Source organism: Dipteris shenzhenensis, chromosome 5, assembly GCF_047967505.1.
Source record: "Dipteris shenzhenensis isolate YYH24624 ecotype China chromosome 5, Dip_SZ_1.0, whole genome shotgun sequence".
Taxonomy (NCBI): Eukaryota; Viridiplantae; Streptophyta; class Polypodiopsida; order Gleicheniales; family Dipteridaceae; genus Dipteris; species Dipteris shenzhenensis.
Genome location: NC_141600.1, coordinates 3,938,865 through 4,010,953, shown reverse-complemented (window position 1 = coordinate 4,010,953; position 72,089 = coordinate 3,938,865). Strand labels below are relative to the sequence as shown.

Genomic DNA, 72,089 nt, shown 5'->3' with positions numbered 1-72,089 from the left:
CCTCGTGTCCATCGACTCTGTGGGGGCAACTACATCAACGTTCTCTGGTCGAGTAAACCCAGCCATCTCTTCAAACAGATCGTCCTAGCCGTTCACAAAGAAGTGCATCCTCAATAATGATTGCATTCGTCTATATAGGTCGTGCATTGGAGGCGGTATCTCTTTATACGTCGGGCTAGCAAGGACTTAAGTGGAAACACTCCATTCACAACACTTCATGGCATATTCCGCATTCGAATAGAATATGGCTTTGGAATAACTGCCAGTTATGGCCTGGGAAAGCCTATGGAACTGCGCGGATGTCCTCTGGGTGCGGTTAGACCAATCTCGAGATGAGAAAATGGAGGCCACAAGAAAAAGTACCCCAAATACTATTTGTTCGTTTTGCCCCCAAGGCCTCCGTTTTATGACGGCAGGCCAAAAAGAATATAAAAGGTTGATTGAGGAGAAAAGCTGTGCTACGATATATTTTGCGGATGGGATTTCGGTGATGTGCAGCTGCTGTCGTGTCGAGGTCTTCCCTCTCCTCTGCATCTCGGCTTTCAACCTTCTGCTTCAACCTTCTGTTCTTTTCTTCTTCGTACGAGTGTCGACGCCTGTGCTTTGCTCCTCGAACGCCTTGCCCTTCACCTCCACAGACACCTAAGCTTTAGTTCCTGTATCCGTATTGAGCTGGAGCTCCTCCTTTTTTGTTCGATCCTTCAGTCGTGCTTTTGAAGTCTAATACGTCTAAGCACACTTGTTGCGTTTGACTGACGACTTTTCTTGAGATGAAGGTCGTCAGGTTCGTAGCGCTGATGTTTGAAGCTTTACCTTATACTCCTCAATAATGTGCGCTAGCATACATACTTCTTTTAGAGGCGCGACGGATTGTCATATTGCTCTTGATATCTCTGAAATGTGGTGTGGAGTGGCGTTCGCACGAAGAAGCTTAGATGTTTCGCAATCGTAGTCTGTAATCGTATCGGAGTCCGTAGTTGGATTTGCTGTTCTTAAGTTATGCAAAAGAGACAGTTTGTTGAGTTATCGTAAGGCTTATCATTGATGCTAGAGCGGATTTTATTTAAACCATCATAATCTTTGCACTTCTTCTCACAGTTCGTGCTGATTGACTCACCTAAGCTGTGCTCGTTTCGTATAGTACTGTAGAATGAGTGGCAGCTATCATCACAGCGATGACCCCAAATAGCCTGTACTGCCTTTTTTTCATTGATTCCTCCTTAGCTAGGTTCGTTTGGCGACGTTTAGTATAAAATTTTAGAATGAGGAAGCCAAAATTGCAGTGCATTTCCATTTTAGCAAAGACCTGGAATAATTTGTTGGCTTCTTGTAGCGTTTTCCCCATCTTTTTTCTCTCGAAATGTGGCCACAACTTTTCTTCATGTATTACTTTTGCAGCAATGAACTAAGAGAGTTTTCAAAACCATCGTGTTTTCCACTTGCCTCTCCACTCTCTTTTTCTCTCTCCTTCCTCTCATCAAAGATCTCAATTGTAACATTCTATTCTTTTGAACAACAAAAATTTGAATTTGCACGATTGGATATATCCTAGTCTTACAAAGGTATGCAACAATCTATTCTTGTGGAATTCATTCCTACGTTGATACAAAGTTTTGACAGCTAGAATATGAACCTTACTTTTTGATTTTGATGGCTGAAATCTAAAAATCTAGGCGAACTAGAGAGCTCACAATAGTCATACATTGTTGCTCGAACTTTTTTGTAGAGATAAGCAGTATTCCCATGGTACTCTCTGCATTGCATGGTTAGGAAAACTTTTGAATTTGTTTAACTATTGATTTTGTTGAAGACTTGTTACTCAAGTTAGGAGTTTTACAGAAGATTAAGGTCTTCCAAACTTTCAATATGTTTGTGTAATTGTCATGAGGTTGAAACAACACCATGCGTTTGTGTTTTAGTGGATGAGTTTGGGTTGTTCCTAGATTCATCTAGATATGTACAAGCTAGCGTGTACGCATGTAGTAAGAGGTACAAGCTTGCATTGGATGTAAAGGCATAGGGCTAATGCAGTCTACTTCGTTATTACCTTTTCCTAATAAGCTCTAAGAAAATCTTTGGCGTTTTGAAGTACATTCTACGACAAAGGTTCGTTGCTGACCGCAACCATTGGTTTGGATTCAATGATTTCTATAGGGACATATATGCATGGATCCAATGAAGTCTAATGGATTATATATAGGCTACTTGAGATCAACATGAACCACATAGGGTGAGCTAGTAGACTCACCTCTTCGCCATAGATGGAATACGTAGAGCCACCCTAGATTCTGAGTTGAAGATCATTATAGAGTGGATATGTTATGAAAGTAAGAACATGTGTTCCAAAGCCTCTCACTTGAGAGGGTGACATTGCCAAGATCCTTGCACCAAAGCAATTGTATGGAAGGTAGGTCATGTGCCAAGAGCTCCAAACTTCTCTAAGTATTTTCTTGTTATGATCCATCTTTCCACTTGATATAAGACTTTATGAATTTCTTGTTTTTTAACCATTTTTTTCTCTAATTTGGTCTCTTCTCTAGCATACCTCTTAGATGATTGATTCAAAATGGAGGGCGAATTGTATGTGAGCTAGTCGATCTTTTGACAACCCAAAAGTCCCCAACGTCTAGATTGATTTTAAAACTCTCCATTTTTATGTTCATTTAAATGAATGGATCCAATGCTAGTATTTGAATGTTTGGCACTACAATTAGCAAAATTCTTGTTGATTGGTCGGCTTGTGTAAAATGACTCCTTGAACTTAGATGATTAGGCTGGCGCATATAATGTTTATGTTCATTAGGGATATACCTTTTTCGGCAGAGGTATGCAAGGAAGTGTGCACAAAGTCTTTCCATGAAGGTGAGGTCGATTGCATTTAACTTGCTTATATAATCATGGAGCTAAATTTTGGTGATATACCTCTCATCCATGTCCATGCAAGGATGCCTTTACATATCTTGATCCAAAGTTGGATGGTGTTTGAAGAGTGTGGACAGCAATAGGGAAACTTAGGAGCTTCCAAAGGTCTTCAACATCTTATGGCATGCATCGCTACTTGCACTAAGCTTCATGAAAGATTGTGAGCAAAGTAATGCCCTAGGGGCCTTACCCCGCTCTTCACCTCTGGAGTGCCGACAAAAACTCAGTATGAAGACTTTGTATAAATGGATGCTCAAGTATGTGTGGGTGTGTGGATTTGTATGTGTGAGAGCATATTTTTATACTATGGTCTACACCCACTGTTGGGCGTTGATGACATTAGTGGGGATATCATAGTAGCTAGTCCCTGCTATGCATGATGGAGTTTATGGTTTTCAACCTTGTGAGTGACTATCATGAGATTGAAAGTGCACTATGTTGTGTTTTTAGAGGATGAGTTTGGGAATATTCCTGGATGCATCTAGGTATATATTACTCCACTCTTTGGTGGCATGTTGTATCGGTTGACACATCATAGATAGAACAATATTGGCGTGCTAGCACCTTTAATGTTGAGGCAGAGACTATTTGCTTAACACTCAAAATCCTTCCATTAATGAGCACAAGGCAAAGTCTATACAAGCTATATGTGTGGTAGGACTAGTATTCTGGTTTTAGACAATGTTGCAGCCTATTGGTATTGCGATAATTCTATCTATCTAAAGTAGTGTGTTGCCCTATCAGCTGGATTTAGATGCTCGTCTGGGAGAGACTAAAATGAAATTGTTTAGTCTTCACAAGTAGTTGTAGCTTGAATGGAGGATTATTGGACTACTTTTTTATTAGCCTTCTCCTTTAGTGCCAGTCTTCATCATGGTTGAGTCTACCCTTCACCTCCGGATTGCCGACAGCAACTCAACACGAAGACTTTGTAAAAATGGATGCTCAAGTATGTGTGGGTGTGTGGATTTGTATGTGTGAGGACATATGTTTATGGTCTAAACCCACTGTCGGGCGTTGATGACATCAGTGGGGATGCCATAGTAGCTAGTCCTTGCTATGAGTGATGGGAGTTTATGGTTTTCAACCTTATGAGTGAGTATCATGAGATTGAAACTGCACTATGTTGTGTTTTTAGAGGATGAGTTTGGGCATGTCCTTGGATTCATCTAGATATATGCTTTTGTCGTATTAGCGGACATGCAAATTTTTACCTTGTGAAGTTTTTGTCCATGTTGCGGCCTGCTGGTATTGCGATAATTCTTTCTATCTTAAGTGGTGCATTGCCCTATCAGCTAGATTGAGATGCTTGCTTGGGAGAGACTAAAATGAAATCGTTTAGTCTTCACAAGCAGTTGTAGCTTGAATGAAGAGATTTTGGACTACTTTTTGATTAGCCACCTCCTTTAGTGCTAGCCTTTGTCATGCTTGAGTCTATCCTTCACCTCCGAAGTGTCGACAGAAACTCAGCACGAAGACTTTGTACAAATGGATGCCCAAGTATGTGTGGGTGTGTGGATTTGTATGTGTGTGAACATATGTTTATGGTCTACACCCACTGTTGGGCGTTGTAGACCTCAATGGAATGTCATAGTAGCTAGTCCCTGCTATTCGTGATGGAGTTTATGGTTTTCAACCTTATGAGTGACTATCATGAGGTTGAAACTGCACTATGTTGTGTTTTTAGAGGATGAGCTTGGGCATGTTGCTGGATCCATCTAGATATATATACACACAAGTACCACATTTAAGCTTTGAATCAAAATTGTATGAAAAAATTCAATTAAAACTAAAAACATGTGTTGGATAACATAGAAGCAAACTGAGACAAATGGAACCCGATTGTGTTTCAAAAGAGATTGTATGTTAAAGTTTATTGGTCTTGTGTCTTCAACCGATAGACAAGAGATGACACATAGGTAAGTAGGTGGAGGGGTAGTTGGGAGTGTCTTACCTCTTAGTGTCTCTATGGAATGTCGGCCACAAGTGATATATGTTCTTTGTACCTCATGTGGGGACAACTAAAGAGTAGTAGTTTGAGCATGCTCTTTATGTGAATCTTAGATTTTTCTGGAGGCATGGGGTGGCTTCGTCAATGACACTTTAATGAGGCTCTTGTCGCATGGTCTCTAGTTTTTTGGAGGCTTTTTGTAGTGTCTTAAGTGGCATGTGCTCTATCAATAATCCTCTGAGCAAATACTTTTCCTTGAGGATTTCAGTGCATCTTGAGGTCTATGTTACTTATGATGTCATGTACATATCAAGAAACGTTTTATCTTTGGCATTGAATTGGTGAGATGGCAAGGTTCACATTGAGACTTCTTTTCAGTCAGCAGCAAATAGGTGATTCGTCTCTTATTTTGAATGAATTTGGTGTTTGTGATTATCACTGCATTTGCACGAAGCGAAGATCAGATCCCTCGGTAGAGGCGTAAACATGGTATTAAAAGTTGGATTTTTTATCAAGTTTTGCATTTCTCACAGGAAAAAATACCCAAGGTTCTCGAAGTCTTGTCATGGGAGTTTCTTGAGCTGCGTTGCTATGTCGTCCTCCTCCATCTTTGGATTTGAAGTGAGGCTTTTTGAAGTAAATAGAGAAAAGTCCAACTTGTCCAGCACCTCTTGCTAGTGCATCAGATCATTTGGTGATAGAAGTCTTAATTCTTTGATTTTACCTTGTTAGGTCTATACATATGATTGCAGGGAGATCCATTCTCCCATTGTTTGTGACCGCCAGATTCTACTTCATAGCCCTAACTCTGATAAATGCTGCCACAGGAGGGACGAAAATCCAGTTAGGATATAGCCCTTGAGCAGTCCCTCTTGCTAGTTTGGGAAGGTTCTTGCCTTCATTGTTCCTGTGGTAATAGAGAAACATAAGGGTGGTTAGAGGTGTGTGTTGTCCAGACTGGTGAGCAACATGGGAAATGATGGGCAGTTTGGACGTTGGGAAAGCTCGAGACCTGTTGACAAAATTGCAAGGGTAAAATCTACGTCTTGTATTGCTTGATGTCAGGAAGCCAACGATTGTGCATGGCAAGTGTCAGAATTTCTGCTGATCCATTTGCAAGGCCATGCAATGGCTGTTTTGGTGCCCCATTTTGGACAACCAAGGTTAGTAACTTTAACATGCTATAGGTTCGGTGGCTCGTCTGCCTACCTGATGTACTTCATGACATCTGTGGGTAGTCTGTGCAGGTGCTGCTACTGCAGTTATTGACCATTCAGCTGTTGTCTCTTTAAGCCACATTGATGAGCTCAACGTTATTGTGATTTTGGTAACCTAAACCCTCCTGGCATCAGGAGGGACGCTTCATCCTTCAGGATGTGTCTCCCTTGCTTAGAATATATCCCTCTTGAATTGCTGTAAGATTTGTTGCCTGTAATGGTGTGGAGAGGGATTGAAAGAGAGTAATCTGGGCATCACAAGCAATTTGTTGCCTATAATTGTGTGGAGAGGGATTGAAAGAGATAATCTGGGCATCACAAGCAGTATTAGAGCTTACTAAGAGAGTATGGCTGCTTTTGATAAGCTTTCTACTTGAGTTTAGCGTTCATCTTGACTGACTTGCTAGAGACTTGATACAAAGGCTTTAACATATTCAGGCTTATGTATGTCTGAAATTGTGTTTATGCTGTTTCTGCATCCGTCGTTGGACATGAAATATGTTTATGCAGAGTATGAATTTTTATTGACTGCCTTCTGGTCATGCAGGACAGCCATTTGAAGATCTTCCATATTATCTGAGGGCTAGTTTTCTTGTCTTACATCGGTGTGTTTTCCAAGATGTGGCCTACAGCTGATATTTGCCCCGTTTTGGACCAAAGTACGAAAGGTGTCTTTTTCAGGTGGTCAATAAGCTTCCTCTCATCAGATGGGGGACTTAAGTTTAGAAGGAACTTTATTTCATATGGTAGGCAAAATGTCAGTCCTTTGGTGAGAAAGGTGTCTTGCGTTAATCCCAATGAGTACGAGCGAAATGTTCCTGAGGAACGTCAGGCACCAACCCCCCAGACACGGCCCAACAGGACCTATCCAGTAAGTAATGGTTTTGAGAAATGGTAACCAAAAGCACAACTTTCAAAAATGCCGCTTCCAAAGGTGTACATAGCCAGAGACGAGATCTCCAATTTAATATCTTTGAAAAATTGGAGATCTTGCCCTGGCCGTGCACAGTAGCGGCTCTTTTGGTGGTTTTCCTTTTGGTTACCAATTAGTTGAGGACGTTGCAGAAATTAGAGGCTGATTCTATTGTATTGGACTTATGGTGAAGGGAAGGACAGGGCAGAATGAAGGTTATACCGTTCCCGATCGATCTTACAATACAGTACCAAGAAGACCTCCTGATTTGGAAGCAAGGATGCGTATGAAGGCTTATAGAAGAGAAGCACTCTCGCAAAGGCGGCTTGCTGAGCAGGAGGAGGATGTTGACGTCGACTTTTCCAAGCTGCTTCAAAAGGGGGCACCAAGAACTATGCAAGGTATTATCAGGGAGGTGATGACTGTGGGCTTCTTTGTGACATTGCCGAAGGGCAGGAAGGAAGGTTTCCTCCCAGGGACAGACCTAGGCCTTACAGGCGGTGAGGCTTCTCTAAAGCAAGTCTGGAAGGAAGGACAAGAGATAACTGTTCGAATCATACCTAAGAATGATGGGGCGGCTCGTGAATTACTCACTGTATTACCAGACAAAGATGAGGCACCAGATGGGACAAGATTATCCTCACCAGGTGGCACAAATTTAAAGAATTGAGAGAACAGTGGTTGGGATTAGTATACAAGGATGTACCGTTTGATCTTGTTTGTCATGCACTTGTGAAGGAGATAAAGATAATAATCGTTTGTCCGTGCGTGCGTGGATCATTAGCCCTTGCATGTGCATGTAAAGCGTGTGTGTGTGTGTGTGTGTCTGTGTTCATGATCAAGTAAATTAATAAACTAGTTGTGGCTTGGAATCTCTTTGGTACATTATTGTCCTTTGTAATTCAGCCAAATCAAATCAGTTACTTTTGTATCTAGCTATTACATTAAAGAGATTAAACGCAACATGTTCTTACCAATGGTATGAAAATTCTGGTCTTTCAAGCTGAGGAGGAGGAAGAAGGCAACTCAGATTTGGATTAAAGCATGCAGTGTGCTATTGTTTCTCTTCAAGGTTTAGGGGAAGTTAAGCAGAAACACAAGGGTGTATTTGTCTCCAAGACATTGATGGTAGTTTGCGAATGAATTTATACAGACTAGTTTGGCAACCATGATAAAGCCAGAGTGGGAAAGGTGCATTCTAGGGTGGTGCAAGGAGTTGCGATAAGCCAGCTCACCTGTTGAGCACAGAGAAATGAAGCACACATGAGAAAGAGAGAGAAGAGAAGAAACCAAGAAAGACATGGGCAGAATTTCTGAAATAGCAAAATTTCTGAAATTGAATGCCAGCCTAAACATGAAAGAGGATTTTCTCCGCTTTTAACACTCAGGGTTCAAAATCAACCTTAGAATTCATGCTACCTGTTGGCATATCTTGCAAAAGGTTTTACCTTTCTTATTGCAAAAGGTGCATTCTAGGAGTCTGGTGGGGCAGCGGTGCAAGGGGGAGGGGGGTTGGCAAGGAGTTGCGATAAGCCAGCTCACCTGTTGAGCATAGAGAAATGAAAAACACGAGTAAGAGAAAGAAGAGAAGAAACAAACAAAGGTATGGGCAGAATTTCTGAAAGGACTAAGGCAAAATTTGTGAAATTGTATGCCAACCTAAACATGAAAGAGGATTTTCCCCACTTATTTTGACGTAAAGGACTCAAAATCAACCTTAGAATTCATGTCACCTATTGGCATATCTTGCAAAAGGTATTACCTTTTTTATTGCACCAACGTTGCATGATGACGAACAATCTCTTGGTTTTCCTACTTATTGAGACAGAGTGAAAGAAAGAAGAAACAACATTGTGTCAATTTGATGCACATGGCCGAAGCTTCTTGGTCATACAATTAATACTTAAAGGAACTATTGTTCATCGTAAGAGCAATTTAGATGATGGTGGCATCCCCATTCACAATTGACGTCAAAGCCAAGAGATGTGGAGTGTATACATCATTCTTGTTGCAATTGGAATAAACCTCGGAGGCAAACAATGGAAGCCATGGAGGGCTGCCCTAGGAAAGGTAGGTTGCCAAACCTTGACATAATGAAGAATAGAATTTGCTCCCCCCCCCCCCCAAAAAAAAAAACACTTTGTATAGTGTGTGTGGACCAACCTTATATCCATCTACACCTCTCATGCTTCCCAACATATTCCTTCATACTCAAAACCCCCAAATCCCACTTGTGAATGCAAAGAACATCCAAGTGAATACAAATGGATTGTTGGTTTGACTTTCCATAGTTTTGATTTAAAGGAATAGAAAGGCAAGATCCAAATACATTTGCGAAAGAAACATAAAAAGCCTAGGGAGCTTTTTTGCAAAAACATAGAAATCTTAGGGTTTTTGGTTGTGTAAGAAGACGAAGATGCAAAGAAACAAAGCAAATGAAAAGCAGAGGTGGGCTTTTCTGTAATTTGGTGGAATGATTGAGTACCAGCTTGGGGTAGAAAATGTAGTAGCTGATGCTATAGGTCAATAGGTAGCGTCACCTCCATCTCCTTAGTACAAGAGTCTTCTCTTTCAGCCATGTGCATCAAGTACCACACCGACTCAAATTTTCAAGTTCATTGGTACAAGGCTATGCTTGATTAATTAGCCCGATGATTATGACATACATAACGGTGGTTATTCTTTCGAGGAAGCCTTTGTGCATTGCCCTAGTTCATTAAGACCATACTCCATGACATGCATGATTAACAATGGCAGACCTGGAGGGCTTTTACCCACTTCGAGAAGATTGAGTGCAAATTTTTTTGGCCTTATCTATGCAACGATATCCATGAGTATGTGTCCCACTTCGAGATATGCAAACAAGTGAAGGTATCCCATGGGAAGTTGCTAGGTCTTCTTCAACCCCTTGAGATTTCAGATCAGACTTTCCTATAGATCAGCATGGACTTTGTTACAGACCTTCCACCGACCACTGGTTTAAGGAATACCATGTGTTTGACCATTGTCGATAGGTTCAACAAATTTGTCAGGCTCATTTCATGCAAGGGTACTATTGATGCACGGAATACAACTCGACTCTTTCTCACAGTAGTATCTAATGTATGGTATGTTGTATCATTGTGGGATTCCAAGTTCACCCGTCAGTTTTGGAGAGCCCCTTTGAACAATTTTGGTACAGAGCTCAACTTTTCCAGCTCAGTCTGATGGCCAATTAGAGATCTATGAACAGTTGGCCTTCAATGTTCTGAGTGTGGGGTAGGATTCCCTATGAAGTAGCATTCGGCAAGAAGTTCAAGTCCCTTCTCACCAGGGCTTCCAAGAAGGTGAAAGACCGCATTACCAAAGCACAAGGGCCTACCAAACGCAAGCAAAAAACACATGCATTATGTGGGCTACAAAGAAGGGCAGTGGGTTTATCGTTGAATCACGAAGAAAAGACTTAAGCAGGTTGGGAGGAAGTATCCAAGCTCTCATATTGAAGTGTTGGTCCCTTTCATTCCAATCATCAAGGTTGTCAATGATGTGGCCATGGAGGTACAGGTACTTACGACATGGATGCATCTAGTATTCCATGTGTCATGGCTCAAGCCATATGCCGGTCTGACCTTGACAGTGGTTCCAAATGTGGAGCAGCCCGAGATTGTTGATGAGGCATAAGTGGTCAATCTCGAGTAGATTTTGCTTCATCGGTTCAAGAAGGGTACTAGCAATCGCCAATGCTTGTACATAGTCAAGTTCAAGCACAAGGGATCCCACAAGGCAATATGGGTCGAAGAGGATTTTTTCCAAATTATCCCGACCTCCTTTCATCATAGAAGGAGGCTTTTCACCTAACCTGGCTCTATTTTCAACAGAAGGGGATGTCACGGGCATTTGGCATGTTGCAAACAATGACACAGAAGCACCACGTTAGCACCCAATCAATGCCCAATCAATCAGCACGTGGCAGATTTGAGTGAAGCTACAAACCTAATCCTCAGGCCGGGATAGCCAGGCCTGGGTCAGTCTATTTAGGGATTTGGGGGGCCTATAAAAGGCATCTCCCTTGGGCTATTCTCCATCCACTTCCAAGTGTGGTTCAAAGCAGATCTACCTCCAGTAGCAACAACATTCTCCACAATAGGATCAAGTTGGGCAAGTAGCAGTAGACCAACTCCCTCCTCAGCATCTATAGGTTCCTTCAGGACCAAGCTTCATTGCTTGGCCAGTAGCAGCAGGGTCCGCATCAGAGTTTAGTCCCACTTCCTTCCCATACTAAAGTACAAGATGAGTTTCTAATTCAAAGAACATCCTCTCAAATCCTTCCACACATTGTCGAGGAGGTCAAAGGGTGTCTAAAGAATACAAATATCAATGTTCTATTGGAATTTCATTACTCCACAGCCCTGATTTCAAAGCTCACAAAACTATCCTTTGCGAAAGTGAGAAGGATTCGATCACTAGCACCTTCATCACATGCATGTTGAGAATCCAAGACAATAGAGTTTCCTTGGGCATTTTCAACGGATCCATACACAAGATGCTAGATCAAAAGCTCATGGAATACATGCAAATAGTCCACAACATCATGAATGTTAGCAAGATCGTGTAGGAGATAGGTGGGTGGAATTTTAACAAGAGCACATGCTCTGACATATTTAGGTGGGATTTCATTTGGTTCATCTTCCACATAGTGCTAGGGTTCCAGAGCCTTGCATATGTTAGTACCAAACACATTCAAGGAGCCGTTGTAGTTGCAGTGATGTAGCGGCTTATCAAAGTGCACACTGTGATTACATTGAAATGTTGCATTGAGCTCCTTGTGGTGCAAATGAGAACATCACAATCCATATCGATGGGATCATATTTGTCTACCATGTATAGGTACCTTTCAGCCATTGATCCCATTCGATACAAGCAACTAGTCGTAAGGATGGTCAGAACCCTACAGATTCTAACTGCCTCAATTGCTGGAAGTTTACCCTCGACACCCTAGAGGACCATGAATTAACTTGCGTCCCTCAAGTGTAATGGGTGGCCATTTTGCTCCTATGGTGTAGTCAATGCCATCGGTCCAAACATTCAAAGGGTTGATCCACTGAGCCAATGCAAGGCATGGAGCTATGGTAACTAATTCCTTCAAGTGAGCAAAGGCTAAAAAGGGCTTTTAGAGTAAAGCAAATGGGCTACTTCGTCGTCCTTACTCCTTGTAGGAAATTGGTGATGGGCACTACAATGTGTACTACTTATAGTAAATTGGTGATGGGTGCCACAATCTTTGCCAAGTCCTTGATGTGTTTCATGTATGCTTAGCAAAAGCTGATGAACATGCGGACCTCTTGGGCTATAGTAGGCACCTCCCACTCCACTATGTCTTTCACTTGTAGCCAACTGGGTCAAATGAACACCTGTCGGGGTGATGATGTCGCCCAAAATGTTGTGCAAGATCTTTGGAAAAAATGTGAATGTATTTGAAAAGACAAAAACACTTTTACCGATAAGAGACTTGAAGATCAATAGGATGCAATTGAAGGTCACTAGTGCCCCTGTGAAACCAAAGGGCATCACAACGAACTCGTATTGAGCCTTCTCCATGCAAAAGGATGACTTTGGAATATCCGGCTTGTGGATCTTGATTTGATGGTACCCAATCTTCATATCACTTTTTGAGAGTATCATGCCCCTATTCAGATGTTATCAATTCATGGCATGGAAAATCAATGCTTCACTGTCAGCTTGTTAAGTGCACAGTAATCCCCTGGGCCGCCAACTCAATATGTAATATGTTACTACCCTCGTCCAAAATCCAGCGTATGGGGGGACAAGGTCCACATATAATATGCATGGATTTCCTTTAAAAAATTCAAATATGCAAGGTGAAAAAAAGAAAATTTTGTATCCCTTCTCCCACAAAATATAATGTATATATCTTGAAAAATATGCAAGATTTTAAGATTTGTACATATTTTTCATAATATGTGAGGCCCAAGGGGGAGGGTCTTTTGGATGAGGGAGGTAAAACAAAAAATACACTAAAATGTGAAAACCCATCTCCTTTCAAATTAATGTAACTTTTTCATGTGTTATCCAAATTTCAAGGTGTAGACATATTTGAAGATCTTTTAGTGTAGAACACAACCATAATTATTTGAATAATTTCTACTCATGGCATATTTTTAAATTCATCTCATACTCATGATTTTGATAGGTTTTCTTACTAAAGGGAGTTGGCGCCCAAGGGGTAATCCATACACATCCTAGTAGTGCTTTCCTTCTTGACAAAGAGGATCGGGGTTGCATATAGAGAACTACTTGAGCATATGAAACCACTCTACAAGAACTCCTCCAACTATGTCTCAAGGTCCTCCTTCATTTTCTTGCTAAGACGGTAAGGATGCTTGCTCAAGGGTGATGAGCCAAGAATGAGTTCAGTGCATTGGCCCTCAGGTCGGACTGGTGATAAGGATGAAGGAAGACTCAATGTGAGGAATATGTCCTGGTACTATTGTAATAAAGCTTCTTGTTGGAGGGTGGTTATAGTGGTTGAGTTGACATAGACCACATACACTTCACCACCTTGGTAGGTCTCTCGAGACATCTGAACTACTGAAATCAAAGGTCAAGGAAGAGTATGCCGAAGCCAAGGAATGAACTGACCCCTATGGCCTAGGATTTTAAGATCCAAGCCCTAGTTCTCGTAGTCAAATTGGTCCACCATCGTGCTCCCAAGATGATATCCGCTGCCTGTGTTGGTCCAACCCTAAGTGGCCAACTGAGCTGCTCTCTCACACTCTCTAGCTATCTACTCATGATCCTCCCACATCTCTTGGAGCTTAAGCATGCATGCAAAGAGGCTCTCTAATTAGTGTTGTTAGATATGCATCGTTGGCTACAATGGCAAAAGTTATCAATGGAGCTTGGACGACTGGGGTGGGAATCTATGGTGGAGGGGCCAGGGAAGTAACTTCTTTCTCCAAATTAGGGTCGTACTTGTCACTAGTATTCAAGGTGTCCCTTCCATATCTTGTCTGTAACATGAAATAGTTAACTGAACCTCACTATATAGAACTATGAACTGAGGGCTGCGCTGATGTAGAATCTGTAGTTGTTGTCCAAGTGATGAAGAATTGTCTTAAAGGGAATCTATAGATGCCGCAAGAAGGAGTTGGTTTGCTTCTACCTTCCCAACCTGATCTTATCCTAAAGATTGCTACTGGATGGAGGTAAATCTACCTTGAACTAGCCCTTGAAGTGGACGGAGAATGACACCAAAGAAGTTGCCTTTTACAAGACTCCCAAGGCCCCCAATAGACCATTGGTCTATTCCAACATAAAGTTCGAGTCTGCTGCCAGCCAACCTTGCCATGTGGCAAGATTGATTGGGCATTGAGGTCATGTGGATTTGGCACTTACATGGCATTGCTGTGGTGCTGCCATGTGGTGCTATCTACAGCATGCCATGGGCTGTATACGTTCGTGAGACAATAGGTATAATGTGGAAAAAATAATCCTCTAGGGTTGTTTCCTCTAGAATCAAAGTATTCACCTACAAGGATGGAACATGGTGATGAGGTCCTTGATCATGTCAAAAAGGTAAGAAGATGAGTAGCAACGAGATCGCTTTTTAGGGAACTCATACTTGTGGTATTACTTCCGAGAGATTTGGAGCATTTTTCATGATTGTAACACTTCGAGAGTAGCTCATATTTGGATCTATTCTTCACTAGATAGACCCCTTCTTACATGTGTTTCCACCCTGCACCCAAGGAAAAAAAGGGGGAAGCAATACACGGAGATGGTGGTTGGGGTCTTTGTAAGATAGGTGGGGACAAATTGGTTGCGTTTGTGAAAGGTTTTGGAAAGAAGAAAGGGATTTTAAAAAGTAATGTGAATTATGAGAAGCCCAAAGTTGAGCCCAAGAAAGGTGGAGCTCCTTTTGATAGTGTAAAGATGCATTTTTTATAGGGCTTTTCTCTATTAAGTATTACTATGTCATGGAAAGCATATGAAAATAATTGGTACATTGTACTCTATTGGCTCTATCCTTTCAATCTCATTCATTTGACATGTCACATTCGGAGTTGTTTCCTTATTACTTGGGTATTCAGTTTAGCTGATTAGAAGAGGGTAGAGTCATGAAACGGTGCAAGTACATGCACGGGTTGTTATTATAGGTCACAAGATGCAGAATTGTAAACCACATATATGACTGTAGTAGTGAACCTTTTAATGCCAAGCTATGGGATGCCTCATTTATCTATGAAACTCACATCGTGACATTTAATACAGAGTGTCAAAGCTGAGCAGATATATGCATAACTCGCATAGGAACATAGTGTGCATTGCCATATAGTTGTAGGGCACCCAACATCTCGATTATTCTATGCCAGGAGGTTGACTCTCGGTTCCATGCATTAAGTGATCTAGATTGTGCTGATGACTAAGATGGTAGGCAATCTACTAGTGGGAATTGTTTCTTTCTCGCCATCTCATGCATCTCTTGATTTTGGTAAGAAACAACCCACTGTAGCCTCCATTCTCACTAACAATTTGAGTGCTATTGTAATCCTATGTTTTAGGATCACACAAAACACAAAGGTGCATGAGAGATCGGCCTAGTCTATTGTCCTACACAATAGAGCATGGCAGATCTATTCCCTAAGGCACTGCCTAGATAAAAGTTTGAAGCTCTTCACAAAGCGTTAGGTGTACTTTCTTTTTATGATTGATAGACTATGAGTAGTATGGTGTGAACCTACCACTATAGAGGGGATTTGTTAGATTATGAGTAGTATGGTGTGAACCCTACCCTTGGATCACTCCTTCCCTCTCATTAAGAATTTTCCCCCCCTTAGGCTTGTAGTAGGGTGAGAATATCATTATACAGGATATATATCTCCTAGAATACAAATTGCTTCTCTATGTGCTTGTCATTATTTCATTGCCAGCCCTACAAAATTCTTTCATGTAAATCAACAACATACACTTCTTACAACTTACACATACACTTACATACAATCTAACAAGATATTGCTATAGGTTATAGAATCAACAAATTAGAACCTAGATAAGTGCTATAGAAAGAACAAATGCAAGACAAATCTAGTTGATAATAATAAATTATTTTAATTTAAATTTGTTTATATGGAAAATTTTCCAACCAGAAGAGCCTTAAGAAAGATTGCAACAATAGATACAATGCTTCAATTTAAATTTATCGATGTCACAAAATGTTTACCCAGAAGGCAAATGAAAGGGTGCATGAAAGCAAAGAAAACTAAAATGATAACATAGTACCTCCAACCACTGTTGTCACTATCTCTCCCAAGTTCTGATTTCGAGGGTGTTGCTCACATACAATCGTGTCATTGCTCGTTGTAGCATAGGTGTTCACAAGTGTAGCAAAGGTCCTCAGGTCAACTTCTGGGGAGAGGTGTAGGCTAAAGCGTGGAAAGCAGATCTCATGCACACGTGGGTGAGAAAGAAGGCTTGATCACAATGATGGATGGAGGAGTGGGATAGGGTTGAGAGAGCTATCTAGGAGTTTCAGGTGTCAAAGAGGGTAGCAAGGTTTAGAAGTTGTCCAGGGTTGAGGAGTGGAGAGCAAGTCTCCTTCGTGTCTTTGAAGGGTAAGGCTTGAGGAGGAGGGACAAGGGAGGAGAAAGGAGGAGGAGGAGGAGGAGGGAGGAAGGAGGAGGAGGAGGAAGGGGGAATAAGGGAGAAGGAGGAGGGAGGAGGGGGGGGGGAGAGGAAGGGGTACATGGGTAGGGAGTGCGAGGGTAAGGGCATGCTAGAACACGATAGTGTAAGGAAGCATGGATGCAATGGAGATCAATCACATGAACAAAGTAGTCAGCTTGAACACTAAACCCCAAAGATTCCAAGCTTCATTATGTTTTTGAGTTGGTCAAGGTCACCATGTTCCCATACCTCCATTCATAATTAGGTTTTGAATTGAATCAAGAGCGATTGGGGGTAAAAGTTTCCCTTTACTCCTCTTTGCCAATCCACTAGAAGGTAGGATGCTTTGCATCATCTTCTTCCTCTCGGCTTGGTAGTACAATTCTTCACTCTTGTCTAGATTTTTGTTCATGAGCTTCCTCTTCATATCTTTTTGGAAACTACTATAATTGCACGATGCAAGGATTGTGGACCCAAGATCTTTATCTATGCTTCTCTAGCAAATTATTTTCTTTTTTCTTTAGAATTAATTACATAGCCCATGGATTTCAAGCATTTCTCCAATCTCATTCTTGTTTTTTTTGTCCTTGCCTTTAAAGGCAAGCCTTAGTGTTTGTTTTTCTTTACTTAATCCTCTATACTCATTGTGGCATTTTGGGACTTTACGTACTCTAACTAGCTTGAACGTCCATTCTTTTGGTAAGGCCTATGGTTCTTATCTAATAATGAGTATATCTACTAATGGGTCATCAAACATCACAAAGTCACAACTTTGAATATGTATGTTCGAGTAGGGCGAAACTCATTGCAACGAGAGATATTTTTTTCCTTAAGAGTAATAAACTGTGGAGCTATTATTTACTTATAGTCTAGGTTCTTTTAGGAAGTTTTTAAAAGCAATGTGAAATGATGTTAGGTAAAAAGCATTTTAAAAAACAAAAAAAAAAACCTTTTCCTTCCTTCCAACTAATGATTTGAGCTTTATTTTTGCAACGTTTAGAGTGCCTATTACCAAGGCTTATGGCACTTGTTTCCTTTCCTTGTGCCTAATCATTCCCTCTTTTCGATGTTTGCACAATCTCTAGAGTGAGACTTTGAAAGTGGACTGGTGATTAGAAAGGTAAGGGCCTTTGGACAATTACCTAGGGATGGGGGATGTAATGCTTTCTTGTTTTTCTACTATGGGGACGTCAAGTTTTCCTCCTTCTTGAGGGTGCTGCTTTAGATCCTTTTAAATATGTAATCTTCTCTTCATCAAGTTTGCCTCCTTAAGGGTGCTACTTTAGATCCTCTTATGGAGGCAACCTTCTCTTCATCCAAAAAAGAAATGGATTTTTTTAATGGCTTGTTCCTCTTTGACAACTTGAACTATTATGCTTATTGTTTGAGACTTCCACATTGCTACTATTCCATCATGCTTACGTTGCACATAATAGCTTGGGGTAGTGACTAGAGCTCACACGTGTGAGTAGATGGGTCCTGGGTTCATCAATTCCAAGGCACGAGGGTCAATTCTATTCATCCTAGTTGTCAGTTCTTATTGTTGAGTAGCTATGGGACCAAGAGAAAAAATGCTTTATCAATGATAGAATTCCAAGAAAAGTTGGAACCTCTCAATATTTGGTTGGAAGCTTGAGATGGTGTTTGTGTTAAAACTTTTCATACAAGTTTTAAATATGTACCTTCAAATTTAGTGCTTCAAGCACAGTTCTTGAGATTTTCTTAACACTATTGTGAAGTGCAAGTTCATATTTGTACGACTTTTGATCTTATACAACCATGCTCATTGGTTTCACAATAACATCTGTTGAGTTCAAAGTATGTTTGGGAAACAATTGAACATAAGGAGCAGAAGTTTCTAGTAGAGCTAATTTATGTAGTTTGCTAACCACTCCAACACTTGAGTTCTTCAAGGAACAATAAACACCTGCTTGTTAGATGAGACCTTGTTATCTTCACTTCCCTGTCTAGTCTCAAGCTTTCCCCATGATCTCCCCATACTTTGGAGGTGAAAGGAGAATGAGTTGCTAGTAAACACGAGCTAGGGAAAGAGAGACAAGATGGGGAGGAAACTACTGTCACCATTTAGCAATCATTGAATGGGGATACTAGAAGTAGTGTTGACACAAACTCTAATGGTCACATCAAAGCAAGAAATTCAAGTATTATTAGACATAGCCTAGTATTTTGCAATAGTAATTCTACAAATTACATGTGCTCTTTGCCCCAAAAAAAAAACATGTGCTACAAAAATCATAATAGACTCTCTCTTGGAAAAAGAGACTAGATCGAGGTTCACATCTAAGAAGTTTAGTAGTAGAAGAGCTTATCTCATCAATGACATGTGAGGTTTGAACCAACCTTAAGATATACGTCTATGGGAGTATGGATAAGTTGTTGATGAGACCATAAGAGTTTTAGATGAGGCCACAGTGATGGAAATTCGGTCTATGACACTAGCACTGCATGACCAAAGAGTTGGACAAGACAAAGCTACAATGCCATACTCCCAAGAGAAAGGCTAAGGTGGCCTTACACTCATACTAGCTAGGGGTATTATATCTTAACTATAAGAGCTAAAGCAAGCTCATTGGAATTGAGGAGACCCGAAGAGCCTGAGGGGTATTATATCTTAACTATTTCCTCTAGGTTTTGTAGTCAACAATATAAGAGCTAAAGCAAGCTCATTAGAACTGAGGAGACCCGAAGAGCCTGAGAGATACTCTCAAGAAATCCCAAGAGTAGGAGAAAGTCCAACAAAGTTTGCTCATAGACAACGCTCAAATTGATCAAGGGCATAGACCCCATTAAGAACCACAAGGGGCCTATAACAAAGGGACGTGACCATAATCAAGAAAGAAAAGAGGACAAAGACCCCGAGTTGTGCTTCAATCATAGAACCTATATATCAAGGAGGACAAGGTATCATAAGAATTCAGCGAAGAATCCATCCTCACTTCAAATGATAGAGGAGTTATCCTCACTTCAAACGATAGAGGAGTTATCAAGACGGCCACCCCTTCAAGAATTAAGATGAATTCTTAGGATTTCTATGCATTGTAGGAGGACGATCATTTGACCACTTAAATAGTTTTTACTAGAGCTGAACCATCAATGGATGCAACATCAAAGATTATTACTAGACATGCAAAATTCACAAGGTAGCACTTGAGATAGTATTATAACTACCCAATACAAGAGGATTGCTTATTAAGGGATTAGTAATATTGATTGAGGTATATTAGAACCTTAATTAGGATGTCACTTGTTATTAGATCTTTTACCCTATTGTGGCTCTCTTTCATCATGTTCCCTTCTCTTTCATTTGACGGCCTCACTTCTCCATCTTCCTTGTGGAAGTTGTGTTCCCTACCCATCCCCTACCCATCTTGTGGCATGTATCTTTAGACTACTTCTCCCTCCTCATTGCACAATGAACATTCATTGTGTGCTAGGTGTGTTTTATGGTTTGTGGTTCAATATAGTCATGGATTCATTTGACTGGTCGCTTCTCTCTATTTTTTCTCCATCTTTGCTATGGGTCCCATTTTTCTAGTTCCTTCTGGTTGCAGTTGCCATCTTTTCTACATGTAATTCGAACGGATCTCAAACGGCAATGGGCTAGCAAGCTTTTCATGTGGTGAGGGATCCATACATCTCTACTACTAGTAGCCTCTCTCTAAAATTTTCTAGTTTAACTTTGGTTTGGAAGCCAACATCTATCTCGTGGATGATCTATGAATTCTTTGGCCTTTTAATCTCATGCATAGAGCTTCTTTCATATATCTTTTGCTTGAAGTTGTTGCCCATTGGTGAGTTGTTGAAAAGATTGACCCCTTCCAAAAACAAAAATCGTGCAAGTAACACCCTTCAGATTCGCAAGCCAACTTCACAAACTGGGAAATGACTCCACTATCAAAACGTGAGTCCAAAGTTCATGATCCTAGAGAAGTCTCATGTAGGAATTCAAGCAAACATGTTCCTTCAATTCTATGACAACAAAGACCATGCATGTCGTGGCCTAATATTTTCAATTCTTGTCATTTCGGTATCTATGCTTGTGATCAATATCAACAGTGTACAAAAGTCCCATGCCCCTTTGTAAAATCGACAAAGTGCCCATCCTCCTTTAGATGGGGCTTGGATTTTGGGCGCTATTCATGAAGCCTCCACCTAACCAAGGCATATTGATGGCAACAAATTTTGGCACAAATGGGTCGAGGCAAAAGCGTTACTAGAATGCCCTTCAAGAAGTACTAAATCATGAACGAGGAGCTTTAAGAGTGTGCCACAATAGCTGTGTATGTTTTACAATGTGCTATATGCAACATATATTTAATGTGCATGGACCATCGTTTGTAAAAGAATACGACTTTTTAGATACATGGAACATGCAAGGAATGAGAAATCACACTAGAAAGTGATTTTAAGAAATCTGGCACATTTTGGGAGAATTACATTCAACACAATGCACTCCATGAAATTTAGAGTCATGTCATGGAAGGTTGTTTAAGCCAGAGTATAGATTAGAGAAGGCAAAACAATCACATCATAAAAGCCTTGAAAGCAAGGCAATAACAAAGGGAGACATTTGTTGTGAACAAGAGTGGGATTGGAAAATGGTGGCTTCCTTTTTCTAACACTACTATGCCCTTCATAAACACTTTGCAGTGTATTGCCTTTGATCCAAATGTCCTCTTCCACACAGATGCTAGGGAAATGAACTCTTAAAAATTCGTACTCCAATTTCCACACCTACCTTTCCCTCTAGCAAACCAAGCATAGTGCAAAAGTAGACTATCTACAAGCCTTTGCTTCAGGAAATACTATGCATAGCACGTACCTTCAAAAGTTGTTCACCTTAAGAATATCAGCAACACCCTAGATCAAAGCAACTTTGACATTGCTACGGCTTAACGCACAGTTTATTTGGCAACAAACAAGAAATATACAATAAAAGAAAACTAGCAACTAGACATGGATGCCAAGTTAGAAGCTTAACAATCCATATATATCTCTTATTCAAACATTTCTGCACACCTCAAATCTTTGTGCTATATAGCCTTTATTACAACATAACAACCCTAGTGTTGCAAAATTATCTTTTGGCAAATATTCAGCTCACGAAGGTCAAATATTACTCTATGCTTGCTAGCCTGCATCAGCCTCCAAGCAATGAGGAAAAGTAATGCCACATCGAATGAAAAGGAACTTGCAAGAAGTGTCAATAGCTTGGAGTTATTGACAATTCTTGCAGCATACTCCCTAACATCAGTCCAAAGGTTAGCACGTGTCTTCATCTTGGTAATGGCCCGTTGTAGGAAAAGCAAAGGGTTGCAATAGGCAAATGCTTCAAGCTCAATTTCTTTGGGAGTAAAAGGCATAGGAATGGAAAATAAGACGTGTTCATCATGCCATTGTCTTTTGAGCTGAAGAGAGATGAGATATGGATTGCGTGAACTGTTCTTACACGACATTAGTCGGAAATGCATAATAACATACTGGAGAATTCTTTAAAGCTAAGATGACCTGCGAGTTGGTATATCACCCAAAATTCCTGTAGCCAGACGAGACACCACAATTTTTAAAGCCAAAATAGTGGTTTCTCCTCTTTGCAAACCCTACAAACTGCCTGCAAATCCTTTGCCAGCATAAAAAGAGTACACTATCGTTAAGTGTAAGGATGGCACACATGATCAGTGGATCATGGAATGACTTGTGCTCAGGACCTTTTTCTTTAATCATGTAGCAAGTTTTCACCAAAACCCTTAAAAGTAATATCCACTATTAGAATTTGATCTGACGTGTTTTAGAAAGAGCCCTTCATTATTTTCCAATGCCTACCTCTACAATCATTTTTATTCCCATTGTAATCCAGATGAATTTTGGAACCATGTTTTTCCAAATGTAATACAGACAAAGGTATTTAATCAGATGCTGTTAGTCCCAACGCACAAGCTGGATTTGAGGGTTTCTGAGTGTTATGTTGTTCACTATACAAGAATCACTATAGCAACATACAAGCACTTTTATTCCATGTACAGGTTTGTGAAACAAACGGAACCACCCCTGCCCAGGTTGTTTAACCCTTCTGATGAAACTTTGAAGGAAAACGATGACTGATGTTCAACACACTGCATGATTAAGCACTTGAATACCACGTGCAACATTTAAATTGGGTGTTTCTGCATTCCAAAGAAACAAAGATTCACATTTCAGAAATTGGACCACTTGTAAATCAAAATAGGCATGACATTCTTTAAAAATAGGCATGACACTCAAAAATCTGTCCATTTTGGCCAAAAATAACCTTTTCAGCCACATGCAAGTACATGGCATGATTTTTATAGCTTAAATACTTTCCGAACATATTCATTCGCAGGTGTATGGCAGAATAACTGCACTCTCTTATAAAAAGGAAGGTAGAGTGATGGTGATGAAGACCCTAAAGCTTGATAAAAAGATGAGATCATTTTACACAACTTTCAGCTTACAGGATGGATACCACTGGCACACTGCCCAAGACTGGAGTTGGGCATCCACTCAAAAGTTGCAACTGCAGATTTCGAGACAATTCAAAAATGGGATTGACATTATCTAGGCCCAGTTCAACCAATTAAAACGACTAAATAATTTACTACCTCGTTTTCCAGCCTTGTTATAGAGGCCGAGCCTTTTAGATCAGGATTATGAAAGAACTGCACAGTGCTTAAGATTTCAAATCCTCCGAAGTGGCTGATGGTATGCAATGAGTTGCAAGAATCTCTGGAGTTGCTGCTTTGGCCTTTTTAGTCTCTAACACAACCATCTGCCATTCAGAAACAGAGGAGAGTATACAGTGAAACAGAATTGCCTTTTCATTAATCGAACTGCAAGGTACCACAGCATTGAATGTTGCAGCCAACATGTAATACCTGTTGATATTCAAGGTCAAACTTCAGGAACTCTTCTTTGCAGGTCTCAACCATGTGTGCCAAATGCTTCAAGTTTTTCACTGGAATGCCATTGAATGCAATTATCTGCAGGGTTAGCAAGACAGGAAACCATATTAGCAGCCATACAAACACGTTGAAGAGATTTTAGTAGTGTTGGCCCAAATCAACGAAAGCATTACCTGGGTGTTGACAATGTCTTCATAACCAATGTTGATATCTGCCACCAACACCTGTTATTAAGACATACGACAGAAAAACTTTAAAAACATTACACTGGAAAGGAACTACATATTGATGATTTGAAAAGAAAAGCAAGCTCAAAAGACGTGCATTATTCAGTCTTTGGTAGGAATATGGGTTAGGTAAATCTAGAACCATTGGATATCTCTTCAAAGTCTGAGATTCTCACAATCTTTTCAATATTTTCCTTTAAAAAGGTCAACTAAGGCAGGATCCCACTAGATGGATATCAGCCATTGAGGAAATGTGTAATCGACATGTTTGCACTGTTAAACTGGCTAGCTGTCATCAATAAGTATGTCTTTAGTATGGAAAAACTGGTTCCAAACACACTAAAATAAGAATTGTTTTGGAATATCTAACGCAAGAACAGCACAAATGAAAAACATTCAGCCTGTTTTAAGAGGTAAACAACAGTTCTGAATTCAAAACAATCAGGAAAGAGGACATTGGCAGATTTAGAGAAGCTCTAGTAATTGCAGCAATAAAATCCAGATGAATCCAAAAAACTAACATAGTCACCACAAGCTTAAAATTATCGATTTCATTGTTCGAATGCAGAGGACATTGGCAAAATTAGAGCAGCTCTAGAACTAGCATGGTCACCCACAAAATAAGTCCAATCTTACAAATTAAACAAGCAAAAGAACAAAGGAAATGTTTCTTTAAAGAAATGAGTAAATGAGAAAATAAAAAAGAAGAAAAGAACTTAGTAAGCAAAGCTACACTTATGTTCTCATCAGTAAGCATAAGCTGCCATCTGGGTTTTGAAAGATTCTGGAATCTCTTGGGTAAACCCAGTGCTTACTAAGCTTAAAAATCGCAACCAAGTAACAAAAACTTTGAAAGCAAAAGGGAAGAAACAAGTGGAAAATTAGAAGAAGACAGCGAAGAGAGAGAATTAAATTTAGATTAAATCTCCATCACAATCCAACCTAACCCTGAAAATTTTTAAATTGTAAATGGAGCAGAAAGAAACAACAACTAATGTGCTAACACAAGGAAACAAAGATAAACCAAATTACACGATTACACGACAACAAATTAAACACCAACACAAGCACAAGGAAAAAATTATTATCATTATTTTGTAATTAGTTGGTTTTTAATTTGTTTGTTTCAAATTTATAATAATAATAATAATTATATATATATATATAAAATAAGAAGTGGGAGAAAAAATATTTAAAAACAAAATTATATTTATATTTACACAAAAACACGCACATATATAGCAGAACTAAACTAAACAGGTCTCCAAGAGTAGAAGAATTCCAAAAATAGAACAAATCTGTCACTTTCTAAGAGTAATACCATTTCTAATACCAAGTAGAAAGTTCCTTTGACTTTAATGATCAGGATTCTGCAAACTTTGTGTAAATTTTTATATGTTTGTGAACTTTATTGCTGTAAACAGCAGACCATTACACACGACCATTGCACACAAGTGCTCCCCTTCCAAAAAGACACACACATGCATTCACCTTCGAATTGACTTTTTGTCACACCTTCAGAGGTGATGGGCACACTCCGCCATGATTTAAGGCTGGCACTTAAAGAGAAGGCTAACCAAATAGCAGTCCACGTTTTCTAAATTCAAGCTGAACTGAGATATTATATTCAGATGTATTTGAGCTGAGCTTTTTACACATGCACATGCTCATGCATACAGGAAAGCATGTATTTATAAAAAAGACCTTCGTGCTCAGTTCTTCAAAAGTGAAATTCAAACTCAATCATATTAAGGCTAAAAATGAAATAGAACTTGAGATGTAAGACTTAGGACTCTTGAGCCTGTGCTTCTCAATCAGCCAAGAGCATGAGCTACTCAACTTGAGAATGCAAGACTTAGGATTCTTAAGCCTGTGCTTCTCAATGAGTCAAGAGCATGAGCTACTTAACTATAGGTCTCTCTTAGAGGATTGTCCCAGTCACTAGTAGCAGTAATAGGCTTAATTGGCCTAAGGCTAGTTATTCCTAGTTACAACATTTAGTACAGTTAGTACTGACCTAGGAGTCATAAGTGGGTATGTGTCCTGAAATGACTGAGGTCCTATTTTGGTAAATGACTGCTGGTCTTGGGGAGGGCAGCATCACACCCTAGGCATCTCAAATAGAGAGACAGGGACAAGTCTGCCTTGGCTAGTCTGATGAACATGTTGAGCAGAGGGAGTGCAAGAGAAAACGTATGTAACCAACAGAGAGTGTAACAGTGACATCCAAGTGTTGCATATAGGCCTGAGGATTTGGGCTACCTATTAAGCATGTAGCATTAAGTGTAGCAACACATCTGGCAGGATTGATCATGCATCTACATTGGTGTTGGAGTAAACACCCTGAGAGGCCCTTCGTTCTGGGCATCATTTTGCAAGTTCTGTCAGTCCCCGCCAGACCTATTGGATTGAAACTAATACGGCATGTTTAGCCAAACATTTCAGCCTGGATTTCTTCTTGTTGGCACAAGCATTTGCTTCTGTTAGTTTCTGTAATTTGGTATGTGCAGGAATCTCTTTGAATCTCTTAGAAGTACTTGCATTTACCATGCAATACTTGTTAGAATTATTATTATATTCTAGGCAGTGGCCAGTGGCCACTGTAATGTAATAAGTGGGTTAGGGGCACTTTTCCCTCTTAGAGGTTTTTCCCCCTAACCGCAGTCTAATCCCTAACTACAGTTAGTGATTAGATACGGTTTTGTCACTTAGACAAAACCTCTGATCTCTTTCTTGTACTTCACTTCATTCAGTCCACCTTTTGAGTGACCTACATTCAGCTCACTCTTTGATCACTCTTGCTCTCTGTTTTTCTCACATTTGGTATCAGAGCAGTTCTCCTTCACGGACCTGCTCCCAGCTCCCGCATCTACTCTCTTGCCCAACATCCTACTCTCTTTGCTCCCGGACCTGCTTCTCACCCGCCATTCCATACAGCCCGTACGACTATACGATTCCATACCTGCGTCCGTACGATCTCCATTGCCAGCAGCAGATCTGCACCGCCCGTACTGCCGTACGGATTTCGTTGGTGGCCGTACAATTGCATCAGTTCGCCCGTACAGCCTGTCGGGGGTTCTGTCCGTACAGCGCCGTACAGTCCTACAGGTGCGCCGTACAATTCCATACACATGCGCCAAGCTGTTCCGTACAGTTTCCGTACATCCGTACAGGTGTATGGATTTCGACCATACAAGCTCCATACAGCTGCATTCAGCCGCACCGACAGTTCCGTACTGTCAGTCCGTACAGTTTGAAGGTGACTGAAGGTCGAGCATTGTTCAGATTTGGTCACTTTGCAGGTGAACTTAGAAAGTTGCATTTTTGCAAGGTTTTTCTTTGCAGGTGGACATTGGAACGAGTTGTATCAGGCTTTTGTGCATACAGCCATTGTTTGGCTTAGTTTTGGGAGCACATTTGGAGCTTTGGCAGACAAATTGCAAATTTGGGGCTTTCAATCAATTTGCCCTCTTTCGCTTGCAATTTCACTCCAAAATTTGGGGCTTTGGTTTTGAACTACAATTTCAAGCATTTTGGGGGTTTCAGTTAATTTGCCCGCTTTTAGATGCAATTTTCCTGAAGAAATTGGGGCTTTTGGCATTCGGATGCAATTTGGCAGTTGAAAGACCATTTGGGAGATTTGCAAGCAATTCACTAAGTGTGAGTCAATTTGCAGACATTTGCCATTTGTTTCAAATTTTTTGGACATTTAGCAAAGCATTGTGGTGCATTTCGAGCCTTTTGATAGGCTATGATAGTATTTGTCACTGTGGGCAGATTTTCTTTGGCAGATTTTACTTGTGCATTTTGCATCCCAGGAAGGGATTGTACTTGTTCAGTTTGCTGTATTTTTTATATACCTAGATGAATCCAGGAAACATTCCCAAACTCATCCTCTAAAAACACAACATAGTTTCAATCTCATGATAGTCACTCAAGGTTGAAAACCATAAACTCCATCATGCATAGCAGGGACTAGCTACTATGACATCCCCACTGACGTCATCAGCGCCCAACAGTGGGTGTAGACCATAGTATAAAAATATGCTCTCACACATACAAATCCACACACCCACACATACTTGAGCATCCATTTATACAAAGTCTTTGTACTGAGTTTCTGTCGGCACACCGGAGGTGAAGGGCAGACTCAGCCATGATGAAGGCTAGCACTAAAGGAGAAGGCTAATCAAAAGGTAGTCCAAAATCTCTTCATTCAAGCTACAACTGCTTGTGAAGTCTAAACATTTTTCTTTTAGTCTCTCCCCAACTAGCATCTAAATCTAAATCTAGCTAATAGGGCAACGCACCATTTAAGATAGAAAGAATTATCACGATACCAACAGGCCGCAACTTGGACAAAAACTTCACAAGGTGAAATTTGCATGTCCGCTAATACGGCAGAAGCATATACCTAGATGAATCCAGGAAACATTCCCAAACTCATCCTCTAAAAACACAACATAGTATTTTTTAGTTTATCTGGCAAAAATGGCTCTGAACAACCCCAATGAGGTGTTTGGAGTCCTCACACAGGAGGATAAATTGGATGGCACCAAATACTCCTTGTGGAGTTTTATGGTTCACAACATCTTGGTTGGCAGACATCTCTAGGATTATGTCAATGGAGATGAAGCAAGGCCAAATACAATGGCTACACTTGTCACTCCTACAGCTGGAGGCAAGGGTAGAGGTCAAAATGCAGCACAAGTAGTTGGAGCTGCTACTCCAAGGGCTCCCACAATAGAACAGAAAAGATGGGATTCTAGAGATGCACAAGACATCAAAGGCAGCTTGGGAGATAGAGTATGTTTGCAACAAGAAATGAAGAGTTTCCTTTATGAAGCGAGAACTTTCTCATACGCATATGGATGAGGGAGATTCCATGAATACTCACCTCACAAAGCTTCAGGATTTGAGGGAGCAACTACTGAATATTAATAAAGTCATTCCGGATTCAGAGATAATTACCACCACTCTGAATTCTCTTCCTGAGTCCTATCTTGGTTTCCACACCTCGCTGAATTTGTCATTGAGGGGGGGCAGCAATCCTCTCTTTTCACAAGTTGGTAGGACTTCTGGTTGCAAATGGCAACCCGGGCTGGCAAGCATGCCATGCTTTCCAAGTTCAAGCCTAAGGGAAAAGGGCAGCAAAAGCAACATGCCAATCAACCCGCACATCAGCATAAAGCTGATTCAGGACAGCCCTCTTATAAGGCTAAGGGTAATGCAGATAAGCATAAAAAGAAGGGCATTTGTCACTACTGTAAGAAGCCAGGTCATTATATTGGTGAATGCAAGAAGCGCATAGCTAAAGAAAAGAATAGGGATTCATGTATGGCTGTGTCAGATGCATTAGCTCCTCATTCACATGATGGGGGAGATGTTACAGCCAACTTTGTGGAAGAGCACTATGCCTTTCTGTCTTGCACTTCAGATTTTTCAGTGGGTAGTTCAGATGCTACAGCCACTAATGATGATGACCCTTATGCTTTCTTGACTAGCAGTCATGATCCTTCAAAGGATGCATGCTCTCTCAACGTCAATTGAGACACTGAATACTTGGTATTTTGATAGTGGTTCTTCTCAGCACATCATTTCTAAGGATAGCCTTTTTGCATCTCTACATCCACCACCTACTAAAAAGAAGGTGACTTGTGCAAATAATTCTTCTTATTCAGTGTGTGGAGCAGGGGACATTATTCTCACATCCACTGATGGCACAGATTTCAGAATTTCAGATGTTCTCTATGTGCCAGGCATAAAGAAGAATTTGCTTTCAGTGTCCTCTCATAATAGAGGAGGATTTCATGTTGTATTTGATGATGCTAAGTGTGCAGTCACAGACAAAGAGAATGACTATGCTTTGATGTTGTTTGGCACTTTGTATTGGGGTCTTTTTCAGCTTGATATATATGAGAAAAGATCCGATCTTGCATTATCAGTGAGCACTCCCACTGCTGCGATACAGAATGCAAAGTTATGGCATGCCAGGTATAGGCACATGAGCTATGGCAGCTTAATGACATTTCAGAAGCATGCTATTGTTGATGCATTGCCTCCTTTAGACTCACCTCCTCCTCATGCATGTAAGGGTTGCATCCTTGGTAAGATGCATAGATTTCCTTTCAAGAAGGATGGTGCAGTGAAAGCTACACGCAAATTACAGCTTATTCACAGTGATGTCTACGGTCCCATGAGGACACTTACTTTTGGGGGTTATCTTTATTATGTTACATTCATAGATGACTTCACCAACTACACTTGGGTCTATGGTCTTAAGGCAAAATCAGAAGTGTTTATGCATTTCAAACACTTTGTGGCTATGGTTGAGAATGAGACAGGACTCAAGGTGCAGACACTTCGCACAGATAGAGGAGTATATGTCTCATGAATTTGAGGCATTTTTTTAGGAGAAAGGCATCACACATCAGCTTACAGTAAGGATCACACCTTAACAACATGGCAAAGCTGAGCGCAAGAATCGCACTCTTATGGAGATGGATAGATGCATGCTTATCAATAAAAAGTTGCCTCACCGGTTTTGGCTCGAAGGCCTCATGTGTGCAAACTATGTTTTGAATCAGGCTCCCACAAAGGCTTTGAAGATCACTCCCTATGAGGCATGGCATGGGAGAAAGCCTTCAGTGGATCACTTCAGAGTTTTTGGTTGTGTTGCATATGCCCACGTGCATGTGGAGTTTCTACCATGTGGTGGATCAACATGGTTATGTGCTCTCATTTCCACAAGCTTGCATGACATTCCCCTTGGGTCTGCATCATAGGCCCATTTGGAGGCTACTTACATCTATGTTGCAGCCTTTTGTTCCTGTTCCTCCGTTGTTTGTACAGAACAGATTACTGGACTGGAATCTGACTTCCTTGTCTCCTGCTACCCATTCACTTTCAATGCATAATTTGACATCCTCGATGGTCTACAGATTTCTTCTTCCACCGCCATGGATTGATAAGCATGCCAACACTCTTTGGAATTTGGATAGGCCTTTATCTTGGTGGCAATCAAAACTCAAGAAAATTTGGAAAGCTAAATTGCCATTGAAACAGAGGCTTTTCTTTTGGAGATGTATAGTGGGAGCTTTTTCCATTGGGGTGAAATTGGAAGCACGTCGTATTGCTTCCTCTTCTTGCCCCCGTTACTCTCATCATCGTGAGACAGTTCCCCATTTGTTATGGTCTTGCCCGCACTCTAAGATATTGATCACTCATGTTTCTCATTTGCCGCGGCTTCGGTTTCCCTCTATCAGATTCGGGAAACTCTTCTGGATGTTTGGATGCTTCTCATCTCAGATGTCTCCCTTCCTCCTTTTCTTTGACTAGGCTCGTTTTTTGGTACTATTGACTATTTGGACACAGAGATGGCATTTTAGGATGGGACAACAGTTCCCTCAGGCATATGCTTTCTTCAGAATATGCTTTCTTCATAATCTTGATATGTAATAGTCAGACTACTGTCTACTGTTGACTAATGTCTAGCTACTATCTAATTGTATTCATACTACTTATGCCTTTTGGTAAGTTCTAAGCTGATCCTATGCACTATTCTCTATGTTCATGAATGGAAAGAATGTGCCTTGGGCTGTAGTTCCAATGTTCAATGATGTTCCTTGATGGCAACTATATTTTGATTGCTCTTTGTCTTTTGACTATGGTCCGACTGTTTGTACTTTTATTGGTTGTCTGTTAATGGTTGGAAGATCTAGTGAATGAATGTTCAAAACTGAATGTACCCTGAACACATTTGGCGATCCTGCAGTTGGTTTGTGCTTCAAAACTTTTGCAAAACATGGTGCTTGATGAAGGAGATCGTCAGTGCTAATTTTCCCAAAGTTTATGGCACATGGGAAGTTCAAGAAACTGAAGGCATCATCTGCATCGGTGCCATCGTCCTCCTCCTTGAGACAATCCTTGAGGCCAACCACAGCCAAAGTCAGCCAACACTGTACAGAGTATGGATTAGCAACATACGGATTGGGATAGTGCTAAAAAAATGTGTTTTCCAAGGTTTTGGCCAGGCATAAAATCGATCCCCTTCCCCCTCCCCCACAACAACCCCCCCCCCCCCCCCCCACACACACACACACAAAAACGAAAACTAATAAAAAAACCCAACCACCCAACAAACAACAACAACAACAACCACCCAAAAAAAAAAACTCGTACAAAATGACATATGGATGGAGTATGGAAAAAAGTCCGTACATATACGGACCTAACTATGTTTACAGCTAGGCTGTTGGATGCCTCATATACTTGTGCAATACACGGCCCAATATTTAGTATGCAGTATCTCAGGTGAGCAGATATATGCACAGCCCAAAGACAACACATTGGCACGCTGTAAAACGCATCTTCCGTTATTTGCAAGGCAAAAAGTCTTTTGGCTTGATGTTTCCCAGGGGGGATGACTTGCAGATGCATGCTTAACAGTGATTCAGATTGGGCTGGAGACTATGATACCACGCAGTCCACTAGTGGTAATTGTTTTTTTTTGGGCAAATCTTGCATTTCTTGGCTGAGCAAGAAGCAATCTACAGTGGCTACTTCCTCATGTTAAGCTGAGTACAGGACAGCTTTCATAGCGACAGTTGAATGTGTTTTGGTTGAGACGTTTGTTCGCTGATCTCCGTCTCTTATTGGAGGGTCCTTCTCCAATTCTCACCGATAGTCAGAGTGCTATAGCAATTGCAAAGAATCCTGTGTTTCATGCTTGCACGAAGCACATTGACGTTCATTATCATTATGTCAGAGAGAAGTTGCATGCAGGGAAGATCAATATGATCTATGTGTCAACACATGACAATGTTGCAGACATCTTCACCAAAGCACTTCCACATGAGAAGTTTGAGGCATTTCGCAGTGCCCTAAACTTATCTCCTTGTGGTGATTGATCACTACCTTGTACACCACATTGGCACTGCAGGAGGGTGTTAGAATTATTATTATATTCTAGGCAGTAGCCAATGTAATGTAATAAGTGGGTTAGGGGCACTTTTCCGTCTTAGAGGTTTTTCCTTCTAACCACAGTCTAATCCCTAACTACGGTTAGTGATTAGATAGGGTTTTGTCACTTAGACAAAACCTCTCATCTCTTTCTTGTACTTCACTTCATTTAGTCCACCTTTTGAGTGACCTACGTTCAGCTCGCTCTTTGCTCTCTCCGTTTTTCTCACAATACTCTCAGGCTTGAGAGCTAAAGCAGAGAGGGATTTCGAGGAAGCTAGAAGGATGCAGAGCATAATGCACCCATGGAGACTTCCCAAGCCATGTTCCGGCTTTAGAAGAAGCTAGCCATCCATTGGATGAATAGCATCATGCACTCATGGAGGCTTCCCAAGCAGATGTTTTTGACACAACATAACGCAAAGCAATACTTCCATAACATAACGCAAAGGAATACTTCCATCAAACTTGTTCGCAGCAACCAAAGAAAAAGTAAGGGGAATTCCAACATCATTAACAACATCCTCAACCAAACGAATCCCCTTGAGACTCAAAAAATACGAACGTCGAGGCTCCTGCAAAGCCAAAGGAAGGGCGAACACTCTAGACCAATGTATACTTTCAGCTCTGAAAGAGTTGCCTCGCAAGGAATCACTACCATGCCAATCCAAGTGAGAAAGCATATGTTTCCAAATGCCACAGGACAGCCGTGGATTTTGCCTGTCACAGCACCAAAAAGAAACTCCCACTGGGAAAGCTGCGAATGACCAAAATCTGGAGATTCAACATGCAAGAGTAAATGACGAATCATGGCAGCCCATGATTCGTCATTTACACACACACACTTTTTTTAAAAGTGAAATCTTATATTTCTGTGTGGGAAACCTCAAAAGAGGCATTTACTTTTTTTTTTTTTTGTGAGAAGAAATATTTTATTGCTGTAAAATAATTACATTCTTAGTTACTTCAAAAGTGGAGTAACTACTACTCAACAGAAAATCTCAGTATAAGCTGTATAGATGAGGTTCAAAAAAAGAAGGCCAAAGCAATCTTCAAGGCCAGAGGGGACTGGATGAGAAAGTTTATTATACGAGAGATCCGATGTCTAAAGGTGGGTCATGCCGCTAAACTTCTAGAAAGATTGTTATTAGAAAGATCCTAAGAGTTGAACAGTAGCAAGCTAGTGACTCTTGATCCCTGGATTTCACCAGAGTTGCGTCGTGCAATTGGAGAGTCTGGGCAGTATGGACCCTGTGAGTATATTGCTCTCTGCCTAGCTTCCCAAGTTTGCTCAAGTAGCAACAGATGAAGGAATGGGACCCTGAAAATGATTGTAGCAAAGGAAAAATTATCCATGTAGAAGAAATCAAACGTCTGGATATGGGAGAAGAAAGTACGCACAAGGAGACACGGCTTGGCATGGGCACGGGGGTATGGCATGGGCCGCCTGGCGAAAACCTATAGGAGACATACTTCTGCTGGCAAAAACCAATTGGAGAGACACTTTTTACGAAAAGAATCAGTAGAGCAATGCCTTGCCAGGCAGTGATAACAATAGAGCTTCATTCCCTCTTGTACATAGCTTGCACATCCTCTTTTCATGGCAAGTACTACCATTTGCTAATTTCAATTTCTAGATCATAAGAACCCTGCACATCTTCTACCTATTATGCATCAAGATTCCATCTTGGAGGTAGTTTTGTTCTCCATAAACAATCATGGGCCAAAGTCTTTTCTATAGAAGGCTATTTTCTCTTTCAGTTCAGCCCACACTTTATCCATCACACTCTTTCACTAGCTCCTTTACTGCTAGTACTTTCTCCAGCATGCCCTCTATATCCATCCCCTATTCCTCCAACTAATTTGACTCTATCCTTCCCCCTCATGGCCATTTGAGGTCCATCTTTTTCACTTGTACATTGGCAAAGTGCTTCTCCTTCTAGATGGATCATTCGCACTTTGCCATCAGCGTTTGGTAAGGAGGTTGTTGAGTACACAAGCAGTAGTTTTGCCTCCATCATATACTTGCAAATCTAGTGTTTCTCAAGACAAATCTACGAGGATTACTTGTGAAATCAAACTTGCATTGCATTTGCAAAGAATCCTATATACCATGCATCTTGTATTAGGTAGCCCTGGACGGATCTCTCTTGTTATTTTGATGCATAATGGTATAGCTCTAAAAATCAATTCTGCTAGGGCTGACAAGGCACCCACTGTCCCGATCTGTGACGTATTCCTTTCTCTATACCTCAGACTTGTGGATGGTTTGATGAATGGACACTTGTGGAAGGGTATGCCCTTTCGACGGGACACTTCCTATGAGGCACAACCCTTTCACAAGAGACATTCTATGGAAGAGACACTCCTATTGTAATGTACCCTCTCATCAAGGGTCACACCCTTCACAAGGGGTACACACCTCTTCATGCACATACACTTTGGAGTACACACCTTTTCATGTGTGACTCTTCACTCTCTATATAAGAGAGGCCCAACTGTATGGATGACACACTACAGACACTCAAGCAATACAAATATTCCTTGTTCTCTGCTATTTCGGTCTCCTTTCTATTCCTTAGCACATTTCTAAATATAGTAAATCTAGGATTTCTTACAGTGGTATCAGAGCAAATTTCGCTCCTGCCTGTAGGAAATGCCCCCCATCTTCTAGCGCCTATCTAATACATCTCTTTCCGCTAGAAGGATATCCGCGCACATTGTGCATTGAAGAGATGGAGAGAATGAGCGTAAAAATTTTTAGCGCCAACCCCACCTAAAGTCATCAATGGCCTCTCCATCTCCCCCACATCACGAGTTGATGTGAATGGACACGACAAAAATCGTGTCTTTTGATGTGCCTGGGCTGTCCCAAAACCAAGGGACGCACCTTTTCCACCATCGGACACACCTTTTGATGAAGAGTTTTGACTCCTCAAAACAGGGTCACACCCCTTCATGAAAAGGTACACCTATTCCAAGGGTCACACCCCTTAGAATAGGCACACCTTTTGGCACCAAGCACCCTACAAAAGGATACCTAGAGGGCCTAAAAAGGGCAACCAGTCCTACACGGCCTAACCCTAGACTACCCAAGGGTTCTCTAAACCCACGTTTTAATTTTTTGGTAACCACCACCCAGCAATAGGCGCACCAATCAAAACGCGAATTCCTGCAATATGTTTCGCCTTTTCTGCAGTACGTGTTTGCGCCATATCCCTGCAGCAAGCCGTGCCCCTGGTCAGGCCTCCATCTTGCTTCGTTCTCGATGGCCTGCATCAGCCGGCTCTTTTGCATACCTGCCTACATGACCTCGTGATCGAACAGATCCCCTTTGCAGCCTCTATCGTCATCTTGCTGCCCTGATTTCTCCAAACAGCATAGGTGCCAGAAATTCGCCAAGGTGCCAGAAATTCGCCATCTTCTTCTACCGCAAATCAGCCCTGGAAGCAAGCCACAAGCAGCGCCAGATGCAAGCAGGCTGCGCCCTTTGTCAGGGTTCCATCCTACAATCTACTGGATCGTTTTTGGCAGCCAGCCCTCGCTAGAGCATCGCCACCATAACTACCTGTGACCAGCAGCCCTTGCTGCCCCTCTATCACGATTCAGACCAGCCTGGTTCTTGCTGGCTCATCTCGCCACTTTAGCCTGTGAAAAGCAGCCTTTTGCAGCCTTCCAATTCCGACCAGCCAGGCCCAGTCCTGCTCCTCGCACCCCACAGGTACTTGCCTCTGAATTCAACGCAGGAAAAGCGTGTCTGGTTCCACGCAATCTGCCCTTTTTCTGCACCATGCCTCTGCCAACGCCCCTATCTGCCTCATCCACGTGGACTTGCAAGGACAGAAACATGGACCTTCGGACAATGATCTGCAGGCCTTTTCTACGCAACTAATTGGCAGATCAAATCTATGCCAGGTGGATTCTTTCCATTCTATTTCTAAGGATTCTCTTTCATATTGTTATTTGACGCTCATTATCAAATTACAGCAAATGAAACCCTCCTCCTTAAAGCATGGAAACCCCTGGTAATTCCCCACTCCCTTCAAGGACACCTCAGGCATCGTCTACGACACAATATCGTGTCCAGATTGCACAACCAGCTCCTTTCGGAGCTTATGCATCGTGGGTCTTCTGTGTCACGTGCCCTTCCAGTGATTTGGACCACATCCTATACCTTCTGCGTGAGGCACCTCAATTACATTACTTCCTCAGCACAGTCCAGGTTGTGTTCCACGAGACACGTAGACACCCAAAACCCGATATTCCTCACGAGTTTGCTGTCCATCTTTGGAGGACTTTTACCCCTCAGCTTTAGCATCTCCAGGGTACTCTCCACCTCATTCAGCTCCCAGATATCCTCTTGCACAAGTTGTATCTTCCCCAAGACAGTATTTACACTCTGAAGGCACTCCTTCTCCTGGATATCCTCCACTCCCGACAGCAGCTCCTTATCCCTTCTCAGATCCATGGACTCTGCAACCTACCCCTGTACTCTCACGAGCAGTAACACCCATTTCGGCATCACCAGTGTTACCTCAGACAGGACCTCCTTTACCAGATTTCCACGGCTGGTTCCATCCTGCTTCTCTTGGCCCCTCCAACATGAGCAACCTCAGGGAGCAGTTTGAATCTTCTTCCAGGAATGGTACAAACTAGAGCGCAGGTTCGTGCTTTTCTCACAGGGACCTCAGATATGTTGCAACGCTCGCGTGCAGCCTCTCCGGAGAGAAGCGACTCAAGTCCAAAAAAGACCCCTGAAGTCAACTTACAAGGCGAAGCACTACTTCAACTTCAAATTTCTCAGCTTCAAGACAGCATCTCCAACTTGGTCCAGAAAGTCCAACAACTCCAAGATTCTCGCAGTACCACACATACAGAGGATGATGTGACGCCACCGGACGACTATGTGGACTCGTTCCCACCTGAGGTAGAAAACACTGAACTCCGTGCCCTCTACCATTTACTCCAAGCTTCCAAAACTAAAAGACTTGACATTAAACTTCCGGAAGCCTACACTGGTCAACGAAATCGCCGAACAATTGACCAATGGCTCGCAAAACTGCGCATGTACTTTAATACTGTTGCCCTCATTGAAGGGTAAAAAATTGCCTTGGCAGCCTCACTCCTCAAGGATACAGCTTTCCTATGGTGGCAACGGCGCTTAAAGGACGGCAAAAGTGTGTGAACTTGGGAACGTTTTAAACACGTGCTCCGTAAGCAGTTCATACCTGCCAATGCAAACTTCCAAGCACCTTCAAAACTCAAACAGTTGGAGTAAACACGCTCCCTGTCTTCCTACATCTCTCAGTTCACCACATTGGTGCTGGAGATTGATGGTTTAACTGATGATGATTGCCTTCATGATTTCATCTCAGGCCTGAATCCCTCGTTACGCATTGATGTCCTCAAAGCAAACATCACCACCACAGCTGGCGCTATTGCTTACGCAGAGCGCATTACTGATTTCCAAAACACAGGGAGGCAGAGTGCTAATAGAACACAGAACTCTACTATGGCCAAAGGTGCTCGCCCTCAAGATAACCCCAAGTTTAGAAAAAACTCGGGTAATCAAGGTCAGCAACAGTCTTAAGATCCCCACAAGTCTCAGAAATCGTATGCTGGATTCCAACAGAAGCACTCCTCCAAGGATCGCGCCTCTTCTTCTTCACAAAGTCATCACCGTCATCCCCAACATAAAGGTGCAGCCACTAACAAGAAGAACAACTCTAACACAAAAGGACTTTGTACCATCTGTACAGGCGACCATAGATGGTTCGATTGTCCCAAGCGACCAAAGTAAAATTCCAATATGGAACCTAGCACTTCCCAAACAGAAGATGCTACCCCAGCACAAGACAAGAAAGGCAAAGCTCAGATTGAACTCGCAAATGGAACTACCTTCTTGTGCAACACTAGGATAAAAAACTTGTCTTTTCGCATCCAACATTATACGGACAAGTTGAACTTTGACATCATGCCTCTTTCTTGGTACGATGTCATACTCGAACAACAGTGGCTCTACGACTATGATCCATCAATCAGTTTTCGCAGCCATACTATCCAGTTTGTCCACCAGGGAAAACTTATTGAGCTAACTGGTTCTAGGGACTCTCCTTCAACCCCAGTTACCTCTATCCTACAAGTAAAGAAGTGGATTCGTAAACGTCAAGTAAAGACTTCACTTCTGTTGGTTACAGCAGTAGAGGAGACACCAACAAAGGATCCTCCTGAATACCTCAACCAACCTTTTTTCCAGCCCTACCTGGATATTTTTCCACAGGAATTGCCAAAGCAGTTACCACCTTGACGACCAGTGGATTACCCAATTGAACTTATTCCCGACAGTAATCCACCGTCGAAACCTCCTTATTGGGTTTCTTACACTCAAAATGAAGAAATCCAAAGACAGGTGACCGAACTACTCGACAAAGGTCACATTCGGCCCAGTCACAGCCCTTTCGGATCTCCTGTACTACTTGTGAAAAAAAAGAATAAGTCAATGCACCTCTGCATCGACTACCAAGCCCTCAACAAGCTCACTATAAAAAACAAGTATCCATTGCCTCGCATCGATGACCTCTTCGATCAACTTCTACACGCAACCCAATTCTCAAAGATTGATCTTCGTTCAGGTTATCATCAAATTTGCATACGAGAAGGCGATGAGTACAAGACAGCTTTTCGAACAAAGTATGGACACTATGAATGTTTGGTCATGTCTTTTGGGTCAAACAATGCCCCGGCCACATTCATGACACTAATGAACGACATCTTCAGGCCTTTCCTTGATAAGTTCGTCATCGTTTACCTCGATGACATCCTCGTTTTCAGCAGATCCCTACATGAGCACAAACAACATCTTCACCAAGTTTTTGAAGTTCTCCGCGCAAATTCTCTCTACATCAACATTGAGAAGAGTGAGTTCTTCAAGACCCAACTCGAATATTTGGGCCATGTTATTTCATGGGAGCCGACTCGGTGGTCAAGACAAACCATCACTCTCTAAAGTATATCTTTACTCAGCCAGTCATGAACGCTCGACAAGCAGGCTGGGTTGAGTTTCTGGCCAACTTTCACATGACCATTGAGTACATTCTAGGACTACGCAATGTAGTTGCAGATGCTCTCAACAGGTTAACTCTAGCATCAGCTATGGTAATCTCTACATTATCTGTGGATGTTCCGAATCCTTTCAAAGGGAAGTATTTCAATGATAAAGACTTCGACACAACAATACAAGTTCTTTCAAAAGATCAACCTTCGACTTCCTATTCTTATACGGACGACCTTCTGTATTATCAAGATCGCCTCTGTGTACCACATGACAAGGATGTTCGACGTCTTATGTTAAAAGAGCATCATGTAGTTCCTTATGCTGCCCATCCAGGCATCAACAAGACTTATAGGTTACTCAGTGCAACATACTACTGGCCTTAGATGAAAAGCGACGTCATCAAAATGGTTACATCTTGCTTATCTTGTCAACAAATGAAAGCAAGCCGACGACTTCCAGCAGGACTTCTTCAGCATCTTCCAGTTCCAACTGAAAGGTGTGAAAGTATTTCCATGGATTTCATTACAACACTACCACGATCCTCCAGAGGTAACACTCAGATTATGGTAATTGTTGATCGATTGTCCAAAATGGCACACTTTGTTGCTTGCAAAAGAAGTGCACAGGCTCCGAACATCGCCAAACTCTTCATACAACACATCTTCCGACACCATGGATTGCCCAAGAATATCGTATCCAACAGAGATTCTAAGTTTACCAATCACTTTTGGATTTCACTGTTCGAATCTTTGGGTACAACTCTACTGTTTAGTTCAGCCTACCACCCACAATCATATGGGCAGACTGAAAGAGTCAACCAAGTTCTGGAAGAAATGCTTCGACATTATACTCAGTCACGCCTAGCAGCTTGGAAAGAGTATCTACCACTCCTTGAGTTTGCTTATAATAACTCTTTCCATAGTGCCATCAGCATGACTCCATTCCAAGCAGCGTATGGACACACTCCGATTGTACCAACGAATTTTGTACTTCAACATCGAGTGGCCCTAGCTGATCAGCTGGTTCAAGAAATGCAAGACATTCTACTCCAGGTCTGGGATCATATGCAAAAAGCGCAAGAGCGGTATCAACGGTCTGCCAACAAACATAGACGTCACCTGGAATTTGACACTGGTGACATGGTGCTATTATTTGTAGCCCCACATTGCTATAAGACAGTTAAGTCTGTGTTTCCTAAGTTGCGACCAAGATACTATGGACCTTTCCAGATCATCAAGAAAAATTCACCTTTTACACATTGGAATGACCACCATCCTGGGGTAAAATTTATCCGACATTTCATATTTCTTGGCTAAAGACGTACATTCCAGGCGATGAAGCAGTTCCTCCTGCAGGTGATTGTGTCCCAGAAATTGAAGACGATTATGTTCTCCTTATTCCTGAGGGTATTCTGGACCATCGACAGGGAGAGACTCGACATCGACTTATCACGGAATTCATTGTTCTTTGGCGAGATCTGGATGACTCCGACGCTACTTGGCAATCTGATGAAGACTTACAGCAGTACCCTGACATTTTACAGCAGTATTTTCAGAATTTACCGTGATATTTTCTACATCAGTTCATTGTCTCCACCAGGGTCTTATTTTGAGTGGGAGGGGATGTCACGATCTGTGACGTATTCCTTTCTCTATACCTTAGACTTATGGATGGTTTGATGAATGGACACTTGTGGAAGGGTATGCCCTTTCGACGGGACACTTCCTATGAGGCACAACCCTTTCACAAGAGACATTCTATGAAAGAGACACTCCTATTGTAATGTATCCTCTCATCAAAGGTCACACCCTTCACAAGGGGTACACACCTCTTCATGCACATACACTTTGGAGTACACACCTTTTCATGTGTGACTCTTCACTCTCTATATAAGAGAGGCCCAGCTGTATGGATGACACACTATAGACCCTCAAGCAATACAAATATTCCTTGTTCTCTGCTAATTCAGTCTCCTTTCTGTTCCTTAGCACATTTCTAAATATAGTAAATCTAGGATTTCTTACACCCACTGCCATGCCTAGAAAACGTAACCCCTCATTCTAGAATTTGTATCATCACTCTTTTTCAAAATATGTTACGGACCTTCAGAAATTGTGATCCTAACCTAACAAAACCCTCTACAAAATTATATGTTTGAAAGAAAAAGAGTGTATGTGCAATGGATTTTGTGGCTAGTAGTTAAATAGACGTTCAAGAGACTAGAATCAAGATAACCACCTAGCTTGACAACACATTGCCATGTCTTGCCCATGTGGCAAGGAAGCCAAACACTGTATGCCTGGTTCCAAGGCCCTAGAGAAGGGAGGCCATACCTGTCCAATTTCCCAACTTATAGCCCTGTCATCATTTAGTAACTACTCACTATTCAAAGGACATAATTCTGAACACTCACCTATTCAAAGCACATAATTGTGAACAAGATAGCTGCCAATACTGCAGATTTTTGCTCAAAATTGAAATTCCCCCGCCCCCCCCAAAGAAAAGGTAACCTCCATGGTTACAAGTATACACCTGTCAGGCTGTCACTGTGATTACCTGCCTATTCAAGACACATAATTTTCAACCAGACAGCTGCAAACCTGCAAATTTTTGCTTAAAAGTGAAATTCAAAAAAGGTTGAAATTAAAGAAAAGGGGTGAAACGGATCACAAGACTGCACCTTATAGCCAAGGATGCCAGTAAACCTAGAAACAGTTATCGGTCAATTTTCATTCAGAAATTAAATAAATACATGCAGGCAGAAAGCTGGTACAGATAGGGCCTTGTAATTTTCAAAAGTCATTGTGGCATTCTGTTTTAAGACTGACAAAGCAGTAGTTTATCTGTGCACTTCCTCTTGAAAAGGCATCGAACCTGAGAAACCACAACTAGCTGTTCATCTTCTGTTTGGGCCATGGAATGCAGCAGTTTGTCAAGTAATTTCACCGGTGCATCGTAATCATAATCTTTTCCATACTACAATAACAAACAAGACTAGAGTTAGGAACCCTACCAAGATGGAAGAAACATCAGATGCTGTATTACTACAAATATGTTCTTAGTTTAAGAGGACAGACAAAAGCTTCAGAGCTTCAGCTTTCATCCCTCAACTGCTAGCTTCTTAGGGAAAACCAAACACTAGCTGAATACCTCTGAGCGGAGGTAGGGTACAGAGACTGCAGCAAACACAATGCCAGCAACAATGTAATAAGATGGAGGCCTTCCCCTTATGTGCGCTGGAACTAATCGCTTGTGGGTTTCAAGTTGAACATTAAATTCAACAAATTTGGCGTCTCTGAGAATTTTTATCCTAGCTTGCTCACCCGTGTACTTCTGTGATACAAGATAGCTGAATCCAATTCTCTCTCCATGGCGAAAAGGGACTGTGAACACAGCAATTAGGAAGACCATTAACTTCACGCTAGAAGACCATTTTCAAAACTCAGTTCAAATCATTCCACCTACAAAAATCACACCTGTGCCATCATTAGCTACATCAATGCCATCAAAACTCAGAAGTATATCTGACGATTGCATATATTGAGCTGCTGGAGCTGTTGGCTCAACCCTTCTGACACGCACTCCTTTTTGACTAGGTGCCATGCCAAGTGCTCTCCGTAAATCAGGATTCTCAATTTTCTGCCACTCTATCCCTAATATAGGAAAACCTGCACGAAAAGAAGACAAGTGGCACTTTCAGAAGACTCCACGATCTTATACTCAATCTCCTAGCGATTCCAAATTATCAACTTGTACAGAGAATTGGCAAAATCAAAAAGCAAAACCTGTGTAGTCTCCATTGCGCTCGAAATCATTAATGAAATGAGTTATGACAGGAGTAGGAATGACGTATCCAATATTTTCAGCATCTTCATGTTTCAAAGATTGAAAAGCAATGCCCACACATTGACCTTTGTCGTTGAAAGCAGGACCACCTGAATTTCCAGCATTGATAGCTGCATCAATCTGCAAGAAAAACACATTGTACAGAATCGAACTTCAAATCTATGTTACATGTAAAAGGCGAAACATCTTATATACCTAGATGAATCCAGGAACATTCCCAAACTCATCCTCTACTAAAAACACAACATGGTGCAGTTTCAATCTCACGATAGTCACTCAAAGATTGAAAACCATAACCTCCATCATGCATAGCAGGGACTAGCTACTATGACATCCCCACTGGTAAAAGGCGAAACTCTTAGTACTTTACTCTTGGACTCCCATATGTGATGTGACAAGCATCATTGTACAAGTCTTTAGGTGCGTAGCATTCGAGACAGCTTTGGAAGAATTTTTATTTTAAAATTTAAGGTGTTTGTTTAGGTGACTGATGGAAGCACCTTATGACTAAATGCATTCCAAAAGGCATTTCTGACCTTAACCAACAATGGTGAAAGAATGCATCCCCGGCATACAGACAGGAAATAACCAGCCACAAGCAATGAACATTGCAAGCACTAGAAATGCTGCAAAATTTGAAAAAGAGCAAACATTACACGTAAGTCAATGATATTGCAACAAGCTACTGTATTAAGTGCAATAAATCGCATCAAATGCCTGCCTTGACCACACATATGACATGATTGTAATACAAAAACAAAATCTGCTTCACTTTTAGGTCTGCTGCTGCTTGAGAACTACAGTTTGCCTGAGCATCACAGTAATCAATGCACCTTCTACCTTAATTGTAGTACCCAAGCCTTCCATGCCTTGACCCTATGGCAATTACTTGGGCTGCAAATAGGCCACTTCCACCATTCACAACAGAAACCAGCATGCCCTACTTGATTGTGTGAGACAACAAGCAGGTACTCTGCAAAGGCAATGTCACCTCTAATCCATATAATCCATTCTGCAGTTTATTTTGTTTTGAAAGCTGGCTTTGCTGAGGCACTTACACCAATCACTTGCCTCCAGCCCTTTATGCAAAGATCAGTCGTCTGCGAAGAATTGAGCTTCAAGCTCGATAAGATGTAATTGTACAATGGGAGTGTGGAGCCTCCTTTGATAAAGAGAAAATGTGTAACGCACAAAATAGCTAAGCATACCCCTCCAAGAGCAGCCTTCTTTGAGGCAATCCATGTTACAAGGATTAAGACCGTCCCATTAACACACTTCAAAGATCAAAAGCTGATGCATGCAGCAAAATGTTATAAAAAATATGAAGAGAGACAGAGGGGGGGCAGAGAGAGAGAGAATATATGCAATAACATGGTGTTATTGATGTCCCTTTAAGGCCCAACAGGGTCTATGGGACAGACAAATAATATAGGTTTCCATGATCTACATGACAGACAAAATAATACAGTAGCAAAGCAACGCTATGGATAGTTGTCAATGGCATAAATGTTGTCTGTGTGTGTCGGGACCACAGCATCCTTATCACCATTCTTTATGGTTATCCAAAAAGTCTGTGTAGACTTACCGGCAGAGTTAATATGTAGTTCTCCTTGATATGCTAATTTGTACAGCCTCTGAAACTTGTATAGCACCCAATCCTCAAAATATCATGACCTGTATTACAGATTGTCTATTTCCTTGATATGTTCTCCATGTGCCCATGTGCACCTCAAAATCATGACAGTTGGTTCTTAGTTTTGGGCAAGTAGGTTCAACTCCCCAATGTAAGCCCCCAAATGAGGAGTGTGACGGGGAGTGAACCTGTAAAAGTAGATGGGGCTGCCATGTGGGCGGCGCATGATTACCTTCTTGGGATTGACTGGACCCCTCACGCAGGCCTGAACAGTCGACAGAGGACTGCCATGGAGCTGCCCATCTTTGGGGCCCTCATGGGCTCAAGACTAGAGGCCATTGGCAGGGACAAAGCCAGAGCAGCAGTACAGGCTTTTATACACCCCAAATGGAGGCCCTGATCGGCCATAACAGGTCAGTCAGGAAGACATATGGTTGGTCAACCGATCAAGTTTGCCAGCTACCAGTGGGTCAGCCATAAGGTTCGCCAACCAATCAAGTTGGCCAGCTAGTAGTGGGTCAGCCATCAGGTGGCAACCCCCATAGACCAGGTCCGCCTGTAGCAGACCATGTCTGCATCTAGGAAAGGCCACTTGGCCAGATTTAGGTGCATTCAGCCCTCTCTCTAAAGGGTCCCCTATGGAGGGAAAAGCACATCAGGTAAGAACAAACATATTCAGCCCTCTATATAAGGGGCCCCCTATGGAGGCAAAATTACATCAGGTAAGAACAAACATATTGTGGATTGCATTCCCAGGCACTTTGCAGGAGTATATCCAGCCGCTCTTAGCACAGTGTAGAGCACATCCAAGGTGCATAATACCTACAGCAGGAAAAGTGTTTGAAGAGCATTTGTAGGCTGCTCCCAGAGCTACTGAAGCCCTCATTCAAGAGAGACAAAGCAGGAGAGAGCAGGAAACACGACAGCATCTGGAGGGCACAGTGTAGAGCACATCCAAGGTGCATGATACCTACAGCAGGGAAAGTGTTTGAAGAGCATTTTGAAGGAGAGAGAATGAGTGAGAGCAAGAGAGATAGAGAGTGTAGGGAGCTTGGAAGCTGAAGACGTAGTTGCAATAGAATAGGATGCTAAGAGTACAACACAAAGTGAGAAGGATAAGGTTTTGTCCTAGTGACAAAACCTTAGTAGTCACTAACCATAGTTAGTGAACTAACTGCAGTTAGGGGGAAAAACCTCTAAAAGAGGGAAAAGTGCCCCTAACTAGCTTATTATATTACATTGGTCACTGCTGAATTATATCTATAATTCTAACACCCCCCTGCAGTGCCAATGTCATGTACAAGGTTGATCAATCACCAAACGGATATAAGTTCAGGGCACTGCGAAATGCCTCAAACTTCTCACGTGGTAGCGCTTTGGTGAAAATATCTGCAACGTTGTCATGTGTGGACACAAAGATCATACTGATCTCTCCTGCATGCAATTTCTCTCTGACGTAGTGATAGTGAACCTCAATGTGCTTCGTGCGAGCATGAAACACTGGATTCTTTGCCACTGCAATGGCACTCTGACTATCAGTGAGAATTGGAGAAGGACCCTCCAAAGACAGATGAAGATCAGCAAATAAACGTCTCAGCCAGACACATTCAACTGTTGCTGTGAAAGCTGCCCTGTACTCAGCTTCACATGATGAGGTAGCCACTGTAGATTGTTTCTTGCTCAGCCATGAAATGCAAGATTTTCCCAAAAAGAAACAATTGCCACTAGTGGACTGCCTAGTGTCATAATCACCAGCCCAATCTGAATCACTGTAGGCATGCCTCTGCAAGTCACCCCCCCTGGGAAATAGTAAGCCAAAAGACTTGGTGCCCTGCAAATAACGGAAGATGCGCTTAACTGCCTGCCAATGCATAGTTTTGGGGCTGTGCATGTACCTGCTCACCTGAGATACTGCAAACTGAATATCAGGTCTAGTATTGCAGAGATATATGAGGCATCCAACAGCTTGACTGTAAAGTGTGGCATCAACTGATTCTCCTGCATCATGCATTGTGAGTTTCAGCCCCGGTTCCATAGGAGTGGAGATGGGCTTGCACTCTTGCATGTTAAATCTGTCCAAGAGTTTCTGAACATACTTGGACTGAGACATAACAGTGCCACGTCTCTCATGAGAGAACTGGATCCCCAAATAAAAGTGAAGCAGCCCCAAATCTGACATGTCAAAGTTGGTCTGCAAATCAGCTTTGAAATCTGCAATTTTTTCCTCATTGGACCCTGTGAGCAGTAAGTCATCAACATAAAGAAGGATGACTAAGATTTCCCCCCCATCCATCTTGATGTAGAGGGTGCTCTCAGTAGGACTATTGTGCAGCCCCTTGCTGGTCAAAAAGGCATGTATCTTGGCATACCATGCACGAGGGGCCTGTTTCAGCCCATATAAAGCTTTATTAAGCTTGCAGACTTGAAGTGCATTTGCTGTAATTTCAAAACCCGGAGGTGGTTTGACATACACCTCTTCCAACAAGTCCCCATTTAAGAAGGCTGTTTTTATGTCCAACTGATGAACATTCCACTCAAAATGTGCAGCCATTGCAATTACTGATCGGATGGTGGTCATCCGGGATGTAGGAGCAAAAGTCTCCTCATAATCTATGCCCTTTTTCTGAGCATAGCCTTTAGCAACCAGCCTGACTTTATATCTGTCAATGGAGCCATCTGGCTTCCGTTTGACTTTAAATACCCATCGTGTGCCAATAGCATGTTTACCCTGTGGCAAGTCCACAACATCCCAAGTCTGATTTTTTGCAATGGACTGCAACTCATCGTGCATGGCATTCATCCAATGCACATTACCTTTTGCTTCTTCAAATGTGGCAGGCTCCTCCTCATCAAGGAGAGTACCTGCATATGCTGATTCCACTGAATTAGCACCTTCCATGTGCCTTGCTGCACTGCGAGTCCTGCCAGGTAACGGAGCATCAAGTTTACTCTCCCGGAGAGTCTGTAACAGCCAGTTTGGGACTGTTTTTGCTGCATGTATGTCTGCAATTTCTTGCTGCACCACTTGTTCCACTGCCTGTGGAGGAGGCATGACATCCTGTGGCGGAACTGAAGCATTTGAAGGTTGCTGTAAATTCTGATTTGGATCAGAAAAATCAGCAGGGGAACCCAAAGCAATGGGTAGCAACCCTTGAAAGACATCTTCTGAAGATGAAGGCATTTGAAAATCAGCCTGAGTGTGAGCTGAATTTTCAGAAAATATCACATCTCTACTTACAATAATTTTGCGTGTAGCAGGATTATAGAGACGATACCCCTTGCTTTCTGCACTGTATCCAACAAATATGCATTTGATGGCTTTATCTGACAATTTGTGCCTAAATTCAACTGGCACATGTGCATAGGCAAGGCATCCAAAGACTCGGAAGTGATCCACTGAAGGCTTCCTGTCATTCCAGACCTCAAAAGGAGTTTTTGTTTTTAAAGCCTTAGTGGGAGCCCTGTTCAAAATGTAATTGGCACACATCAAACCCTCTAACCAGAATTTATGAGGCATGTGTTTGCTTTTCAGCATACATCTGTCCATCTCCATGAGGGTTCTATTTTTCCTCTCAGCTTTGCCATTTTGCTGAGGGGTCAGCCTGACTGTGAGCTGATGCACAATACCCTTTTGTTTGAGGAAAGCATCAAATTCTGCAGATAGGTATTCCCCACCTCTATCCGTGCGTAATGTCTGTATCTTGAGCCCGGTTTCATTTTCAACCATGGCTGAAAAGTGTTTAAACACTGTGAACACTTCAGATTTCTTTTTCAGCCCATAAACCCAAGTAAAATTGGAGTAGTCATCAATAAATGTGACAAAGTAGAGATGACCACCCAATGACGGAGTCCTCATGGGACCACAGACATCACTGTGTATAAGCTGCAATTTGCGAACAGCTTTAACTGAACCATCCTTCTTGAAGGGAAATCTATGCATTTTACCTAAAATGCACCCTTCACAGGCATGTGGAGGAGGTATCTCAAGAGGTGGCAATGCATCAACCATTGAAAATTTCTGAAGTGTCATTAAGCTGTTGTAATGCATGTGGCCATATCTGGCATGCCATAATTCTGCATTTTGCATGGCAACTGTAGGGGTAGAAATTGCCAAAGCATGAGCTGCTCTTTTCTCAAAAATATCAAGCTGAAAAAGCCCACGCAGCAGAGTACCAGATAACATTAAGGCATAGTTAGCTTCCCTGTCTCGGACAGCACATTTGTCATCCTCAAAGATGACCTGAAATCCCCCTCTGTTAAGAGTGGACACTGAAAGGAGATTTTTGGTTATGCCAGGCACATATAAGACATCAGAAAGTCTGAAAATTGAGCCATCAATTGCAGTGAGCTCAACTTCTCCTGTGCCACGTACTGAATATGAGGAGTTGTTGGCACAAGTGACTTTCTTACCAACAGGAGGTGGATGCAAGGAAGTAAAAAGACACTTCCTCGAAGTGATGTGCTTGGATGCACCGCTGTCAAAATACCATGTGTTCAGTGTTTCATCAACACTGAAAGCAGATGCATCTGTAGAAGAGTCAAAGCTGCAAGTCAAAAATGCATATGTATCATCACTGCAAGAGGCTGTACTATCCCGAGCATCTGGAACAGCCAACCTAGAATCAGAAATGCAAGATAAAAAGGCATAATCTTGACCAACAAAGTTGGCTGCAGCATCCCCACTGTCAGATGCACAAGGGGCTGAATCTGAAACAGCCATTCCTGAGCTGTTTTTCTTTTCTTTTGCAATCCTTTTCCTGCATTCTGCTATGTGATGACCTGGCTTTTTGCAGTAGTGACAAAAACCCTTCTTTTTGGGCTTACCTGCATCACTTTTAGCCTTTTGTGAAGGCTGTCCTGACCCACTGGAAGGCTGATTTGCTGTTGTCTTTGCCTGTCCCTTTGTTTTTTATTTAAATTTTGAGAGCATGGCTTGTTCACCTGCATGTGAAGCCAAATTTTTCCTGGTCTGCTCTTCCTGAAGCAGAAGTCCTATCAACTCATGAAAAGAGAGAGGATTTGCACCCCCCCTCAATGATAAATTCAGCGAAGTGTGAAAGCTGAGATAAGACTCAGGAAGAGAATTCAGAGTGGTTGTAATCATCTCTGAATCAGGAATAATTTCATCTATGTTTAACAACTGCTCTCTGAGATCCTGTAGCTTTGTGAGGTGGACTGACATGGAGTCACCTTCCTCCATATGTGTATTGCTCAACTCTCTTTTTAAGAAAGATACTCTGGCATCATTCCGTGCTGCATACATGCTTTCCAAAACATCCCACGCTGCCCTGGAGGTCTTACACGACCGGATATGCGGAATGATTGATCTTTTCACTGAAAGAGAGATGCATGACAAGGCTAAGGCATCTCGTGAATCCCATCTCTTCTGTTCTGGAGTATTGACTGTAGCTGCACCAACAACTTGTCCTGCAGCTGCACCCTGTGCACGACCTCTTCCACCTCCTTGCTGAGGAGGGGTAGCAGGTGCAATATCTGCTGGTCGGATTTCATCCCCATTGACATAATCCCATAAATTGCGAGAAATCAGAATATTACGTACCATGAAACTCCAGAGGGAGTAGTTGGTACCATCCAATTTGTCTTCCTGTGAAAGACCACCGAACTGGAACTCATTCTGATTTTGATGGGCCATATTTGAGAAAGAGATTGAAGCAGATACAAAGCTGAATTCCCTTACTGGGAATAAAATGCACAACTCCCAAAAACACAGCCAAGCACGGGCTGTATATGCAACTTAGATTTCTGCACTTGAGCTGTCAGAAATCTGTCCAAGCATAAAACACTCTCCAAAATCTGCCAAAAGTGTTCCAAACACTCCAAGAAAGGCAGTATGTACTGAATACTCCAAAAAATGCTCTCCCAACACAAAAGCCCCAATTTGTGGCTAGAAATTGCAGCCAGAAAGGGGCAAAATTACAAAAAAACCCCAAATCTGCAATTTCCGAACAAAAGCCCCAAATTTCAGACTAGATCTGCAATTTTGCTCTTGATATAGCTCCAAACTTGCCCAATGATTGCAATGTCTGCAATCTACAAAATGCCCCAAATTTACTCCAAAACAACTGCACCACACTGTAGTTTTCTGAAGAATGAGCCTGTCAAAGAACACCCGAGGCTGACAGCGACTGGTGCAGATCTACAAGGACAGACTGTACGAACTGTACGGTCAGTGTGTACGGCAGTACGCTGGAGTGTACCGATGCTCCTGCGACAGACACGACACCCTGTACGGCGCTGTACGGTCAGTGTACGGAGATGTACGGACGCCTGTACGGAGATGCACGGACGCCTGTACGGAGATGTACGGACGCCTTTTTCGAAACGTACGGACGTGGTACGTCGACTTGTACGGAAGCAGTACGAAGGCTGTACCAGAGCTGTACGGCAGGCGAAACTGTACGGCGAGCAGATGGCGACACTTGTACGGCGATGTACGGTGGCAGATGGCGACACTTTGCGTCAGGATTCCGTACAGTCGTACGGACTGTACGGACAGATTGGAGCAGACTAAAAATCGAGGCTGAGCGTTGGAACTGAAGGGAGCAAGGAGCTCAAAGCTCTTGGACCTGCTCTGATACCAAATGAAGGAGAGAGAATGAGTGAGAGCAAGAGAGATAGAGAGTGTAGGGAGCTTGGAAGCTGAAGACGTAGTTGCAATAGAATAGGATGCTAAGAGTACAACACAAAGTGAGAAGGATAAGGTTTTGTCCTAGTGACAAAACCTTAGTAGTCACTAACCATAGTTAGTGAACTAACTGCAGTTAGGGGGAAAAACCTCTAAAAGAGGGAAAAGTGCCCCTAACTAGCTTATTATATTACATTGGTCACTGCTGAATTATATCTATAATTCTAACACATTTGTAGGCTGCTCCCAGAGCTACTGAAGCCCTCATTCAAGAGGGACAAAGCAGAAGGAGAGGGCAGGAAACACGACAGCATCTGGAGGGTGCAGATCAGGCACCAGCAGAGCAGCACCTTGCTGCCCTCATGCTAATTTGTAAGGCCTCATTTATATTCAACCCTTGGTTCTGTTTGTGGACCTTGGTGACGGAGAACCGGAGTGAGTAGGAGTAGGGAGTGAGGAGACACACACACAGTAGTCACACACTAGTGGGTGGGGATAAACAATGAGTGGTACCTCCCCAAGTACACACACTAGTATATATATCTGTGGATAAGACTAGGACCACTAAGTACCTAAGTACAATGTGTACTTAGCGTACTTAGTAGTACTAGAATAAAAACTGTTACAAGGGTGGCCAGTGCCTTTACCCCAACAACCTCCCACTTAAAGGCAATGTGCCCATAAGAGAGAGTTAAAAAAAACAGCAATATACATCATCATGTACAAGACCAATTGGTCTGCTTATCCTATACCCATAAGCCGTCTGCAGTGTGCAAACCGCTCAGCAGCCAAATCCTTTGCTCTGTGCGTTGTAGCCAATAACAATGCATTTGACTGCCTTCTCTTCCAGCTTATGCCTCAATTGACAAGGAGCATGTGCATATGCCAAGGACCCAAACACACGTCAATTACGGCATCTTCTAAGAAATGCAAAAAGAGAAGATGGTGATGGACTTTCATCAATTGCAGGCCCAGATAGAGTCTACAGGGCTTTCTTGGAGGACAAGCAACATCGGGAGGGATTTCCACAAGATGCCACATAAAGGGCCAAGAAGCCACTGGAGTTGGTACTCTCTAACATTTGTGGGCCTATGTCTACAAATTCATTTGCGAGTTCTAGTTACTCTCTTACTTTTATTTGAATGGTTTGGGGCCAAGAAGTCTCGAACATTTGAAAAATTCAAGGAATTGAAGGCCAAGGTAGAAAAGGAGATAGGCAAGATGGTAAAAGCTTTCGGTACTGATCGTGGAGGGGGACTTTACTTCAACAGAATTCAATGCTTTTTGTCAGCAACATGGAATCAGAAGACAGCTTACTACAACCCACGCATCTCAACAAAATAGAGTCGCTGAAAGGAAGCACCGGACAGTCCCAAAGATGCAGTTAACCATGGGTGAAGAACCTGTCAAAAGCTTATTGAGGTGAAGCCGTGAACATAGCCGTTCACATCCTCAACAACACGAAGACAAAGGCCATTGAAGACAAGCCCCTTTTGAAGCTTATTATGGTGAAAAACGTACCATCTCGCATTTAAGGATTTTCGGTTCTACTGCTTTCGTACACGTGCACAAGGATGAGAGGACAAAGCTGGACTCCAAGAGTCGCAAGTGTATCTTTGTCGAATACACTGAAGAGTCGAAGGCATGCTGTTGATGGAAAAGCAAATTCTCATTAGCAGGGATGTGGTCTTCATGGTGTCCAAGCCAAAAGAGGAGATTCATGAATTTCCAATGCAGCCCCACCAGTAGCCAAACTGACAACCAAGGAGATTGAGAAGGCTGGAGAGCCCGAGGAGTCAGAGGAGGAGCAAAAAGCACTAGAGCCATCTCCAAAGACACCATCAACGGAAAAAAAAGATACCACAATGGTACTTGAGGACCTTGCATGAATCTCGGGTAATAGATATACATGAGTCCAATTCCAGGGTTAACAGATCTCAACGCACTTCGAAAATCCTTTCATGAACTATGCTTTAGTGACTTACATCAACGAGCCAAGATCACAGTCAAATGAAAACATGTTTCGTCTTGTCGAAACCTTTACACATCGAAACAAAGGAAACGTTTTGAAACAAGACAAAATGCTCTCAACGAAATCTTTGTTTCAAATAAACGTTTTTGCCCCATTTTTTTAGAATCCATATGCTTTTAAGTGTTCACTCCATAAATATTAAATGGTCCTAAGTTGAAACTTGAGAAAAAAGATTGAAAGCTTGAATTTAAACTGAAGCCTTTTGATAACCTACGTGGAGCAAGAGAGTGTGGAGATAGTTGTTCTGAGAGTTCTCGCCTCGAGCTGACCGCCTGCCTGCCATGCCAAAAATGAGCTACATACTTCCCTTAAGCTACCCGCAAGGCCAAAAATAAGCTACTCACTTCACTGCTGGGGAGGGAAAATTTTGCTCAAGCTATGCATTTCCAGGCTAGCTGCAAGGAGACTAGTCTATTTGCCACGTTTTTTTCAATCGTTGTGAGCCTTTTGCAGGATTTGTCATCAGAGATGCATGATTTCTTGTCAGAGATGCACGAGGAGCATTTGTGGGAACCATCACCAACAAATGCCTAACAATGCCCCTTGAGCATGGTGGAGGGGCGAGCAAGAACGTTCTCAAATGTACTTAGATATCCTTCGCAATGGTCCACACTAGCGCTAACTCCTGAGTGCGCCTTAGAATCACATTCCTCTCAATCCAGCAATTCCTCGAGGAAAGCTTCCTCCTGATCATTGGTCCAAGCTCCATGCTCATAGGACGTTTATGCTTCTTCTCATGGCCCTGAATGATTTTCCAAAGAACTTGTGAACCTGCTTGTTCAACCTTCGATCAGTATAGTTTGATCCAATGAGCCTGTCCTCTTTGCCCATACACGAGGGTGTCATGGATCCAATCCAAGCACTCACACAATTGTACTGAAAGTATGGGGATGTAGGAAGAGAGAAGAGGCTGCCACTATGCCTTCTTCCCAAAAATCTGAATCCCTTACTATCCATACCTTGTAACAACCTTCTCCACATAGTTGCTTGCGTCTCGGACCGGCCATGCCCTCCGATCGCCTACGAAACACCTTCTGCTGTCTACTCCTAAATCAGGATTTACACAATATTGTGCTCTGATGTTACATGCGCAATCACCATATCATCAAGACACGAGGAATGGTATCATCCATGGGCCTCCGCAATAAGGGTGGGTGGGTGAATGGGATATGGGCACGACAATATCTTATACAACACAAACCATATGCAAAAATTTTAAGAACAGTAATAAAAGTTCTACTATTGTTTCTAATTTCACAAGACAAAAGTAGAGCTGACAACACAAGTGCCATTGTAGTAGGAAGTGCGAAGATTGGAATATGAAATAGATTCCAGCTATAAAAAACTCGGCTAGCAGAATGGACCAACAGAGGTAGCAGGCACTTCGCTATGACAGAACTAACAGGTTCGCTATGACAGAGCAAATTCAATCTTTGAATTGTGAAAGAGCGTACTTTCGCTGTTTTTTTTGAAAGGGTTGCTTGTGGCAAAAGAAAAATGCTACAAACACTACGGACTGTTCAGGCTGGAGGCGTGCGTAGACTTCTAAACGAAATGACCTCTATCTTCTTGCCTCGCTTGAGGGGATCAGAGATAAGCGCTTTCTACCTAAGGTGCGTGTGTTTTTGGAGTCAGAATAGAAGAAGAGATGAGGCAGTTAGCAAAGGTATGCCGATGCCATCGCGCTGGATGCCACGGGGAGGGCAGAGCTGTACATACAAGAAGGGAAGTGTGGGTAAAGTGAAGGCGGAAGAGGAAGTTGAACGTAGGAGAAGAGAAGAGCAGCAGGTAGGATATGCAGGTCAGCGAAGAGCACAGTGTTCGCTGTGGTTGGAGCCTCGAAAGCTCAATTACAGAGGTAAATCGATTACCTACACATCAATTCAACGTCAAATAATACCGTAAAAGAACGTTCGTTGAAATGACTCCGAATTCTTCACGCCTTCCAAACACTCTCCAAGTCCAAGCTTCCTGACGACCTGCTGCTATGATACCAAGTCAACGTTGCACACATTGCGGATGCATAAACTTGAGAGAGTGATTTGAGACAGACAGACAGAAAGAAAGAAAGAAAGATGTATTAAAGTCTACAAGAAGCCTTGCAGGCCTATGGGACAAAGCACAAAGTACACCAAAAAGGAAAAACTCATACAAGGCTCGATGGGCTGGAGCAAAGGGCAAGCTAGGGCCCTTGTTGAGTGCTATGCTGATCTAAAGAGCTCAATAGCTCGAGCAAAATCAAGTGAAGTAGGCTGAGAGCTAGGACTTAGAAACCGAAGCCCGGCACCGTGGTCCGTGGTGGCTCAGCTGCGAGCGGCAAAAAAATCCTGGCTGCGTCTGTCAAGCTGTCTCACATTGTGGTGGTGGGGGAGGGCATGGTCTCCTCGATCTCTGAACCCGTTGGGCTATGTTCAAAGTGACCACTCGTCTCTGGCAGTCTCCCCTAAGGACAGCTATGATAGGCCAGACCTCAATAAAGTGTGCTCTAGTCACTCTCTGTGTCGCAAGTGGTCTCTGAGTCCCTCTCTCAGTGATCCAGACTAAGAGAGAGAGAGAGAGAGGTTGAGGCAAGATAACTTTGTTGATGGCATGGAAATGCAGTGCCAACAAATGGTCTGTGTGGGGGGATGAAATGGAACAATCAAAGTGTGGCAAGGGGGGTCTTATTTGTACAGGAAGCCCCAGCAAAATTGACCAGTCAGTTGGTCTCTAGCCTACTGACCTAACCAAACTGATTGACTGACCCAACCCAAATCCGATCAGATTAACCTGACCTAGTTTGGGTCCCACGTTGGCCTCTAGCTGCCCATTAACTAGCCTGGATACTAGCCCATATTATGGCCTATCCAAGCGCTAAACCAGCCTGCTAACTCACAGAGAAAGGACTAATTCACAATACATCTCTCTGAAGGGGCACACCCACATAGCAGCCCTCACTCATCACACATGAGATGCTATCAATTGTAACACAGGGCTGGAAGGGGGACATGTAGAGTAAACTTTGTTGATTCAACTTGGATGAGTTAGTATGATACCAACAAGCCAAGCAATTTTGGGGATGCTCAAGAAAGTGAGCATTGGATCAGGGCCATGCAGTTAGAATTGGATTCTATGATAAAGAGCAATAAAAGTAGATTTGCCCATAGGAAAGAAAGCTTTTGGGACAAGGTGGGCGTGCAAAATTAGATGGTGCCAAGGGCTATTCTCAGCAAAAGGGGATAGACTATGATGAAACCTTTGCCCCCATGTCCAAGATGACCAACATCGGATGCCTCATTTTGTTTGGAAAGTACATCAGTTAGATATAAAAGTAGCCTTTCTGAATTAGGACTTGCAGGAAGAAGTATATATGGGTCAGCCTGCTGGCTTTCAGATGCCTGTAGTAGCATAAAGTATGCAGACTCCATAAGGCATTTTATGGGCCGCAGAATTTCAAGTGCTGAAGTATGCACCTGTGCACAGCAGATAACGAAGACAGATACACAACGGTAAATCCGAACCCACAAACTACAAATGAAACAGAGTGATACAACTATAAATGAAACACAGAGAGAGTGAGAGAGAGAGAGAGAGAGAGAGAGAGAGAGAGCAGCAAACGTACTCAGTTTATACACAATAAGAGTGGCTGAACTACACTTCGGGATGAAGCCACAAACATCTGGCAAAATGCTGCATAAAATACAGGAAGGAAAGAGTGATCAAAACTGAGGTAGATCTGTGCTGAAGTATGCACCTGTGCACAGCGGATAACGAAGACAGATACACAACGGTAAATCTGAACCCACAAACTACAAATGAAACAGAGTGATAGAACTGCAAATGAAACACACACACACAGAGAGAGAGAGAGAGAGAGCAGCAAACGTACTCAGTTTATACACAATAAGAGTGGCTGAACTACTTCAGGATGAAGCCACAAACATCTGGCAAAATGCTGGATAAAATACAGAAAGGAAAGAGTGATCAAAACTGAGGTAGATCTGCAAAGGAAGGCTCCAGAATATCTGCTCCTGCGTCCCTTCAAAGAAAGGCTTCAGTGGGATACAGCTAGTGAGACAGAAGCCTCACTTATATACGGCACTCCTGCACCCTAGAATTGGGCGACTGAGCCCACCAACTGGGTCTGTCCCAACCGACTGGGTTGGCCCAGTATCAGCCAACCAGAGCAGGCTGACCTGGTCTGGTTATTTACCTAACCTGCTGGTCGGTTGACTGCCAGGTCAGCTGACCTGGAACAGTCCAAACTGAAACATTAGTCTGCTTCCCATAGGAGAACTTGCATCTCAACTATGGCAGTCACACATGTACTGTCCCTCTCTGGGCTCCAGGGACACTTTCCATCAACCCCTGTCCATTCAGCCACGAGGCTGTACCAAATGTGTGCCATCTGCCTAGCGACCACTGCCTGTATCTCCTAGGGAAACCAAAGCATAATCTCTACTGAAAGTGTCCTCCATCAAGCATAGCAAAAGAGCATCCATTTCAGGTACAAAAGGCTGATACTCAGCCTCGAACTCCCTCTAACAACCCATTCTAGAATACACAATTCATGCGGCTGCCTCAAGTGCCCCTTGATCACTTATCTGCTTAGAGTAAGGATAGAAGCATAAACACACAGCTTGTATCCTTAGATTGTTGACCCGAGCTCTCAGAGCACCAAGCCATCAACATGTGAAGTTCCCAGCTGCAGCAAACGCAGTGTCATGAGTACCTGCTGCAGCCCAACAGTCCGTACACCGTACCCGTACAGTTCTTCATACACAAGTGTGGCTCCAGCTGTAGAACTATCCGTACGTCCGCACATGTAGCCTGCAAGTAGTCCCATACACAGCCCCGTACGTGACCCATACACAGCAACAAAGTCTTCCATACCCAGCACGTAAGCTCTTCGTACGCAATCCCAAGCACATCCCGTACAGACCGTACAAAGGCCGTACACAGCCTTAATGCAATCCGTACGAAGGCTGTACCAGCCCATACAATCAGTTGAGCCCAAAATGTTCAATCTCGTACAGCCGTATTGCCCACACACAATCCTGTGCATGGCCCATACACAGTCCCTGCATAAGCATTCCCCGGCTCACCGAACGGTATCCCTCTTCCAAGCCTCTGAGATCACCCGATCCAAAACAACGCCTAGCAGCCTTTTGCCAGCCCATGCATCATCCACCAGCCCACCATTTTGTCATCCCAGCCCTACGTGATTTGTCCAAGACCTTCCACAAGCTACCTTGCTAATTCCATCAAGGCATCGGGAAATGCCGCGTGGCATCCCCTCTCACTTGCCGCAATTGCCCCTCTCGTGAGGCAGTTTTTAAGACGAAACCAATGTCCACCTTGGGTTCCAAGGGTTTTTTTCTCCCTCTTGGGGCCAAACCCCAAATTCAACCCTAAGGCACAACTCTCTAGGGAGAATCTTGCACACTTCGCAACCCCACACCCTGCCTGCTTTATTTCTCTAGGTCTAGCCCACATGCAACCCAACATGCATGCGCTAAAATTCACGCCCTCGTGACAAATCTTGTATGTCAATGATATGCTGGTGACAAGAAGAATTCCATAATGGTGTTAAAGCTTTATATGAGATGTCTAATCTAGGGCATTTAGACTATTATTTGGGCATTCAGTTTATGCAACACATGAAGGCAGCAAGCTTAAACAGTCAAAAGACATTCAAGGACTGTTACACACATCCAATCTTCATGACTGCAAGCCTATTCTCATGGAGCCAGGGTTGAGGCTGTCCATACATAATGCTGGTGAACGTTTTGATGTCGTTGTATACATCCAGGCTCTTGGATGCCTTATTTAACTCTGCAATACCCGTCCAAATATTCAGTTGGGTATCCCAGTTGAGCAAGTATATGCACAGCCCAAAGAGACAGCATTGGTGTGCTGTAAAGCATGTTTTCACTGTTCAGATACTTGCAGGGTAACTCAGTCTCTTGGACTATTTATATGCAGGGGGGTGACTCTGACTTGCATGCTTTCAGTTATTTGATTGGGCTGGGGACTATGTTCCTAAACTTTCCACCAGTGGAAATAGTTTCGAAATTGGCAGTTCATGCATTTCTTGGTTGAGCAAGAAACCATCCGCTATGGTAACATCATCTTGTGAAGCTGAGTACAGCGCAGCCTCCACAACTATAGTTGATTGTGTATAGCTAAGGAGATTGATGGGAGATCTTTGTGGTGGTTTGCAGTCATCTACTTCCATACTCTGTTACAGTCAAGACTCAGATGCCATTGCAGTGGCACGGAATCGTGTGTTTCATGCATGCACGAAACACACTGAGATCCATTATCATTATGTCAGAGAGAGATTGCATGCAAGAGAGATCAATTGATCTACTATCCTACACATCAGCACGTTGCAGATCTTTCACCAACGCCCTATCCAGAGAAAAGTTTGAAGCTTTTCGTAAAGCTTTGGGATCACTCCTTGTACAGCAAGACATTGTCATTGCAAGGAGCTATTGGAAATATTGTAATATTTAAGGCAATGGCCAATGTATTAAGTAGTTAGGAGGGTTAGGGGCACTTTTCCCTTCTATGGTTTTCTCCCCGAACCATTGTTAGTGGTTGAGTGAGTGTTACCCTAAGGTTTACCTAGGATTTTACGGTTCTGTCATGTTGAGTGAGTTTTAACTCACCCTGGGGTTTACCTAGGATTTTAGGGTTTTATCATGTTGACAGCCCCTTTGTACTTCATTCTTGCAACTTCAATTGAGCTCTTCCCCACGTTTTTTCTCTCTCCACCATCTCCACTTCCCACAATATAATTTTGCATCATCTAGTGAAGGTGAAAGCATGCCTCAAGCAATTGATTGTTAGCCGTAGAAAACTTGATATAAGAAGGTTTGTTGGACTATCATGTTCATGTTACAAGTACTTAAATAAAGATGATGCATGCTTTGGTGTGATTTTATGAAGGAAATGAACGAATGCTTGAGAAGACCAAAGATGTCATGCCAAAGTACAAAAACAACGATGCAACAATGAGGCGATGAGAAAATTTGAAAAAAGTAGATTCCCCATCTGCATACCGGGCTGCATCCCTATGTTTGCATACATCATGTTGGCATTTGCAGCTGGTATACCCCCCATCATTTTGTTGCAGAAAATTTTGCATTCCTTGCTGAAGACTTCCCAAGTATGTGCCAGGCATACCTAGCCATTCCGTGGTCTGTCCCACAATTGCTTGCAAGACCAACCCTCCTCCAAAGTATCCTAGGTGCGTGACTGAAGGAGGAAAAAGTTGTTGTCCATAATTCACCGATTGAAAATTGTTGCCCTGTGGGGCATTTCGCATGCCAGGAGCAACGGAGGGCATTACAAATGAAGCTGATGAAGACTTCCCAAGTATGTGCCAGGCATACCTAGCCATTCCATGGTCTGTCCCACCATTGCTTGGAAGACCGACCCTCCTCCAAAGTATCCTAGGTGCGTGACTGAAGGAGGAAAGGGGGGTTGTCCATAATTCACCGATTGAAAATTGTTGCCCTATGGGGCATTTCGCATGCCAGGAGCAACCGAGGGCATTACAGATGAAGCTGATGAAGCTGAAGAACTCGATGCAGAAGCCCTCTTTAAGGTGCAATTGGCAAGTTGACACAATTGACCCAGAATCTTGCTGAAATTCTGAATGCCCCTCCCAAGAAGAAGCACAGGAAGCCATGGGATACCTCGGTGGCATGCCCCGAAAGAACATGATGTCCCTCATTATCCTGCCTTTCTCCACCCTCACTGGTGTTTTGCTCCTCCTCAAAGCTGTCTGACCTCCTATCTTCCTCCTGCTATGAGATAGTCAGTGACCTCTCACTGCTTGCTGTTTTTATGGCTGTAACAAGAATGCAATGGGGGCTTCTTCACCCAACACTACCAGGGCTCACCTCTATAGGAAGATGGTGATTATCCCTGGCAATGGAACCACTGAAACCGGCCTTTAGAAACCTTAAGGGAAGTGTACCGTAACTAAATGGGCAACTACATCAATTACAGCCATATTCCACAACTTCCAGCCACTTAATTACGAAGAAACCACTTAGAAAATAAACTTGCAGAAAAATACCAGATGGAGGCTAGAATGCCCCTGCTCAATGAAATCAAATACGAGACACCCACTCGCCCCAAATGCTTGGGCACCCCTTTCGGTATTTATTTAATTCTTTAGAAAAAGGAATCTGCTTTTACAACAAGGGCTCACCCTTGTACTGTGCTTCCTGCAATTCCTCTGTCAGAGCCAATGATTGGCCTCAACCTGCATCCAATTCCCAAGTGCACACAATAGTACCCGACTACCAGGCAAGGCTATGGCATTCCACACTGACAGTGCTCTCCTGAAAGTGGCAATGCATCAAAAGCAAGACCCCAAAAGTGCTAAAATAGCCTCAAGGCATAAAACTGCAACCAAACTGTCCATTTGGCACCAACCAAGCATAACCTCTATGACTGGGTGTCTACCTACAGCCTGTAGGGCCCAGAAAGAACTCCAAACAACAAAATGCACAGCAACAAACTTCCAAGATAGCAAATGCAAACCAAAAGGAAACCAAACTAAGGTACCCGCTATCCGTGGAAGAGGGGCGAGCTCTACCCTCGCACCTATCCTCTGTCCAGGTCCCCCAGCAGTGCACAGATGGCTTCCAAGCAGGAGAAGAAAGAGAAATGGAGAAACTTGGAGCTGAGAAAGGAGAGAAGAGCAAGGCTCAGGGATGCAGAGGCCAGGGAAAGAGAAAAGGAGCTAATCTGCCATGGCAAGGTCCACCTGCAGCCTGCAGCTGATCTGTACAGCTTCAAAGAACAGCCCTGCCTCGAAATGTGGGCCTCGAGGTGCGTGCAAGCAGCAATTCAGCGACCAACCAGGTCCGTACAGCAGCAGCCAGCATCCATACACCAGTGGGATCACCTTGGGAAGCATGAAGGAGATCCGGGCAGCCAGCAATGAACCTGGGGATGTGAGACGAAGATCCGTACAGCCAAGGAATGGGTGCAGCAGGGCCATACAGCTGGGATGAGCTCCGCACAGCAGCCTTTAAAATTCCGTACATGTACTTCACGTTGCCTCTTTATAGCTATGAGGGCGGTAGTCGGATCAATGTAGTCGGTGGCGTCGACCAATCAACCTAGCCGGTGGAGCCCACCAATCAACCTAGTTGGTGGAACCGACTAGTCGTCCATGGAATATTCAAGGAATATTCCCTGTACCATCGCCTGGGGGGCTCCCGCCCGTGGACCCCCACCAGGGGCGCCGTTGGCCCCCCTGGGACCCCCCAGGTCCCAGCAAGAATAAGGGGCTCCCACACAATCACCTTTCTACCATCAACGGTCTCATTGATAGACCTCACCTGACATGCAAGTCAGGATCCATCCAGTGTCCCGGTCTCACACATGGCTTCTCCTCATATGGGGGCCTTACAACTTGAGCACCTTGGACCACTGGTGGTTACCAGGAGGGTGGGGCATTGAGCATATCTAACATGACACACTTCGAGTTGCTACTGCAGGACAGAATAGAATCAAAACACAGTCAAAAAAGATTCTACAAGAGAATCTAGAAAAAAGGATATAAATGTAGACAGCAACGATGCCGAAAGATCTCTTGCTTCTACATCACCAGAACAAGCAATTCAAGAGGCAGAAATTCAGTTTGAAGAGTAAATGCAAAGGAGTGCCAGGGTAAAACAAGATGACTTAGAAGAAATGAATTTGGGAGACAAAGATCACCCACAAACAATCATGGTAAGTACAAATACCTCTTCACTTCATGTTGTGTGGGTAAACCCAAATCCCAAGCATAGCACTCTGATACCTATGCTACCAACATCCCAAGCATAGCAATCTGATACCTATGCTACATTCCTCTCCTGTCTCAATCTGTTTGCCTTGGTTTACAACACTCACGATACTACCATGGGAAGCTTGCTCTCCACCCAGCCACGGCCAACTGGAAACTCCAGATGCACTACTCTGCCACTCCCAAGCCCAGTGGCCACTTGATAAGCAACCCTACAACAACTCATTCTAATTGTACTTACCGTCCTAAATAGAAACTACCAGCTTACATGCGTTAGGCCCAGTCTTAGCGACCTGTATATAGCCTCCTATTCCCTAACCCAAGCAACCCCCTTGAAGGTCACTCTCTCCATTACAAGAATTGTAACATGCACACACCCACACAAGAATCCATTCATACAACAATCTATGTGCTGAGTTCTTGTAACAACTCTGGACATCAAGATTAAACCCAGTTATATAAAAGGTTACTTGTGATGAATAGAGTGAAACATATGAAAGATGTAAGTGAACACAATTCTCTGCTTTAAGAGCTTTGATTATGATTTTTCAAAGATGGTTGTCATAACAAAATCAAAATGCCTGACTGCTTAGTCACAAAAAGAGCTTGATTTCAACAACATCGCACCACAGCTAAAGCAAATGAAGACTTCTATGTGCTCCTGAAGACTCAACTCATCTGGAGGCATCAGCAAAACCAAAATCTAAACCCTTACATAATGAGGAAAAGTCCCAAGTCTCTAGTAATCCCACTTACCTGCACTCCCAATAGTTCAGTTGCTCCATGCACATAAGACGTAACTTCAATCCTCGACACCACCCCACTTGTGACTGAAATGGTGTCACCACCAATCGGGTAGCCCACAACTGTGACGGCATCTTGCAGACTCGGTAAAGTTCCAAATTCCACAGGAGTGACCCCCTCCCAAAACTCGTCATTGCTCACTGTCAACAAAGCTTTATAAAACAAGCAAATTTGCAGTTGAGAACAAGCAAACGACGAGTTAAGAGGATAACCCCGTAGCATGGAACATTAAAAATTGGGAATTGCATTTGAAGCCCGATTTCCAGCGGCTAGCTTCCCTAATATAACATTGAAAGTCATCGACTTACCTATGTCGCACTCTGTCCCGATCGCAAGCACGGTGGCCAAAAACTTGGTGTCTGAGCCACGCCTCTTGACCTTAACTTGAGTGTGATGTTCAACAGAATGAGCATTAGTAAGCACCCTTCGCCCACCAATGATGAAGCCGCTACTGTTGGAGCTGAACTGGCGCTTCATTTGCCAAGGTAAGGAGAAATTTGGTTCTGTGTGCACGCAGAAGACTTTCACCACGGCATCCATGAAAGGAGTGTCCTTCACATCCTCCTCCATCATATCTATTTGCACCGGTAGAATGCTTGTTGAAGGAGACTGTGACGGACCTTTGTAATACATCATCCCTCGCCTGGATGCAGTCCTCTCTACTGGATGCTCCAATTTCACCTTCATCTCTTTCGGTTCCTTCCCGGTAACTCCATTCCCTTGACCTTGTCCTAGAGCACGCTTGGGAGGCCTTCCTCGCCTCTTGATTCTGCCCACCGCTGAGGGTCGATCGTGCATTTCAACCCCGTCCATCGATGCTTCTCCAGCACTTGGCTTCGAATTGGCATTCACTATCTGAACATCTGAAGAAGCTCCAGCTGGCATGCGAGAGTCCAACGAAGCAGTAATATTAGGGTATTTGCGAGGTCTACCTCGCTTCCTTTTGGCTGGCTGGTCCATGGCTTTCGTTTCGCAACGCCGACTTAGCGAAAAAGCGATCAAGCCGATAACGCTTCCGAATAAGCCGCCTCTCCGTGATTTAGAAAGATCTAGCCGCAATATATATTTGAAACAATACTTCTCACAGCCCTAGCTTTGTTCTCAAAGTTCCAGCTCTCAATGTTTACAAAAATACGATCTTCCTGGCAAGCACCGCCACACAGACCAATATTTTCCTGCAGGAAGCTAAAATTACGAACTTAATATACCAATGTGCTGATGCATACACACGCAAAGTTCGTGGGAAGGAAGCGAGGAAGGAGAGAGCACAGAGAAGTTGTATCGCTAGGAGCCATGCCAAGTCTGCATGTTGCCAGTGTGGCGGCAAATTTGGAAAATCAAGTAAATCAACACTGGCTTGGGGTTGGATTATAGTTTAGTATTTTGTGGTTGCAAACTTCAAACTTTGTGCTCACCTTCTCAATGTTAATGGGAGCTTGTGAAAAGGAACATTGCATCTCCCATACAACACAAGGTACGTGCTTTCAAGGTCATGGGGCTCCTATCTCAGCCATTAAATCATGGTCAATGCTAAAATTTGCTATGTAGATTGGACTTCATTAGCATTTTAAGCACTTTATGCGTCATATGACTCCCAATTATTTTGAGAAAGCTTCAACATTAAGCCTAAGGGCTTCGAATATCCGAGGCCTTAAGAGATTTTGTGAAGCTTAAGACTCCACAGCAAATCTAAGAATATTCGAGGCCTTAAGGGATTTTGTGAAGCTTAAGACTACGCAACAAATTCAAGAAGAAAGAAAGAAAGTTTAATAAAGTCTTCGAAAGACCAATGGGTCTATGAGACTGTGAAAATCTTGATACAACAAGCTGTGGTAGTGGAGCTACTAAACGAGCATCCATAGCAATGCAAAATGCAAAAATGTAGAATGGCAATACTAAGTCCTAAGTACAACGTCCTAAGTACAACATAGTCATGTCCATGGTCGACTATATATCAATCTCAACATCATCATCATCAGTGGCAGCAAGATATCAGGATGGATGAGACAGTGGAGGCATGAAGTCGGCAATAGAGTGATGTCGGCCACTCAGAGGTGCTGTCCTGGCACGTCTCCTGGTTGTAGCTCTGCGTTTGACTAGGGCTACTGTGACCCCGTCGGTCGGGCTCCACCGACTTGAAACAAGGAGGGGATGTCCCCAAGTGTGATTTATGTGTCGACCCTCTATCTGAGCTCTCAGGTCACAGGCTCCGAATCACGATCATGTTGAGGCCTCGTCTCGTGGGGGTCCATGTGATCTAGCTAAAAGAACTCCGTGATAGAGCTCTGAGAGGGATCAACCGAGGAAGAAGCCTGTTCCTATCCCCGTGCTCGAAGTATCCTCTCGCATTGTCTAAGTGCCTCATGAATGAAACCTGCCAAACACCACTAGTCCGGGTAGGAGAGGAAACAGGCCAAAATCCCATAACTATCCCTGAAGAGGCAGTGGAAATGCCCTCGGATCTCATAGTAAATAGGACACCTGAAGATGAAATGCTCCTCTGTCTCAACCTCCTGCATGTCACACAGTGTGCATATGCGCCTCTCCTTGGATAGTCACTCTGCTCTACTACTCTCGATGTGAAGTCTATGTGAAGAGACCCGAAACTACCCAAGAGAGACCCTCAGCAAGTGGGGTAGGTGAATCTGCGTGTATCCTGGTGGGTCAATGAAACCCTCCGTTGTGATATGTAAGAAGTGATCTCTGTAGAAGCTAAGCTTCACTGGGAGTTCACTCGGTCCCAACTAGGTCCGAAATGTGTGTAGCTGTAGTAGATCCTCACGGATAACCTGGTTGACCTCGTGTGATAGGAGGGGAGAGAACGAAGCATCCATGCTGTACTGGAAGGGAGGTAGTCTATCCATGTGAAGCCCCAGTCGCTCAAACCATCTCTCTGTACGTGCATACCAGCACCTCTGGCCCCCTCCTGCTGCAAGTGCCATAGAAGAGGATAGAGCTATCCATGGTAGCCTGCTATGCCCCGAGGTGTAATCCCCATATTCCCTAACTTAGTACATGTATGTGATGACTTGAAATGCAACATCTAGTTGTAAAGGGGGTGACCCAACTCAGCTTGAATGATTTGATGAGGAACGGATGGCTTACCGGCAAATCATCCATGATAACATGAGAACCTATAGCCGCTCCACATAGGCCCACTCTATATCCGACAAGTCTGGCCCCCAACAAGGACTGTCGTACATCCCCGGGGTGCGTGGATCCTGAAAGTGCAAGCGAAAGCACTACCTCTCTAATCTAGCCAATGAAGCATACCCTCTACTCAAGCGTGCCTACATCGCATGTCTCATAGTGAAGCTGGGTCCGAAAAAGATAACCCCAAGATAAGTGTATGATGAAACTATCTCAGCAGGTGACCCCTCAAATGTGAACTGCTCCTAACGCATGATGGCTCGAGATGTATTGAAGATCATGACCTTGGTTTTACACATGTTGACCTTCAAATCATGAGACTCACAAAAGGACTATAGTGCATCTAGGTGTCTCTGGAGCCCCTCTACCGAGGAAGACAAGAGAGCCACATCATCTGTGTAGAGTAATATCTGGATCAGCGTGCCCGTAAGAGAGCAACCTACAACCCATGTGTCTACATCATTGTCTCAAGCTCGTCAATGTAGAGGCCAAACAAGGTAGGCAACAAAGGATACCCTTGTTTGACCCTGATGGTGCCCATGATCTCGTCTGTCCATCTAGATCTTGCACGAACTTTGCCTGAAACTCTCTCGTAAAGTGCCATGACAACCCAAATGATCTCCTGGTCATAACCCAAGTCTAGTAGGCGCTGTATGAGGTAGGCTCTCGGAACCGTGTCAAATGCCTTGTGGAAATCCACAAAGCAACAATAAACCCTCTACTTCCGTGCCCTCGCCTCCTCGATGATACATCTGAGTGTGAGAATGTGGTCCATGGTTCCATGATCACGCCGGAATCCAGCCTGTGTCCTGCTGCTCTAAGTCCTCGACACTCTACAAATCTGCTAACCTTGGAGTCAAGTACTGATGCATGAATCTTGGACATGACATGTCCAATCATAATGGTCCTGTAGTTCTCCGGGCTCATGGGATCCCATGCCTTGTGGATGTGTGAAATAGTGTTAATGGTCCAAGTGTGTGGAAACCCCAAATAAACATCTTCATTAAAAAGCTTTGCTAAGATTGGGGGCTAGGATGTTAATCCCATATGCAATGAACTCAGTGCATAACCCCTCAAGATCCTTCGCTCAGCCATTATGAAGTTTCATTACGATATCCTTTACCCCTCCTCTAGTGAAGAGGGTGCAGGATGTGGGGCGAGACATGTGTGAGAGATTAGGGACTGGCTGATTTGGGATGTCATAAAGTGTGCATGCATAATCAAACCAGATCCAGTGAGTGGCAGAGGGGACCGTCCTAGAAATCTCTACCAGAAGTCCTTAGAGTTATTACTAAATAAAATGTTCAGTAGCTCCTCCTCGTTCCGACAAACGAAGTCTAGTTTCTTCCTTCGTACTAGGCTACGGACTTGCATAGCATATATGGTGCGCTCGAAAGACTATTTTTTGTTTCGAATCTCAGCTGAAGGCATAAAGCCTTACACTCATCATCGTACCAACTATTACAAGGTATAGTCCTAGGGGGTGGTGGGCGGGTGGAGCAGGTGGTGTGGGGGAAAGCATGAATGGCAGCCTCGTGTAGTGAGCGGGTGACAAGGGCAGCACGATCCTCTAAAAGGGGTATGAAGCCAATATAAGCGAGAAGTATGTACGGACAACCAGAGTAAGAAGGTGAGTGATCCCGATCAAAGTGTATATCATGGTAGGTGGAGTAAGAACTGAGTGGGGTGGAAGGTGTTGTGCGAACGGGGTGGAGATGCTAAAGAAAAGGTATGTATGATCAGCCCCTGGGGGGAGAGGTGCTACAGTGAAGTCAGTGATGCAAGATGTGAAGGCATGGGATCCCATGATGTAATCAACAATGCTGGAGCCCCCCCCATGTGGAAAGCATGTGAAACCACCTGAAGCGGGCCATATGTCAAGACCATTATAGATAATGAGATCATGTATCCTGCCGAGGTCTAATAGGGCCTGCCCATAAGATGAGAATGGACCTCGCTTGTCAGCCGAAACCCGTAGCATACCTGCCTCCTCAAGATCAATATCTAGCAGTAGAGTGGAATCATCTCTGAAGTCAATAAGTGGTACCTGATGGGCCCTTGTCGTGGTGTTGAAGTCCCCCACTAAGAGGACTTCTCCGCGGCTAGAGAAGTCAATGATGGACTAATAAAGGGCAGCAAATGGGGATGTCTCATCATCTCCTCAGATATCTCTGGCAAAGTGGGAGGTCTCAGGGGGAAAGTAGCAAACTACAACAAACAGATCCCGGCTGTCCATGTGTCGAATCCGGATCCAAAGAAATATGGAATGTGTATCTCTCTGCTCTACTGAAATGGTCTCCTGAAGTGTGGATCTAAAAAGGACTGCAACTCCACCTGAACCTCGAACTCCTCCTGTACCCCTCGTCTCATCTCTGTAGGCAGACTCCCATGTATATCTGCTGACTATTGGAAGAGGGCGCTCTGGACTCTGATGTGTCTCTGTATAAAAGACTATGTCGTGGCCTATATAGGATTCCGAGAAGTTCCTTGGTTCTGACCATACGGTACCATTATAGTTCCAAATGGTGCAGGACAGGGTCTCGGATATTTGAGTCTCATAGACCCCACTTCCCTATGTAGGAGAGGGGGCAGGTGTCCTACGAGGGCCTGTTGAAATCATCCCTCTCGTACCACTACCCACTTCCCCTCCTTCCGGGCCTGCTGATCCCACTGCTACTGTAGCAAGGAGCGCCTCTCCTCAACTTGTAGAGGTGTGAGGTCCTCATCCATAGAGATCACTGGCTGATCTCGAAGGACTGACCTACGTCATAGAGCTGAAAGTCATGCCTAAGTGTCATCATCACTTTCCTAAATGCTCACATGTCCTATCTTGCCCGTCACATCAACCTTTTAATTGTTGCAAGGAGAAACCATGAGTTGGCCTCTCCCTCATATGAAAGTGACTTGCGACTTCACAGCTTGCCACTTTCATATGAGGGAAGGTCTCCCCATCGCCTCTCCCTACTCTTTATGGGATGTTGACTCCTCGTTAATAAGTATGCATTGTCGCTCGCCTTCTCTTTTAGGCTTTGTGAGCATTTAGCTCTTTCTTGGTTCTTTTATTCTACTTAATCATTGCTGGAACAGCTTGTGTGAATTGTTAATGAGCATCAACTACATACTTCTCTAACTTTATTTCTCACTTTAACAATCCTCTATTCATCACCATCCAGCTCTTAGATCTCATTCAGTTTTGTGTTGTTGTGCCATAGCTTATAAGTTTGCCAACTTTCTAGCCCCACCTATCCATGTCGATCTTTCAAGGCCCACCTATGCATGTTGGTCTTTCCATTCATCAAAATCAACACCTATAAGTTTGAATCCTTTATAGTGTTTCTTTCCCTAAAGCAATGGGTTTCATTTTGGACCCCATTACTACTTAATAAAGTAATAATAATCAATGATGTATCTCATGGGAACTTAAGAGATGGGTACGGATAACAATTTAATCACTTTTGTGGTTTGGCTTTTTCCTTCCCTAAAATAGCCCCCGTTTTACTTTTTATGGTTTCGTAAGATAGCTCTCAATTCAAAGGTTTATATGGTGTCTTGGGTGCAAGTCTCTCTCTCTCTCTCTCTCTCTCTCTCTCTCTCTCTCTCTCTCTCTCTCTCTCTCTCTCTCTCTCTCTCTCTCTCTCTCTCTCTCTCTCTCTCTCTCTCTCTCTCTCTCTCTCTCTCTCTCTCTCTCTCTCTCACAGCCTTGGGCAATTACATTACCAAGGTCCTTGCATACCGTGACCAATGTATTACATAGGTAGCAACATGCTAGCTGTCCACTCCACCCTTCTTCAAAGAAGGAGACTTTTTGTAACATTCCATTGGGTCCCATGGGTCGATTTCAGGCCCCCAGAGGATGATAATAATAGTTTCTTTCTTTCTCTCTCTCTCTCTCTCTCTCTCTCTCTCCTCCTCAATACCCATTTCCAACAGTGCTGCTACGTCGGATGAATCTCCGCTTCTGGTGGCAATCGAATCACTCCTATTGCCAAACCTGAACCTGGTTGCTATATGAGATCAATTGGATCACTCCTATTGCCAAACCTGAACCTGGACGCTATGAGATGAAAGCAAGCTAGAAGAATGCGACGAGGATCGTAGGCGAGAGCCACATCTCCAAGCCATAAGGCCCCATCCATGCATCCATCATGCAAGAGAACTGTCCTCTATCATGTCATCAAACATAATTGGCATCCACTTCTCCTCTCTTGTGGAGGCAAACTCTATGGATGGGTGTGGGATTTAATCACACTAAATGAACCCGTCTTTTGGGGCTGCAGAATGAGAACTGTCAACTCAAGCACCATAGGGTAGGAATGCATAATAGCAAGGTAAT

At 43.1% G+C, this 72,089-nt stretch overlaps 2 protein-coding genes across 6 annotated transcripts; one reads left to right on the top strand and one right to left on the bottom strand.

The window, feature by feature from the left end:
* The first annotated feature begins 388 nt into the window (after nt 1–388).
* On the top strand, nt 389–7,886 carry LOC147901522 (uncharacterized). 4 transcript variants are annotated; one of them, XM_087374489.1, is made up of 3 exons: nt 389–514; nt 6,638–6,961; nt 7,197–7,886. In XM_087374489.1, the coding sequence occupies exons 2-3, from the start codon at nt 6,710–6,712 to the stop codon at nt 7,671–7,673; spliced, it is 729 nt and encodes a 242-aa protein (XP_087230615.1). In that variant the 5' UTR covers nt 389–514; nt 6,638–6,709; the 3' UTR covers nt 7,674–7,886. The 4 variants fall into 4 exon arrangements, with proteins under 4 accessions (XP_087230615.1, XP_087230616.1, XP_087230618.1 ...); XM_087374490.1 differs by having other exon boundaries at nt 393–514; nt 6,643–6,961; XM_087374492.1 differs by lacking the exon at nt 389–514 and adding an exon at nt 574–784 and having other exon boundaries at nt 6,643–6,961.
* Nucleotides 7,887–22,921: 15,035 nt separating this feature from the next.
* DEG9 (DegP protease 9) lies at nt 22,922–66,001 on the bottom strand. 2 transcript variants are annotated; one of them, XM_087374553.1, is made up of 10 exons: nt 64,915–66,001; nt 64,559–64,758; nt 43,635–43,815; nt 43,326–43,517; nt 43,173–43,232; nt 43,000–43,025; nt 42,724–42,825; nt 23,781–23,831; nt 23,581–23,685; nt 22,922–23,474 (listed from the first exon to the last, which is right to left on the bottom strand). In XM_087374553.1, the coding sequence occupies exons 1-10, from the start codon at nt 65,564–65,566 to the stop codon at nt 23,376–23,378; spliced, it is 1,668 nt and encodes a 555-aa protein (XP_087230679.1). In that variant the 5' UTR covers nt 65,567–66,001; the 3' UTR covers nt 22,922–23,375. The 2 variants fall into 2 exon arrangements, with proteins under 2 accessions (XP_087230679.1, XP_087230678.1); XM_087374552.1 differs by having other exon boundaries at nt 43,000–43,232; nt 64,915–65,998.
* Nucleotides 66,002–72,089: the final 6,088 nt, after the last annotated feature.

Bases quoted from the DNA above. Each gene is read 5' to 3' on its own strand.
- LOC147901522 (XM_087374489.1), top strand. From the start codon at position 6,710: ATGTGGCCTACAGCTGATATTTGCCCCGTTTTGGACCAAAGTACGAAA. The intron at 6,962-7,196 runs GTAAGTAATGGT...CTTATGGTGAAG, and splicing joins GGCCCAACAGGACCTATCCA to GGAAGGACAGGGCAGAATGA.
- DEG9 (XM_087374552.1), bottom strand. From the start codon at position 65,566: ATGGACCAGCCAGCCAAAAGGAAGCGAGGTAGACCTCGCAAATACCCT. The intron at 42,826-42,999 runs GTATTCAGCTAG...TTGTTATTGTAG, and splicing joins TACCCTACCTCCGCTCAGAG to TATGGAAAAGATTATGATTA. The intron at 23,475-23,580 runs GTATTACATGTT...TCTGAATGGCAG, and splicing joins TTGACCTTGAATATCAACAG to ATGGTTGTGTTAGAGACTAA.